General features: G+C 35.0%; 2 protein-coding genes and 2 pseudogenes across 2 annotated transcripts; 3 read left to right on the top strand and 1 right to left on the bottom strand.

Moving 5' to 3' along the window:
* The first annotated feature begins 11,946 nt into the window (after positions 1 to 11,946).
* On the top strand, positions 11,947 to 13,213 carry LOC134255374 (uncharacterized). The gene is made up of 2 exons (XM_062737890.1): positions 11,947 to 12,127; positions 12,288 to 13,213. The coding sequence occupies exons 1-2, from the start codon at positions 11,947 to 11,949 to the stop codon at positions 13,211 to 13,213; spliced, it is 1,107 nt and encodes a 368-aa protein (XP_062593874.1).
* A 27,027-nt stretch (positions 13,214 to 40,240) lies between these two features.
* Positions 40,241 to 43,696, top strand: LOC134255373 (uncharacterized; annotated as a pseudogene).
* Positions 43,550 to 45,715, top strand: LOC134255370 (uncharacterized; annotated as a pseudogene).
* A 22,279-nt stretch (positions 45,716 to 67,994) lies between these two features.
* Positions 67,995 to 70,261, bottom strand: LOC134255372 (uncharacterized). The gene is made up of 2 exons (XM_062737888.1): positions 70,057 to 70,261; positions 67,995 to 69,202 (listed from the first exon to the last, which is right to left on the bottom strand). Exons 1-2 carry the CDS (start codon positions 70,259 to 70,261, stop codon positions 67,995 to 67,997), a joined length of 1,413 nt encoding a protein of 470 aa, XP_062593872.1.
* Between the last annotated feature and the right edge of the window lie 1,828 nt (positions 70,262 to 72,089).

Below are 72,089 nucleotides of genomic sequence, written 5' to 3'. Positions count from 1 at the left end.
GCCAAGTAATAATGAAATCAAACCAAAACTGTAGGAGGAGTAGCATTTTGAAAGAATTTCACAGAAATTTCTATTTTTAGTAACCACGGCAGCACCGTTCATCAAAATCAAAAACCGATACACAGAATTATGTATCTAAGTGTAGTCTACTTGTGTGCCAAGTTATACTGAAATCAGACCAAAACTGTAGGAGGAGTAGCGTTTTGAAAGAATTTCACAGAAATTTCTATTTTTAGTAACCACGGCAACACCGTTCATTGAAATCAAAAACCAATACACAGAATTATGTATCTTAGTGTAGTCTACTTGTGTGCCAAGTTATACTGAAATCAGACCAAAACTGTAGGAGGAGTAGCATTTTGAAAAATTGTTTACAGACAGACGGACAGACGGACAGACAGACAGACAGACGGACAGACGGACGGACGCCGGACGCATTACTATCGCATAAGCTCTTCTGGTCTCTGACCAGTAGAGCTAAAAAGAAGAATAATAAAAGTGAAAAAGAGACAATAGAATAATAGAAGGGTCTTCCGTTGGAGACGGAAGACCCTAATAATAATAATAAGAAACAGAGTAAAAACAATATGTTCCCCAACTTCGTTTGGGGAACATAATTAAGAGCAGCAACAATTATTCAGATATGATAGATGACTTTGATTTATTTAATAAATAATATTTGATTTATCAAATATAACAACACAATTCAAGTAAACAATGAAATGCAAGGGAAATGTAGTCAAGTATTTACCTTTATAGATAGATTCAGCAATCGGAATTGACCGAATAATATTACGGTAACCATAGAAATATGTTGATAAATGAATAAATTGGAAACAAACTCCTAAAAATGTCAAAGTCTGGTAGTTAAAAAGAACGAACTGATCAGGGACGCGGAACGGAAACGCCCGGATCCCAGACGGTGGCACCGGTTGTCAATGACAACCGCGCACCCCATCCAAGAGAGATAACTCTAATTAAAATATACGACTCCACTACATTCCCCCCACCTTAAGACCTTATGTCGAAGACATACGTCTCAAGACATAGAGTATGCATGACTATATCATCAATATATTAAAACAACAAATATGCAAATAAATACATCACTCAAGTCTCTCTCTCAAAAATATGAAGAGTACATATGTAATTATACATATATATACTGCATATATACTCAGATACTCGCTCAAATAGTTAAAACAATCAACAATTTAAGTTAATCTACAACAACATTATATTACAAAACAACAGATATCTATATAACAAATTATATCACATAAGGTTAAACTCTATAACAATATGCACATATGTCATGTCTCTGTATCAACTATCAACACATTGTCACATAATAATACACATAAATGTACTTGTATACTATTTATCTGTACATATATATTCAGGTATACATAAAATAGAAAATAATACTAATCACAACATTGTCTTTAAATTCTAAGCACAGATTCAAATGACAAATAGAAAGTTTGTTAAAACTATAACTATAGTTCTCGACACAACCTCGTGCAAACTGTCCATGCACATATAGACACGGTACGACTGTCTAAATCAGAATCACCGGAAATAAAGTCACTGACACACTGGCGGAATAAGCAGAGAAAACGTGAATAACGTAAAATGTTGAACGAGAAGAGTTCGGCCAACATCATGGTAAATATGAAATATAACTAGAAAGTTTGCTATTGCATATGTCGCCCCGTATTGGACAAGACTTTCATTTTTATCATCACTAAAACAATGGTCCATTAGCTAAGCTTTGACAACCATCCAGTCGTATGATCAGTTTAGAAACGGAAGACCTTAATTGGGTACATCCCACTCATTATTTTTAGAATCTGTAGGAGAAGAAAGTAGTGCAAGAAAAAAATTACAAGTCCAAAATTGCAGACTTGCATACAAGAAATTGGGCAAATGTACTGAACTGAGCCTCATACTTGTTAATTGGCAGTATCTTTCCTACCAAAAAAGCTTGGCAAATATTATTTATTAAGAAGATCAGCCGAATTATTTTGTGTATTAAAACGCCAGTGAGAATTCAGAAAATTCCCTACTTTCACTTCAATTTGTAGAGGTTCTGCCGGAAAACGAATCTGACATGCCACCTTCAATTCGAGTACATCTGAATCTTTTTTTTTCTGTTTCGTTTCTATGGCAACTGTGAGCGACTCATTACAATTTTTTTAAAAGTAGAAATCACTTTGACACATTGCAAGGAATAAACACTGAAAGTTTCAAAACGATTGTCTGCGTAGTTATTGAGAAAATCGAAATTAAAGAAATTTAACTTTCACCTGGTTTCCATGACAATAATCGATTATTTGAAAATTTTAAATGCGAGTTGCATAACTACAGATACTAATCATTAAAATAAGAAAAGTTTCATGACGAACGTTTAAGGGACCAGAGAGAACACTCTCGGACAAAATTTGTCGCTTTTTACAGGTTTCCATGGCAACGGTAGACAAATTGGAACTGAACAACCTCACTGCACAACTACAACCAGTGATCGTCCTTTGAGGAAAGTTTCAGGAAGATTGTCCCAGCCATCTCCGAGAAACAGCCTGGATAAAAAAAACATGCGTACAATATCAATATGTCGTCCCCGACTTCGTTCGGGGCGACATAATAATAACTCCTGAATTTTTCCCATCAATAACTCCTGAATTTTCCACTTCAATTCGATCATTTCTGTATTGTACAGGTCTGATGTTTCTTATGAGATGATAAATCATGTGTAAACTTTCTCAGTTTAGCGGAATCATGAACATTTTCGGCGAGATGAATGTTTTGTTTACAGTAGTGATCAAGGCTTAGCGCACCTGTATAGGAGCGGATCCAAAGATTTATGAATGAATAAAAACTATGGAAATAACGTACCAATTTTCTAATTTATTCTTGCACTATTTAATGAAATTAATAATATACAAGTAATAGATATATCAAAAAACGCGAAATGCTAATAAATGAAGTTGACAATCGTTATTTTTTATATAGAAAAAACAAAATAATTATAAAATCTAGAGACAAGACAGAAGAAGAATGGCTGTTGGAAAACTATCAAATCACATCAGGAGAACTGAATTTTATGAATGAAACTTTTTAAACGTTACCTGTAAATTGTATATGTTATATCTGTGTATTCTACCTGGCAGTGCGCTTCAAAAAAAAAGCGGGGGGGGGCGTGTCTTGAACATAGTACCTTACGTTTGAACGGTAAGGGCTAGGGCTTTCGTATTACAAATATGTAATCCTTGTGAAAAGAACTTTTATTGGACACCAAGAACTTTGACCCTTTGACCTAGACCTTGGAGAACACATGTGTACATCTGAATCTTTTTTTCCGTTTCGTTTCTATGGCAACTGTGAGCGACTCATTACAATTTTTTTAAAAGTAGAAATCACTTCGACACATTGCAAGGAATAAACACTGAAAGTTTCAAAACGATTGCCTGCGTAGTTATTGAGAAAATCGAAATTAAAGAATTTTAACTTTCACCTGGTTTCCATGACAATAATCGATTATTTGAAAATTTTAAATGCGAGTTGCATAACTACAGATACTAATCATTAAAATAAGAAAAGTTTCATGACGAACGTTTAAGGGACCAGAGAGAACACTTTCGGACAAAATTTGTCGCTTTTTACAGGTTTCCATGGCAACGGTTGTCATATTGGAGCTGAACAACCTCACTGCACAACTACAACCAGTGATCGTCCTTTGAGGAAAGTTTCAGGAAGATTGTCCCAGCCATCTCCGAGAAACAGCCTGGATAAAAAAAACATGCGTACAATATCAATATGTCGTCCCCGACTTCGTTTGGGGCGACATAATAATAACTCCTGAATTTTTCCCATCAATAACTCCTGAATTTTCCAATTCAATTCGATCATTTCTGTATTGTACAGGTCTGATGTTTCTTATGAGATGATAAATCATGTGTAAACTTTCTCAGTTTAGCGGAATCATGAACATTTTCGGCGAGATGAATGTTTTGTTTACAGTAGTGATCAAGGCTTAGCGCACCTGTATAGGAGCGGATCCAAAGATTTATGAATGAATAAAAACTATGGAAATAACGTACCAATTTTCTAATTTATTCTTGCACTATTTAATGAAATTAATAATATACAAGTAATAGATATATCAAAAAACGCGAAATGCTAATAAATGAAGTTGACAATCGTTATTTTTTATATAGAAAAAACAAAATAATTATAAAATCTAGAGACAAGACAGAAGAAGAATGGCTGTTGGAAAACTATCAAATCACATCAGGAGAACTGAATTTTATGAATGAAACTTTTAAAACGTTACCTGTAAATTTTATATGTTATATCTGTGTATTCTACCTGGCAGTGCGCTACAAAAAAAAGGGGGGGGGTGTCTTGAACATAGTACCTTACGTTTGAACGGTAAGGGCTAGGGCTTTCGTATTTCAAATATGTAATCCTTGTGAAAAGAACTTTTATTGGACACCAAGAACTTTGACCCTTTGACCTTGACCTTGGAGAACAAATGTGTACATCTGAATCTTTTTTTCTGTTTCGTTTCTATGGCAACTGTGAGCGACTCATTACAATTTTTTTAAAAGTAGAAATCACTTTGACACATTGCAAGGAATAAACACTGAAAGTTTCAAAACGATTGCCTGCGTAGTTATTGAGAAAATCGAAATTAAAGAATTTTAACTTTCACCTGGTTTCCATGACAATAATCGATTATTTGAAAATTTTAAATGCGAGTTGCATAACTACAGATACTAATCATTAAAATAAGAAAAGTTTCATGACGAACGTTTAAGGGACCAGAGAGAACACTCTCGGACAAAATTTGTCGCTTTTTACAGGTTTCCATGGCAACGGTAGACAAATTGGAACTGAACAACCTCACTGCACAACTACAACCAGTGATCGTCCTTTGAGGAAAGTTTCAGGAAGATTGTCCCAGCCATCTCCGAGAAACAGCCTGGATAAAAAAAAACATGCGTACAATATCAATATGTCGTCCCCGACTTCGTTCGGGGCGACATAATAACTCCTGAATTTTTCCCATCAATAACTCCTGAATTTTCCCCTTCAATTCGAGCATTTCTGTATTGTACAGGTCTGATGTTTCTTATGAGATGATAAATCATGTGTAAACTTTCTCAGTTTAGCGGAATCATGAACATTTTCGGCGAGATGAATGTTTTGTTTACAGTAGTGATCAAGGCTTAGCGCACCTGTATAGGAGCGGATCCAAAGATTTATGAATGAATAAAAACTATGGAAATAACGTACCAATTTTCTAATTTATTCTTGCACTATTTAATGAAATTAATAATATACAAGTAATAGATATATCAAAAAACGCGAAATGCTAATAAATGAAGTTGACAATCGTTATTTTTTATATAGAAAAAACAAAATAATTATAAAATCTAGAGACAAGACAGAAGAAGAATGGCTGTTGGAAAACTATCAAATCACATCAGGAGAACTGAATTTTATGAATGAAACTTTTAAAACGTTACCTGTAAATTGTATATGTTATATCTGTGTATTCTACCTGGCAGTGCGCTTCAAAAAAAAGGGGGGGGGTGTCTTGAACATAGTACCTTACGTTTGAACGGTAAGGGCTAGGGCTTTCGTATTTCAAATATGTAATCCTTGTGAAAAGAACTTTTATTGGACACCAAGAACTTTGACCCTTTGACCTAGACCTTGGAGAACACATGTGTACATCTGAATCTTTTTTTCTGTTTCGTTTCTATGGCAACTGTGAGCGACTCATTACAATTTTTTTAAAAGTAGAAATCACTTTGACACATTGCAAGGAATAAACACTGAAAGTTTCAAAACGATTGCCTGCGTAGTTATTGAGAAAATCGAAATTAAAGAATTTTAACTTTCACCTGGTTTCCATGACAATAATCGATTATTTGAAAATTTTAAATGCGAGTTGCATAACTACAGATACTAATCATTAAAATAAGAAAAGTTTCATGACGAACGTTTAAGGGACCAGAGAGAACACTCTCGGACAAAATTTGTCGCTTGTTACAGGTTTCCATGGCAACGGTAGACATATTGGAACTGAACAACCTCACTGCACAACTACAACCAGTGATCGTCCTTTGAGGAAAGTTTCAGGAAGATTGTCCCAGCCATCTCCGAGAAACAGCCTGGATAAAAAAAAACATGCGTACAATATCAATATGTCGTCCCCGACTTCGTTCGGGGCGACATAATAACTCCTGAATTTTTCCCATCAATAACTCCTGAATTTTCCCCTTCAATTCGAGCATTTCTGTATTGTACAGGTCTGATGTTTCTTATGAGATGATAAATCATGTGTAAACTTTCTCAGTTTAGCGGAATCATGAACATTTTCGGCGAGATGAATGTTTTGTTTACAGTAGTGATCAAGGCTTAGCGCACCTGTATAGGAGCGGATCCAAAGATTTATGAATGAATAAAAACTATGGAAATAACGTACCAATTTTCTAATTTATTCTTGCACTATTTAATGAAATTAATAATATACAAGTAATAGATATATCAAAAAACGCGAAATGCTAATAAATGAAGTTGACAATCGTTATTTTTTATATAGAAAAAACAAAATAATTATAAAATCTAGAGACAAGACAGAAGAAGAATGGCTGTTGGAAAACTATCAAATCACATCAGGAGAACTGAATTTTATGAATGAAACTTTTAAAACGTTACCTGTAAATTGTATATGTTATATCTGTGTATTCTACCTGGCAGTGCGCTTCAAAAAAGGGGGGGGGGGGGGGTGTCTTGAACATAGTACCTTACGTTTGAACGGTAAGGGCTAGGGCTTTCGTATTTCAAATATGTAATCCTTGTGAAAAGAACTTTTATTGGACACCAAGAACTTTGACCCTTTGACCTAGACCTTGGAGAACACATGTGTACATCTGAATCTTTTTTTCTGTTTCGTTTCTATGGCAACTGTGAGCGACTCATTACAATTTTTTTAAAAGTAGAAATCACTTTGACACATTGCAAGGAATAAACACTGAAAGTTTCAAAACGATTGCCTGCGTAGTTATTGAGAAAATCGAAATTAAAGAATTTTAACTTTCACCTGGTTTCCATGACAATAATCGATTATTTGAAAATTTTAAATGCGAGTTGCATAACTACAGATACTAATCATTAAAATAAGAAAAGTTTCATGACGAACGTTTAAGGGACCAGAGAGAACACTCTCGGACAAAATTTGTCGCTTTTTACAGGTTTCCATGGCAACGGTAGACAAATTGGAACTGAACAACCTCACTGCACAACTACAACCAGTGATCGTCCTTTGAGGAAAGTTTCAGGAAGATTGTCCCAGCCATCTCCGAGAAACAGCCTGGATAAAAAAAAACATGCGTACAATATCAATATGTCGTCCCCGACTTCGTTCGGGGCGACATAATAACTCCTGAATTTTTCCCATCAATAACTCCTGAATTTTCCACTTCAATTCGATCATTTCTGTATTGTACAGGTCTGATGTTTCTTATGAGATGATAAATCATGTGTAAACTTTCTCAGTTTAGCGGAATCATGAACATTTTCGGCATTTTGCATTGTAAACGTCCCGCATGCAAACTCAAAAGATTAACATTTTTTTTCACTTATTCATTTATCTTGTGGGGTTTTTTTAAACAACAAAACCGTATATGGCTGACCAAAATAGTCAACAAAACAAGAGCAGCAATAAAAGTAGCAACCACTGAATAACACTACCTGTGTTAAGTGTAAGTTTCAACTAAGTTATATGTCACTTCTAACTTCCAAATACATTTCTGAAATATATGTTCAACATAGCAAACTACAAATCTGTCTCATAATCATGCAACCAACTGGGAGGTTTACGATTTCTGCTAGGGCGTTGGGACACTGGGAGTTCATCATTTACGCTTTCGTCAACATCATCACTCATAGGACCAGTGTCCTCAAGAGCTTCACTCGTTGAAAACGGCTCGTTGTTGTCCCCTGATAAAGTCTGCGCATACTTTTTCCGCATTCTGTCAACATGAATGACCTGATCTGATCCTCTTGGACCACAGTTGACTAGATATGTCAGGTCAGACATTTGTTTAACCACCTTAAATGGACCTCGCCAATAACTTGTGAACTTGGGTGAGGTACCTGGTTTTCTCCTTGGGAAGAAAACATAAACTTCTTCACCCTCTTCGAAATTATGCCATTTCAATTTTTGGTCATGGTAATGTTTCTGCCTGACCATTGCCTGATTCATCCTTGTTCTCACAAATTTATGAGCGTTTTCCAGGCGTTCTTGTAGATACCATGGCCATTTATTGCTTGGCACCTCTTTTATTGATGGAGGCATCTCGTACATTAAATCCAATGGCGTCGACACCTCTCGCCCAAACATCATCATATTTGGTGTCATCCCTGTTGTCTCATGTATCGAGCTTCGATATGCCATCATCACAAAAGGAAGATGGACATCCCAATCAGTGTGGTGCTCGTTAACAAAACCACTTAGCATTGTTGTTAATGTTCTGTTGAACCGCTCCACCATTCCGTCCGACTGTGGGTGGTACGGAGTGGTGTGGTTTACTGGATGTCCAACAGTCTGCACATTTCCTTAAAAAGGTTGCTTTCATACTGCGGACCCTGATCAGAATGTATGGTGGCTGGTACTCCAAATCGGGAAACGACTTCTTCAACAATCTTTGTTGCGACGGTTTCTGCCTCCATCTTTGGCAATGCAAATGCTTCCGTCCACTTTGTAAAGTAGTCTGCCACAACAAGGATATACTTATTCCCATTTGATGTCATTGGCAGTTCACCTAACAGATCAGTCGCTAGTCTTTCCATTGGATACCCTTTGAAGACTAAATGCATCAGAGCTTTGTTGTTTTGTCTAGGTGCTTTTCTCTTGGTGCACACTTCACAGCCGCGAACATAAGAATGAACATCCCTTTGGAGGCCTGGCCAATAGTAAGATTGACGGATTCTCGCAAGTGTCTTGTGGATACCAAGATGGCCCGCTGTCCTCGAGTCATGGTAATGTTTCAAAACATCCCATCGCTCCTTCTTCGGGACAATGGCTTGCAAAGTATCCTGCTTTGTAACAAGATCTGACCACCTTCTATAAAACATTCAATTGTCAATGACCAGTCGGTCCCACTGAGAGCAAAGGGATTTCACAACAAAAGATTCGGACGCAATTTCATCATTTTTCGGTTGCTTTCTCCTTTCGAGCCAAACTTTTACCTTTTTGATATCCTCATCTTCATCTTGAAGAAATTTCAAAGGCTTTTCTAGGATCAACTTTGTTTACGGCTTGGTGAGTCAATTCACTATGGCTGACTTTACACTGCTTGCATGGCAATCTACTCAGACCATCCGCATTACCATGTAGTCTACCTGGCCGATGTTCTATTGTGAAGTCATATGTGGATAACACGTCCATCCACCTAGCAAGCTGTCCTTCGTGGTCCTTAAAGTTCATCAACCATCTAAGGGCGCTATGGTCTGTCCTTACCGTAAATTGTCTGCCGTATAGGTAATGTCTAAAATACTTGATGAAGTGTACAACAGCCAGAAGCTCTTTTCGGGTAACGCAATACTTTCTTTCGGATTTAGAAAGGCTTCTGCTGGCAAAGGCAATTGGTCGTTCAACACCATCAATACTGCACCAATTGCAAATTGACTGGCATCAGTATCTAGGATGAATCTCTCATTAAAATCTGGATGGGCCAAGACAGGAGTTGTTGATAGCTGTTTTCGAAGATTGTCAAATGATACCTGGCATTCATCAGACCATTTGAAATTAATACCCTTCTTTGTCAGATCATGCAATAGCTTGGCAATATTGGCAAAGTTTTTGACAAATCGCATATAATAACTGCAGAATCCTAAAAATGATCTTAACTCTGATACATTTGAGGGTACCTGCCATGTCTGAACGGCCTTAATTTTATCAGGGTGTGTAGCAATCCCATTCTCAGATACGACGTGTCCCAAATATTCTGCTTCTGTTGAAAATAGAGTGCATTTGCGAGGCTTGAGCTTTAGTCCTGCAGCTAACAATCGATCAAACACTTGTGTGAGATTTGAAATTATGTCTCCTACCGTTTTCCCAACAACAATGATGTCGACAAGATATACAAGGCATATCTGCCATTGCAGACCTCTTAGCACAAGCTCCATGAGACGCTCAAACGTCGCAGGGGCGTTACAAAGCCCAAAGGACATAACTTTTAAACTATAAAGCCCTTTTCTGGTTGCAAATGCAGTTTTGGGTCTATCTTTTTCTGCAACTTCCACTTGCCAATACCCGGCATTTAAGTCTAACGTGGAATAATACTTGGCACCCGATAACTGGCCTACGGAGTCATCTATCCTAGGAAGAGGATAAGCATCTTTGACAGTTGCATCGTTTAGCTTCCTGTAGTCAATTAAGAAAAGTATATTTAATTTTATATGGAAAAAGCGCGATAGGATTAAAAGAGATTCTGTGATCGGAAAACAGGAAGATGGTGGAGTAGGTGTGATAGATATTGAATTGAAATTTAAGGCCTTAAAGGCAGCATGGACTAGATATTTAATAAAAGAAAACAGTATAATCGGCGAAATAATAAGAGGATATTTAAATCGCCTTAATATTGATATTAACTTTCTATTAACATTATCAGAGACAAAACCCTCAGACTTTCAAATCATTTCAAACCTTCCGGTTTTTTATAAAGAAGTATTTTGCAGTTTTAACGATTGCAAAAGATACATAGATGAAACGAAATTGTCTAATGTAAGTTTTGCTCAACAACCAATATGGAATAATAATATGTTTAAATATGAAAACAAAACAATATGTTTTAAACATTGGAACAAAAGTGGGATAACACATATTAAAGACCTTTTTAACAAAAATGGTAAATTTAAAACTCTACAAGAGTTGTCCGGTGATTTAAAACAAAAATCAAATTGGATATGTGAATATAAAATAGTAAAAACAGCAATCTATAAAAAATCTTTAAGATTCAATATGACTTGTTGTGCATACATACAAAATATAGGGAAGTGTTATTTTAATTTTGTAAATGGTGTACATTGTATTGAAGATAAAAAATGTAATTTTTTTTACGATAATTTATTCTTTAAGAAATTTAAAGCTCCAGGCCATCAATTTATGTATAAGAAACTATTTTCTGTTGCTCAAGAGAGTTGGAAGGATATATATAGAAACAAGGTTAAGGATATCTATGACAAAAGAATATGTGAATTTAATTACAAATTGTTGAATAATACATTGTGTTGTAACAGTTTTCTTTTTAAATGCAAATATAGAGCTTCTGCTTTATGTAATATGTGTGATGAAATTGAAGATAATAGACATTTAATTTTTGATTGTGAACATGTTCATATACTGTGGAAAAATATGAGTTCTGTGTTAAATTTTGGTGTTCAGTGGAAGCATGTCGTCCTAGGTTTTTATTCTGAACGGAATTCCAAAATACAATTTTTAAATACCTTTGTGTCTTTCATAGCATATAAGATATATAAATTTAAAATGTTTTGTAGAGTCACGAACAAAACTGAAACAAAAGATATGTTACTTTCTTATGTCAAAACAAATATTAAAAACAATATGAACATTTTTCTGAATTTAACAAAAACTCACATGTAAAAAATAAGATGGTGTCATTTGTAGAAATGCTATAATTAAGATATGTTGTGTCATGTATCAGTAATCCGGAATTATACAATGTGTCAGATTCGGGTTTTATGTTTTACATTAGTTAATTGAATAAAGATGGAAAGCTCCGTGTGGTTATCTATGTGCTGATGCGACTCTAACGACTTATATGACATGGTGTCAGAAGTTAAGGAACTTAACAAAGAAAGTAAAAGAGCTTGAAAGAGTAAGTTCACAAATAAAACAAAATAAGCAACATGACTGATGTATGCAGTGCAGTAGCTGGCTCAACGCCAAGTCTAAACTGGAACGCGGGAGACCTGCCGAAAGCATGGCAGACATTCAAAACACACGTTGAATTCATGTTCAATGGTCCGCTCAAGAAAAAGAATGAAGAAGAAAAATGCAGTTTCTTGATGATATGGGTTGGTGATAAAGGTAGAGAAATATATGGTACTTGGAATCTAGACAATGATGAAAAAAAATCACTTGAAACTTTATACGGGAAATTCAAGGCATATGTAAAACCAAAGTCAAACCATGTATTTGCTAGGTATAAATTTCAGTGAAAGTGACTCATGTGAACAATTTATCACAGCTTTAAAAGTTGGTGTAAAGGACTGCGGATACCAGAATGCAGACGAGATGGTGAGAGATAGGCTAGTATTCGGAGTAAGGTCGGACAAAATCCGTGAAAAACTGATAAATGAGGGCTCAAATCTCACGTTAGAGAAGGCAATAGACATTGCACGTACTTACGAGTTATCACAAGCCCAACTTAAAACAATGCATGAGCAGGATCCGAAGATTGACATAATAAACAGACAGAAAATAAATCACTATGCCAGTCAAGCCAAAACAAAACCCACACAAGGACCACGGAAACACTATAAGCATCAGAAATCGTTCACAAGTTGCACAAGATGTGGTAAATCTGAGCACGAAAGAGGAGAAACTTGTCCAGCTATTGGTAGACTCTGCAAAAAATGTAACAAGCGTGACCACTATGAGTGTGTGTGTAGATCGAGAGTATCGTATACATCAAAGCACAAATTCAAGAATAAAAGCAACAAATCTGTACACACCCTTCAGGAGGAGTCAGATGATTCAGATGACACTTTATTTCTGGGAATGCTTACCAAAGATGTTAACAGTACGAACGCAGACTGGTCAACAAAACTACAACTTTGTGGGACAATGGTTGAATTTCAATTAGACACAGGAGCAAAATGTAATGTGTTGAACAGAAAAACTTTCAAACAGTTAAAACTTAGTGAAGAACTCAAGAAACCAGCATTTCGTTTGAAGTCGTACTCAGGACATGTGATAGAACCAAGTGGTGCTGCGCAACTTGAGCTGACTCACAAAGGATGCAAATACACGACTGATTTCTACATCATTGACTTGGACGCACCCAACGTCATTGGAGCCCAAACGTGTAAATCGTTGAATCTTGTCCATCGCGTGAATGTCATAGATGAGGACACCCCAGTTTTAAAGACTTTATCTGATATTTTCCCATGAAGTGATTATGCAGATTTATTTCGAGGACTGGGTTGCCTACCAGAAACTCATTCAATCAAAATTGATTCAAGTGTACAACCTGTTGTTCACCCGCCAAGAAAAATTCCCATTTCGTTATTGGATAAAGTGCGCGCTGAGCTTAAGTCTATGGAGGACTCTGGTGTGATTATTTAGCAAACAGAACCGACCCCATGGGTCAACAGCATGGTAGTGGTGAACAATGACAGAAGATTCGCATTTGTATTGACCCAAAGGATCTGAATAGGGCCATATTAAGAGAACATTTTCCATTAAAAACAATAGAAGAAGTCATAGCCAACATGCCAAACGCCAAAGTTTTCAGTAAGCTTGATGCTGTGTCTGGCTTTTGGCAGATCAGGCTGGGTGAAGAAAAATCGAAACTTACAACTTTCAACACTCCATTTGGGCGTTTTCGTTTTACAAGATTACCATTTGGTATAAAATCAGCACGCAGCTAGGTTAAGGCCGCCCATAGGAAATAAGCCTTTAAATATCCCCCAAAATCAGTATATTGCTGATATTTTTTTTATAAGCATGAGTTTTAATTTTATGGAAACTTATACTTATGCATATGTATGTATGGGGTCTCAACCGAGTTCGGCCAACGCGACTTCACGTACATCAGCTGTTTGTCACGTGACATGTTTAAAATTAGAAAAAAAAAGTGTACGGATATAAAGATCGTAAAAGTTCAACGATATACGAATAATTTTTCAGCATGAAATTGATCGTGTTTTCTTTAAGACAAATTTCTCAACCTGAAAAGTGCTGGGAGCAACTTCTCCATGCCCAAGAAATATATAAAATTTAGCCAGCTTTTGATAAACTATGTGCATGTACACTATACTCATTGAAGAAATGTAAAACTACGGAAAAACTCAACAGCGCACAACTTGCTCCCAGCACTTTTCAAAATAGTAGGGACAATAGCTACATGTGTATAAAATATTTTAATTTATAATCAAGCGTATATCGTTGAACTTTTGAGAATTTGGAGGGGATGTACATGTGATTGTAGTACGTTTCTGTATAAAAGTGCATGACTGCGGCTTTATAAGAGACCTAATAATTATCAATTAAATAAGACTGTGAACTATTGATAAATGCATTCAAAAATATTAATAAATTATAGTCAGATCATGCTTACTTAGATTTAATTTTCATATTTTCAGTTCAGCTAATAGCTTTATCTGCGTCTCAAGTTCAGAGAAACTGCGTGTCATACCAGCCTATGACGTCATATCTGTTAGTACAGCGAGATCAAGTTGGCTTTGATTTTACATTCTAATAGTGTTGTAATGACAAGATAAGTTACACATTGATTAATACTTACAATTATCATGAGAAATCAAAGTATGTAAGAGTATATGAAAAAGAAAATTATTATTTATTCGCCGAGATTCATTTGTACAATTTCACCGTGACGTCATAATCGAATTCCCGAGGCTCTGCATACACTGATTTACCTTGGGTAGCCCTTAACCTAGTTGCGCATCTGAAGTGTTTCAGAAAATAACCTCACAGATGGTAGAAGACATACCAGGTGCAGAGGCGATAATCGACGATATTTTGATATGGGGTTCAACAGAACAGGAACATGATGAACGTCTCAAGAAGGTATTGGAAAAGGCCAGAGAGTTCAATCTCAAACTAAGCTTGGACAAGTGTAAGATACGTTGCAAAAGTATGAAATATGTTGGACATATGTTAACAGATGAAGGCGTGAAACCGAATCCAGAGAAAATCCGTGCCGTCATAGCTATGGAAAAGCCAAGCAACAAAAGTGAATTACTTACTTTCCTGGGATTTGTACAGTATCTAGGAAAATTTATGCCTCGGATGTCTGAAGTCAGCACACCATTGCGGAAACTCACTGAAAACAATGCAGATTGGAACTGGACAGCTCAGCATGACGAGAGCTTTGAAACATTAAAAACGATGGCAACGAACGCACCTGTTTTGAGGTATTATGACCCTAAGTTACCACTGACATTATCTGTAGATGCGAGCTCTAAGGGAATTGGAGCAGTTTTGATACAAGAAGGAAGACCTATCGCATATGGTTCCCGTGCTCTTACATCATCACAACAAAACTATGCACAAATTGAAAAAGAAACATTGGCTGTTGTTTATGGATGCCAAAAATTCCACCAGTATGTGTACGGCAGAATGGTACATGTAGAAACAGATCACAAACCATTACAGTCGATATTCAGCAAACCTCTATGTAAAGCACCTATGCGATTACAGCGACTCCTACTAACTCTACAGAAGTATGACTTGAATGTTCAATACAAGCCAGGAAAGTTACTCTACATTGCAGACACACTAAGTCGAGCATACTTACATGAAACAGAGGAAGAACTTGTTCCTGATCTGGAAGTAAACTTAGTCTCACCTGCCACATACTAACCAGTGTCACAGAAACGCTATGTTGAACTACAGGAGAAGACGGCAGATGATGATACTGTACAAATCCCAGGAAAGTAAGTAATTCACTTTTGTTGCTTGGCTTTTCCATAGCTATGACGGCACGGATTTTCTCTGGATTCGGTTTCACGCCTTCATCTGTTAACATATGTCCAACATATTTCATACTTTTGCAACGTATCTTACACTTGTCCAAGCTTAGTTTGAGATTGAACTCTCTGGCCTTTTCCAATACCTTCTTGAGACGTTCATCATGTTCCTGATCTGTTGAACCCCATATCAAAATATCGTCGATTATCGCCTCTGCACCTGGTATGTCTTCTACCATCTGTGAGGTTATTTTCTGAAACACTTCAGATGCTGATTTTATACCAAATGGTAATCTTGTAAAACGAAAACGCCCAAGTTTACTGTACAAATGATATTAATAAAAGTATTTGATGTAGAGTACACAATAAACTATTAAATTCACATAGAGATTCTAATATTAGTTTCTAAAGTCATTGAACTTTAACATGAGAGTTTTTGACTAGAATAAATGGAATTGTGTCCACAATTTTGAATAAATAGAACAATTATCAAATTGTAAACTGTTAACAAATAAACAAATGAAAATATGCTTAATATGGTTTTCACTAGGCATACTACCTTCAAACCATATGTGGGGATTATTCTGCCCCTTGAAAGAAAACATAAAGTAACACAAGTTCATAAAATTTCACAATCACATTTCACAATCAGAAAACTTGGCAGGTACTTTGACGATGCGTCCAGATCTTGTTCGCTGAGGGATGGATGGACACGCTGATGGCCTCCTTCATCAGTCCACCAATAGTCCCCTACAATTTAAGAGATTTTCATGAAATTTAAAATTATGGTACAAAATGACAACATGGTATTGCTTCAATTGATTAACATTTTTTCCAAATACAATGTAATCACATACCGGTATTTTATATATTATAACGGTTACGAGAAGGGTGATGAATACAAGTAAAATATTACAATATTTTTGATTACCAAAGTCATGTGTAGAGCTTCGTCTGCACCTCTCTTTCACCCCCTGTTGACCGAATCCAGCATCTCATTATCTCGGGCAAGTCTTTCTCAGGGTGTAAGTTTCTTAGCAACTGCAATAAGAATGAGCTTTAATGATTATTTTATACTATGGTGATTATATAACTGTATGTCCACTTTAACAAGAGGCCTACGCTCACCTGAGAAACTGGCTAGGTAAAAGGAAACATCAGTTAAGTATTGAAAATTTTGAATGATGGATATGGAGATAACGAACAATATTAAAAAAGTCCATAAAACAATACAAATGCTAAACAATACAATCTGCTTAATTATGTACATGTACATGATTTTCTAGAATGAAGTATGGTCTCTGATTGATCATGTAAAAAATATTTACATTCTATCTATAATTTTTAAAGGTTTAAATATAAGCCATTTCCAGAATTTAAAGACATTTAAGTTCATGTACAATTACAAACAAACATTACATGAAATAACACATGAATTTAATCTTATGATTACTGACACCACTACCATCAGAAGAGTTAGACCTCAAGTTGTCCATCAGTACATGATTGTGGCTGTTGATCGCTTACATGTGGTGGTCTCTGCATCAAATCTAGAGATCAGGACTATGAGTGGTGGAAAAAGGTCATATTCCACGTAACCACCTTTTCAATAGCCAATGCATATACACTGTACATGGAAAATTTACAAAAGAGAGTTAACTCACAGACACTTCTGAAGGAAGATGGTCCATGAGTCCTAAGCTCAGACGGTAAATTTACACAAAATTGCATTTAATATAATGATGGTATATAGCATAGCTTTTAAAAGTCTTCCTTGACTAAGCCAGTATATTCTGCTCCATTTCAAATGTAAAATTTGCTTAAAATGATTTTTTTCGAGTTCAAAGTCACTGGGAGACCTGTAAGGAGATCATTTGAAAGGTTGATTGGCAGACACAAGAGGCTTTCTTTACACCAAAAAATCCTGACATAGTGGCCATTTAATTAACAAATTTGGAAGAGGCAACCTGCTTAATTGGAGCTATGTACATAATTTATTGACAAAGAAAAAGAAGGTTTCGTGCAGAATGAATGCATTTTTACTAAAAAAAAAATCAATAGAGCCCCATCCTAACACCAGACCCCATGGCCATAAAATTCACAATTTTGGAGATACACTCTTGTTTATCATAACTATCTTCTTAGTTACTAAATACCTTGGAGAAGAATTTCAAAGAATTAATGTATTTCAAAAGAGCCCTGTTCTAACACAAGTATCCTTACTCAGAGGCTATGAAATAAACGATTTACGAAGAGGCATTCTTAGTCATGATAATTATGTACTTGGCTAGTTTGTTTTATGCCCAGGCGCAGAGGAGAAGATTTTCAATGAAACAATGCACTTTTATTATATGATCTGTATAGGCCCGCCCTGCCACTAGAACCCCTGACTCTCTGGCCACGAATTTCTCAATTTTAGTAGAGGACTCAATTTTTATTACATTCATGCAAACAGTTTGCCTCATTCATGTCCAGGAGTAAAGAAGATTTGTAAAGATTCCATTTATTCTAGAAGTTTATGCCCCAAAGGGGGGGGGGGCAGGGACCAATATTTTTTTTTTTGGTTTCCTTTTACCCTTGGATGCTTTGTACAAAACTTTGGTTTAATTGTCTTAGTGGTTACAAAGTAGAAGATGAAAATAATTAAATATTAATACACGACGACGGACGAAAACAGTTAGCAATAGGTCACCTAAGTGACTCAGGTGTATGCATTTTAGTGTAGTCTACTTGAAAATAATTATTTCGAGTTTAATGGAAAATATTACAAACAAATAATCGGTTGCGCAATGGGTTCAACTGTTTCCCCTGAGGTATCTGATATAAGAATGTTCCAGATAACTCAATCAATCATGGCGCAATTTCAATATGCCAATAAAGTCTTGTTTCACGGCAGATTTAGAGATGATGGTTTTATTATTTTCAATTGGTCTGAGAATGAGATTCTTGATTTCTTTCAAATTGGCAATCAATGCCACCCGCATTTGAAATTCACTTTTGAAATCTCAATTGACTCTGTGAATTTTTTAGACACAACAGTGTACAAAGGAAAGAAATTCCAAGAATCCAACAAACTAGATATTAAGTCGTACATTAAACCAACAAATAATTTTCAATATCTACACAGAGAAAGCTCTCACAACCCAGCAGTATTCAAAGGTTTCATTAAGGGAGAATGCATTAGACATATGAGAAATACCAATGACAATGCAACCCTCAGCACAATTCTACAAGACTTCAAGAAACACTTGTCAAAGAGAGGCTACTCTGATACAGAAGGATATGGAAATAACGAACAGTATTCAATCTCAACGTCCATTAAACAAATATACAAAATAAGAGCAGAGCAAACACGGACCTCCGAAACATCAGAGGTGGGATCAGGTGCCATGGAGGAGTGAGCATCCCCTGTCGACCGGTCACACCCGCCGTGTGCTCGTTGTCATAATCGGGATATAACGGAAAAAATCCGTGGTCAATTCAGTGTATAAATAATGGACTAACAATTGGTATGAAAAACGTCAGTCAGCATTTCATTCAACGATAAATTGTATTTGCTGACAAGGTCATTGTATCGACCATAGAATTTACGAAATGATGACTTTAAACGAGACTGTTGATATTCCTGTTTCATCAACTTGCTTGTCAATAATTTACCTCGTTTAAGAAATTGTTCATACGTAGAGCATGCTCTTGCGTATCGAATCAACTGAGATATAAATACTCCGTATGCAGGTGATGAAGGTATATTGCTGCATAAGTAAGGGAAGTTGACGATAGAAAAGATAAAGTCATCACGTTTATCATATAGCTTGGTTGTTAGATAACCATTGGTGTCTTTTTCAAGTAAAATATCCAAGTATGAAGCAGAAGTATCGGACTCTGTGGTATCTTTTATCTCAAGCTCATCAGGATATATCGTGTCGACGTAGGTATGGAAATTATCATTATTAATTGACAAAACGTCGTCGATATATCTAAATGTCGAGTTGAAGGCCACAGCAAGTGTTTTCTTCTTTTCACGTAACAGATTTTGTATAAATTCTGCTTCATATGAATATAAAAACAAGTCAGCTAATAATGGAGCGCTATTTGTACCCATGGGAATTCCAATAGATTGTTGGAATACCTGGTCTCCAAAAACCACATAGATATTGTCAATCAGAAACTCAAGCATCTTCTTGATGTCAACTTCAGAGTACTTATGTGTGCAATCAGAATCTGTTTTAACAAAATAATTTTTCAAATGACCAATGACGAGGTAAGTAAACTTACGAGTTCCATTTTTGTTAAAGAAGCAGCTGTCAATGATATCAAAAAGCCTGGATTTTAATTTGTCGTGAGGAATTGTTGTGTATAAAGTTGAAAAGTCGTAAGTTTTTATGCTGTTGATTTTTGTAAAGTCTTTGGATTTCAAATTGTCCAAAAGTTCTTTAGAATTTTTAAGTATCCACATCTGATTTACACCACTTCTTGAATATATAGTTGTACAGTACTCTTGAAGTTTTTCCTTCACTACTGTCAATATTTTAGTGAGAAGTAACGAAAGAGGCTTGGTTGAACATTTACTGGAACCTGCAATGTATCTTTGTTTGTAAGGATTCTTATGAAGTTTCGGAATCCAATATATATAAGGTAGTTCCAATTCATTTTGGCTCTGTGGAATATTAAAAGTATTCAAAACTGACAGGTGATTTTGAAGAATTTCCTCCTTAGAAAGAGTAGTATATGTATAAGTAGGATTACCACTTGTAGAATTAAATCCAAGTTCTTCTAAAATGCAATTTATATAATGAGCCTTACAAACGAAGACAATGTTGTTACCTGCTTTGTCGGCAGGAACCAGTACGTACTGATCGTGTAATCTAACTAATTCTTTTTTCACTTCTGGTTTATTGAACACAGAAGGATAAATGGTTTTCATTTTGCCCCTCAATCTTTTAATACGTGACTTTAACATGGATCTGATACATTTAATCCATTCTGACAAGGTGTCAATGTCTTCTTTTTCATATCTAGTCCATCGTCTGGCGTAATTTTCAACAGAATCCATAATATTTATGAAATTCCGACGCCAGTTGAAGGATCGGGGTTCCCTATATTTAGGACCTTTTAAAATAAGTGATCTAAGGTCCTCATTTTGAACTATATTTACGTCACCTGTAATAACGTGTCCAGCAGGACTATAGTTATAGGGTGAAGAAGAACATGAACACGAAAGGGGATTATTTTTCAGATAGTCGATATCCAGGCCATGTAAAGTATTTTTGTAATTGAAAAGTTTGGAAGCAATGCTCGATGTATATTTGTAGGAAATACAAGGCGAAGTCTTTAACTTGAAATATGGTGGAATACAAGACTGGACCCTTTTGTGATTAAGAATATTACTAATATTTACCGCGTCAATTCCTTTATTGGCATATTGAAGTTTAAGGAAAAGACGGATTGTTTTAGCTGCATTTTCTTCCGTGAAACGTGCGGGTTTAAAAAGCCTATGATGTGCAATATCCATAATCACAGAACCGAGCCTATATTCAGGTGTCGAGGAATCTAAATTTGGATGTTCCTTGGTCTTTTCAAGAAGACTATTTAAAAGTTTCAAAGGGACAGAGTAAAGTTTGGTTCGAATATGATGTAGACCTAACTGTTGATTTACATAAGGTAGTAATGAATCAAAAGAGACATCGTGTATTGCAGGTTTATTGTACGAACGATGTCCATGACTACGCTTACGTCTCTGAGTATTGTTAAAAAGTCCCATCACATTTACATTATTACACTGCGGGCTTGTAAGATTTCCCACACTATCGACATTGTCATTACATCCATAGGGAAAGGCTGTCCCTAGTTTCCTAATCCAAACTTCTTCACGTTGTTTACGGAAAGGTGTACTCAAAGATGGACTATTTGTGTGGTGATAAATCTTTTCCAGAATTCTAACTTTCATTGATAAAATAGAATGATCAGGTGAATTAAAATGTTTATATAAAAGCTGCTGACCACCATGATTTATTTGAAATCGATGACCTGATATTCTTTTGTTAAGCGATCCCTTGGTTTCGCCGACATAAATAAGTCCACACAGATTACATTCTATTCCATAGACAACATTAGAAGATTTGCAGTTCAGATTTTCCCAAGTTTTGGTATAGAAGCTTTGTCCAGTAAGATTACTGGTGAAAGAAGTGTCAGTTATCAAAATGTCACAGGTTTTACAGTTTCGCACAGAACATTTGGAAACCGAAGACATTGGATCGCAAAAAGAATCATCCAATATATTTGTAATAGAAACTTTACACTCTTTCAATTTGGTATATGATGTATTGGTTTTATACCAAAACTGGGATTCTGAAGACTGCACATATGACATATGTTTAATATCCCTGAGGATAATCCGAGGGGCACCAAATGAACTCCTTGAGTCTGTGTCCCTTATAGACTCAAAGGAGTGACGCCTTTTTATACTGGGCGACGCGCCTGCCAGTATCATTTCGTTATTATTTGTACTCATACGTGAATAAGTACCGAACGACAAGTATCCTCGGGGACAAATTGTCCACCAGCAGAGATACATGTTCGGTGGTTAAAAGAAGGAAGGAAATATGGAAATAACGAACAGTATTCAATCTCAACGTCCATTAAACAAATATACAAAATAAGAGCAGAGTAAACACTGACCTCCAGAACATCAGAGGAGGGAACAGGTGCCTTGTAGGAGTGAGCATCCCTTGTCGACCGGTCACCCCCGCCGTGTGCTCGTTGTCATAATCGGGATATAACGGAAAAAATCCGTGGTCAATTCAGTGTATAAATAATGGACTAACAATTGGTATGAAAAACGTCAGTCAGCATTTCATTCAACGATAAATTGTATTTGCTGACAAGGTCATTGTATCGACCATAGAATTTACGAAATGATGACTTTAAACGAGACTGTTGATATTCCTGTTTCATCAACTTGCTTGTCAATAATTTACCTCGTTTAAGAAATTGTTCATACGTAGAGCATGCTCTTGCGTATCGAATCAACTGAGATATAAATACTCCGTATGCAGGTGATGAAGGTATATTGCTGCATAAGTAAGGGAAGTTGACGATAGAGAAAAGATAAAGTCATCACGTTTATCATATAGCTTGGTTGTTAGATAACCATTGGTGTCTTTTTCAAGTAAAATATCCAAGTATGAAGCAGAAGTATCGGACTCTGTGGTATCTTTTATCTCAAGCTCATCAGGATATATCGTGTCGACGTAGGTATGGAAATTATCATTATTAATTGACAAAACGCCGTCGATATATCTAAATATCTAGGACCACAGCAAGTGTTTTCTTCTTTTCACGTAACAGATTTTGTATAAATTCTGCTTCATATGAATATAAAAACAAGTCAGCTAATAATGGAGCGCTATTTGTACCCATGGGAATTCCAATAGATTGTTGGAATACCTGGTCTCCAAAAACCACATAGATATTGTCAATCAGAAACTCAAGCATCTTCTTGATGTCAACTTCAGAGTACTTATGTGTGCAATCAGAATCTGTTTTAACAAAATAATTTTTCAAATGACCAATGACGAGGTAAGTAAACTTACGAGTTCCATTTTTGTTAAAGAAGCAGCTGTCAATGATATCAAAAAGCCTGGATTTAAATTTGTCGTGAGGAATTGTTGTGTATAAAGTTGAAAAGTCGTAAGTTTTTATGCTGTTGATTTTTGTAAAGTCTTTGGATTTCAAATTGTCCAAAAGTTCTTTAGAATTTTTAAGTATCCACATCTGATTTACACCACTTCTTGAATATATAGTTGTACAGTACTCTTGAAGTTTTTCCTTCACTACTGTCAATATTTTAGTGAGAAGTAACGAAAGAGGCTTGGTTGAACATTTACTGGAACCTGCAATGTATCTTTGTTTGTAAGGATTCTTATGAAGTTTCGGAATCCAATATATATAAGGTAGTTCAAGTAGAAATAGACCCTATTATCACAGACGTAACTGGAACGGACAGAAATAAGATGCTAAACAAAAACAACAGCGAATCTAAACTCCGCAATCCATTAGTTATGGTTACAAAATATAATCCGAGAATCAAAGGATTAAAAAGACGCATCTTAAAATATTGGAATGAAATGAAAACAGACACAAGATGCAAAGAAATATTTACATCGGAACCAGTTGTAGCTTATAGCAAGCACAAAAGCATAGGAGATATGATTATTAGATCACGTTTACCACAAGAATACAACTGCTAAGGTGGGCCCCTGATGAGGCGGGCCTTAGGGCATATAGCCGTTTTTTTAAAAAAAAAAACCGCCGAAACACTCTTTACTATATAATGATGTATGAATCAAAATTAAAATTAAAAAATGTCACATAATTTGGTTAAGAGTGTCGGGTCCTAATAAATTTCATGAACAGTTTGGCTGATTGATGTCTTTTTTTCACATCTTTAATTTTTCTTATTGCATTCAAGACCTTATTGATAGGAGTGTGAGAATTAAGGCTAGAAATGACTTTTTTCAAAGATTTCCGTTTATTAAAGTTAATAGTTATACGAGCTTTTGCTCTAAATATACGGAAATTGCTTAAACTTAAAGATGTTGGTATTCGATTAAATTGTCTCTCTGCTTTTTTGCGAGCTTTAATAGCATCATCGCATTCTTCAGTAAAGCATTGTTTTTTTTTTTAGTTTTAGAAGAATTTGTCGAGGTTTAAGGTATACATTTATTTGCAGTTGTTAATAGGATTTCTGTAAATGTTTTAGTAGGATCAGGATTGTTATCGAACTTTTCAGACGAAATATTTTGCAAGCATAAGTTTTTAAATTGTAACCAATCAGCCTTGTTCAACTTCCAATTTTGATTAGAAGTATTCTCAGAGGGTATATCTTGTTTAATAATAATTGGGAAGTGATCACTCCCACATAAATCGTCATGTACTGACCAATTAAAATGCAAAAGTAAAGAAGGGTCTACTAAAGTAATATCTATTGAAGTATCTGAACCATTACCCGGATGCAGATAAGTTTCAGAACCGTCATTAAGTATACATAGATTATACTGTGATATTGCATCTTCAATTATCTGTCCTTTATCTGTTATTTTATCGTTTCCCCATAATGGATTATGGGCATTAAAGTCACACACAACCATAAATGGGGGCTGGAAGTTGTATTAACTTTGTAAGTTCACGACGACGGACAATAACGGATAGCAAAAGATTACCTGAGCTTATTTAGGTGATCTAGAAAGGGAAAATGATTGAAGGAAAAGGACTTGGAAACCAAAGCAATGAAAAGCAAAGCAGCCTTTATGTCTCTAGAGTGCAAATTTGATAATGTATTTAAAGAAAATGAAAACTTAAATAAAAAGCTGGAAGCTTTAAAAAAACTTCAAGAAAGAGCTGGAAGCTTAAAAAAAACAATCAGAAATAGAAAGAGAAAACTGAAAGAAGAGGTGAACCAATCACAGGCCATTGTGTCCTCTGTGTGTTTTTTCTGACACTGACGAACATTCTGATGAGGAGTTTAAATATGATAAAGAAGATGAACAGAGGAGTGCACCCTCAACTCCAGAAGTTATATAAATATAACTGGAAAAATTAAAATTGAAGTAATTCAAAATAAAATTCATGAGAAATAGTTTTTTTTTAGAATGAACCATTTCCATTCATAAACTACTTCTAAACTATTTTAAGTTTTTCTTATGAAAGTATACAATGTATTTTTAATGTATTTTTTACTATAAATTTTTCTTTTAAAACCATGTGCGAGTGTTGCCAAGAATTTATACAAATATTTTATTGAACACATTATTTTCATACACTATTTTTTTTTTTTTTTTACATGAAGTATTATAGAATTTAAACATTATTTTGAGAGAAATTTATAAAACATTTGAACTTACTACTGCTATCTAAAGCCTTTTTGCTTATGTTTTGGCAAATTAACTACATACTAAAAAGGAATTACTGGGGATGCCAGGTGTTTTTAAAGTTTATTACGTTCACTTTAATCGGTTCTATTTATATTGTTTGCTTATGCCTGTGCTGGAATTTTGCCATTTTTCATGGATTTGTCACATAAAACACAAACATGTTCCTTATTGGTTGATGAGAGGCTGTTTTATAAAGTAGATACCTGTGCTTTTTGTAGTTGTTTTTGACAAATGTTTGAACCTGGGAACGAAACATAATCCGTCCACATACATTGCAGGGATTAATATGGATGTTTTTTTGCATGATGTTCGAAATTCCGCAAATTTTGCAAAAACAAGTTAAGACTAATGCCATTAATGATGTAAGTAAATCAAATTTATAAATCTCCAGGAAATACTGTTTTTTTTGCTAAGTAAATATGTAAATGTTGTAAATATTTTAAAAAATGGTTTGGTTCTTTGGATTTCTGTATCATGGTTAGCGTGAGCTGATCGAGAAACTCGGAATCTCCTGTTGGAGTAAAAGTAGATCGGAAACGATTCCAAAGGGCACAGATGATTCGACAAAGTCCCCTACACTAAGAACAAGTGTGTTTGGCATAACTTTGTTTACCATCCTCTATTGTTTTATCCTTCCACTCACATTTTCAACGACCCGACGCACTTTTGTTATTAAACGTGACTAGTTCGCATCCTCAGTTGATGTTGCTTTGCTCCTTTTGATCTATAGCATGACATTTGAATGACTGTTTAACAGTCACCGAAGCACCCGAATGAAAAAACAAGAACAGAAGTTTAGGTGGCAAATGCCTGTTCCAATCTACGGTGGCAAATGCTTGTTTAAATCTACATTATCTATATAATTTTTTTGTTAATTTAATTTTTTTAAACGTCTAGCATAGTAAAATCTGAGAACATTATAAAATTTTTTTTATAAATATGAAAAAGAAAAAAAACGTAATTAAGAAAGTAAAAAGTATGTTTGAAGGCAAAAGGGGTTGTATGAATTTCCTAATATATGTGTAAGTTTTTAGAAAGAAGAAAAGTTCTCGTAACTTATTTTCCTCGCATATATTACATTGTAAAATTGAATTTCAACATTTGTCAATGTATTATTGCTGGGATAAGATAGGTCACCTTTGTCTAAAAATCCCGCACAAGAAATTGTAACAGGAATGAAGAAAAAAAAGGGGGGGGTAGGCAGCTACTTTTTTCCTAACATTACTTTTACCATTGGAAAAGTTGTTAAGTGAAAGGCTGCCTCCCCCACCCTCCCCACTTTATACTACAGGAAAATGATACAAAGACAATGTAGTTTTTAATACAAAATTGGTTCTGAGATATATTGGCATTGAAAAAAGACCTCTGCCCCATCCCCTTCCCACGAAATAGGATTTTTGAGTTTGCTACATCCACAGCTTACCAATCAATCTTTGGATTCCCAGTCTTCCCATGTACATCACCTTCCACCTGTTCTAATGTTAACATCGCATCAACAAACAATACTAGCTGCTCATCAGTCATTACCATCAACACTAGTACTCCGAGCCATCGACTCTACAAGCTGAAGACTCAACGTCACCATCCCCTGCCAGCCAGACTTCTACAACCATGCTGACAACATGCTGATATATTTATAACGCAATTGACTTAAATTTTGTAATTTACGGAAAAGTTCTATCATTTTACTAAGTATTGTAACAAATACATGTAATAAATTCTTATAATTTTAGTCTAATAATTTTCAGTCTATATACGCCATATATGACTGTAAATGAAAATTTTTCTAACATTATTTTTCTTTAACAGAAAAAAGAACTACCAGTATTGAACTTGAGCTACTGCCAACATTTCTAGGTTTTTTTTTTAAAAGCGTTCGAATTGACGATAAGTATAGGAAGGAGTAGAGGTTTGAAAACGGTACGGGTGTGGGAAAATAACGCCTATCAATGTTCTTGTCTTTTTGTCTTGAAATCTTATAAATTATACACTGATCACTTTTCTGACAAACTTGAATTTCTTATCAGAATGCACTCGCTTCTTTATTTTAAATCATGTTCATTGACTCTCAACAGGGATGGCTGGGTGGGATTCAGTAAAAGGATTACGCATAAATGCAGTTTAAAAATGTATTTGTATATTATGTTGTCATTAAATCAAATAAGAATAGCTACAATCAAATGGTGATTTAAAAAAACACACACACACACGTACACAAACAAATAAACCAACTCAAAAAAAAAACAATAAAGTATGAATCTTTAGTTGGACATTCTCTGCGTCTTGGGTGGTTTCAGTGATTTTCTAAATTGACATTATCATTCAGTGTGTGATTTTGATTAGTTTGTTTTTACATGTATGTTCACATTTAACAATAAATCATTTAAGCTCAATCTCTCTTGATTTATATCTTTTAACCAAAATGACCCAGATGAAATGTCATTTATCAACATGATTTTTTTTTCATGCTTTCATTCTGTAATAATGTACAGATGACACGAAAATTAAGCACCCGGGAGTGCCGGAAAAAAAGGTCATGCGTCAATCAAGTTTTACTGTTTATATAGTGCACAGAAGCCCGGGAACATTTCACGTGAAAAAAAATGTCTGTCACAGAGACGTTGGGCTGTGAGAATTTGGGTGGTAGGCCTAACTGTGCTAATGATGTACTGTGCGGCCTTGCCTATTGCAAACTTATGCGAAAAATGTTCCGTGTAAAATCGTGCCGAAATGTGTTCAAATTTATTTGCACTATGTATTTTGATAATGGAAGTTACAGATGGGACCGTTGTGTGTACGAGGAACTGTGAACTGCGAATTTTATTGATGCCCTCCGACAGAAATGTTGTCATTAGAACCAAATCACGAATATGCGGTAAGTATTCAGATTTTGGAAAGAATATTAATATCCGTAACACATTGACATAAATATAGGTCACAAGATGACATAGCTACGGCAAGGGTACTGTTTTTGCTCATTGCATGACGGGAAAAGTCTCGTTCTAGGGTTCGCCCAGACTGATGACTGATAGCTTCAATTATGTAGAGGAAAATGAATGCATTTTGAAAGAATTTCACAGAAATTTCTATTTTTAGTAACCACAGCAACACCATTCATCGAAATCAAAAACCGATACACAGAATTAGGTATCTAAGTGTAGTCTACTTTTTTGCCAACTTATACTGAAATCAGATCAAAACTATAGGAGGAGTAGCATTTTGACAGAATTTCACAGAAATTTCTATTTTTAGTAACCACGGCAACACCGTTCATCGAAATCATAAACCGAAACACAGAATTATGTATTTTAGTGTAGTCTACTTGTGTGCCAAGTTATATTGAAATTAGACCAACACTGTAGGAGAGTAGCATTTTGAAAAATTGTTTACAGACAGACGGACGGACGCCGGACGCATTAATATCGCAGAAGCTCTTCTGTTCCGTTATCGGGAATGACCTGTCCGGTAGCAGAATGCAAGGGGGGTCTTTTCCAGATACTACCAGCTATTTGATCACTGGATAGACATCCATAAAGAGAAAAGACGTCTGTTCAAATGTAAGTCGTGCAAAGGGTTTTTAAATTGAAGTCCCAAGTAAAGAGACATGTTGCTACGATTCATCGTAGAGAACAACTTGATTGCCAACTGGTAGAAATAGATGTACTTAATAGGAAGTTCGTTGATCCAAGGGAAGCACTGCTTCCGAGAAGGATGACTACTGACGAAGAGAGAGAATGTCATAGAACGGAGAAAGAGGTTAGGAATTCGGGGAGAGGGTGAAAGGAACCCTTTGTTTGATCCGGAGAGGCTGGTCAGAACAAATGCCCTCATAAATAGGGGTGGAGTGATGGCATTTGATGAAAAAAAAATGCTTGTCGATTGCACCTCATTTTAGAGCGAAGAACGAACTGTGATTAGAATTTTTTAAAAAAAATGGACATCAATTGTAAAAATCTTTCTGTTATAATAATTTAGGATTTTTCCTATATATTTCTATGTAAAACTGGTATTCCCTATTGTGAACCCACCCTACCTCGTAGGTCATGAGTTAAACAGTATAGCTTCTACACTACCAAAACATGCTTCAACAGAAGTTCAGGTTATTGTGGCTCTGCGATTTATTTAGCTCTACTGTTCAGTGACTAGAAGAACGTATGCGATAATAATGCGTTCGGCGTCCGTCCGTCTGTAAACTTTTTTTTAAAAATACTATTTCTCTTACAGTTTTGGTCCGATTTCAATATAACTTGGCACACAAGTAGACTACACTTAGATACATTATCTTGTATTCTGTTATGGGTCAGAATAACCCTAAATGCCAGCAAAGATCAATCACACAGTTTAAACTTAACAATAATTTATTTACAGTAATATACAAATCCTTAAGTTCAAACTTAGCAAAAATCTAAAAATACATACATCAGAGTGTCCGTTGCTGCACACAATGTCCCAGTGAAATAATATCCCAGTAATACCTCAATGATGCTTCTACGACAATTGTATATCTATGCATCAAATTGTCAGGGTATTTATACAGTATTATAAATCTAGAATATTCTAGAAGTTGTAAGTACATGATATTACTGGAAAGTTCTGGACATGCAAAGTTCAAGAATGTTCTGGAAAATTACCGAACATGTTGACCACTCTGGAATGTTCAAGAAACTTAATGTTACTAATAATAGACACGATGAAACAATACAAATACAACACACCTCACAACAATATCGGTTTTGATGAACGGTTTTGCCGTGGTTACAAAAAATAAAAATTTATGTGGATTCTCTCAAAGTGCTACTCCTCCGTTTTTGTCTGATTATATTATTTGGCATGCAAGTAGCCTCCACTAAGAACTTAAATAGACTTAATCAAGGATCATTATTCTATTTATTGCTGTTGTAAAGTTCCAATTCCCAACTGTTAAGTATTTTTCTCTCCCGTTGCTATAAATACAAACCAGTAGAGCTTCAGTCTCCACAGAGACTTCTGGTTTTTGTAGTTAATAATTATTTTGGCGAAACCGTTCTTTAGTGTATTGGTGCTGTCACCATTCATGGTTCCCTTGCCATTGGTTAATGTGGTGATGTTTTTTTCTCCGTTGCTAATGACTTTGACTATTATATTTGATGTTCACTTTATGGGATTTTGTAATTAATTAGGCCTTTGGCTTTGGCTGTATGGCTTCATATGCACTAAACCCCTTGTGTAATTTTGAGGGTTTTCTGATGTTATTATGATCATTTAGATGAAGTTTACAAATTTTTTCTGGCATGATTCCATTAGTTTCCTATTGAACACTTTAATTTTTTGGTTCTATGGCTGTCTCCGCATCTTTCAAATATTGGTAAAATGTGCAGATGGGACATTAAATGGTATCCCGTGTCAGGAATAACAACTCCCTTGGCACGGAAAAGACCGTTTCTCTGGAGTTCGATAAAGAGTAGGCTCACTGGGGCCAGAGAAACCAAAAACTTCACCCAATCTCAGAGCGATGATGGTGGAATCCCCGCAATGGAGGACTAAGTCAACATTTTTTGATGTTGATCCCCATTCCGAATGCCACAGTAGAGAAGATCCCATTAGGGGAGATGAAGCTCTCCATTAATCTCTTTTTGGATTCCTCTTCAACATAACTTTGTACTTGGTGAGTTTATTAAATGCCCAGGAGCAGAGAAGATCGGTGGCTTACCCATCGGTTTCATGCTCCATCCGTTGACCGCATCCAATTTCGTTCGAATGTTTTCCTGAAGTTGGTTAAATCCCTCATTGTTACCTTCTATGTGATGTCGAATCCATCAAATGGATCATCACTTTCATCCCCGACTCTTCTGTGCCATCGAGGGTATTGGCAATTATTTTTAATTTCTGTCAATTCCAGGAGTCATTTATTGCTGCTATATAATTTTATTCAGTCTTCTGCTGATTCTCATCCATTTGTCATCTCCTACGAGAGATCTTTCTTGCTTGTCTTAAAATCGGGTCAAGTTTTTTCCTCGATTTTGGGCGGAAACTGTTCATTATCGTATACGTTACTTCCCTTCAGCCTTTTTGCTGCACTTATTCGAATGTATATATTCTCTGTCTTTGAAGTAAGAGAAATTTGCTGCAATCTTCCTAGGGTGTTCAAGAACTGCTTATTCAAAAAATGGTATCCCGTTGGGATCCGAGATAGGAAAGGTCCTCAGTACCCCCTTGCTTATCGTAAAAGGCGACTTAATGGGGCCGTCCTTTGGATGAGACCATATAAACCGAGGCCCCGCGTCACAGCTGGTGTGGCACGATCAAGATCCCTCCCTGCTCAAAGGCTGTAAGTGCCGTGCATAGGCCTAAATTTGAAGACCTTGACCGGCAATGGTGAAGTCTCCATATCAGTGAAATATTCTGGAGAGGGACATGAAACAGTTAACATCAGTCGATCAAAATCTGGTCACATGATTTACTTTTAATTGCCGATATATGACTGAAATAATGCCGATTCCGTTCTAATCTGTACCTTTATTGTAGAAAATTCTGAAGCACCTGCTCATTGTCCTCCCACGCTCGCCCCGGTATCACTGAAAACACCAGGTTATCATGCATAGAACGCACATTCAGATCCACCACATAGTCTTGAAGATTACTATTTCTTTCTTTTAAAGCCTGTAATTCAGAGTTTGGCACTTGCATCAAAGGACGGTCCGTTTCACATCCTTGACCAACTTCTCGAAATAGTTTACGTTATCATTCAGTGTAGATAAGACGTCAGTTATAGACTGAAAATGTTTTATTTTATTTCCAGTTTCACACAGCCGTTTGTCGAGTATTGTGTTGTTGTTTTCAATGACTGCAAGTCTTGAATTTTGTTGTGTAGTGTCCCTAGCTGCAGCTCTCTGCTTGAGAAAATTCGGACAGATAACGGGGAGAGCTACAGCTCCAAGCGTTGTAAAACACTTGTGCCCTCCTCCCCTCAATTGGAATATCCAAGTCCAAGGAGCATAACTCTGTCAGTAATGGTGAGCTCGTGGCCAAAACAGAATTTGAACGACATATTCATTTGACGAATCTGTAAACTACTATAGTAAATTTCATTTCAATATGTGCAACCTCTCCTCAGAAAATAAAATTAGTTCTTTCATGTTATGTTAAATAGTTTAAACAATGCTTAAAAAGTACCAGCTTTGCAGTATGTTTTATTTATTGTAATGATATGTAACATGCTTAAGCTTTTGCAGTGAATTGGAAATTCTTCAGGTATCTTAGTATCGGAAGAAGATAAGAAATCTGCAATCAGTGATCTAGATTTTGAAGAGGACCTCCCTCAAGATGGGAAAAACAAAACAATTGTCCTTTCATATTTTTTACAAAAGTTGATGTGTACAAGTGTTATGAAATACTACGCAAGTTTATTTAAAAAATATACTCATAAAAGTAAACTTTTATGTGTAATACTTCTCTACAGAAGAAAATACACTACATCTTAAGATAACATTATTTTGAATAATTATTGCTGTCTGCAGGCGAAAGAAGATGAAAAATGTTGCCTGCCCAATATGTAACAGAGATCCTTAAGATAAAAATAATTTTGGTTTATCATTGCAGCTCGAAGAGATGAAGTAAAGTGAGCACTGAAAGACAGTGGCATGAATGATTTGACTGAATTCCTGCACAAAGGGCATGGTAAGCGTCTCTCTATAATTCGAGCCGTACACAGAATACAGGCTGGGGGCTGCAGGCAGCGTCCACAGACAAAATTACTGACCTCCTCCTCTGTCATGCACAGGGTGCAGTAGATGTCTCGGGTAGAGACGGGAAACCCCCAAGGGGGGATCTGTCACTGGTTCTTGGCTGGCACTTTGGGGCCGGGGTCGCAGGTGCCTATATCCGGTACATGTACGGGTGCGCCCTCCGATGCCGATTATTCACCTGGAATCTGGCTAAATTGATGGTCATCAGTTGGCGGTTATTGTCCTGTCTCCTAAGGATTAATACCCTTATCTTTTGTTTATATAGTCTTTTTTCAGTTTTGTTTACATTTTTGAGTGAGTGCGAAAGTGTGTCTGTTAGAGAGTACAACTGTCATGTAGTCGAAAATTTTGCTTGGAGGTTGCTTACATTTAACAAATCAGTTTTTGTTGATGAACGATAATATAAAAATCGTAACGGTGAACTGTCAAGGTCTAGCGACAATTCAAAAACGACAAGATGTCCTTAACTATAATAGAAAAAGGGTTTCTCTATTTTGTGTCTGCAGGATACACATTTTACATATGAAACAGAACCATTTGTAGAAGCTCAGTGGGGTTACAAGTGCTATTGTAGTTGATATAAATCGAATTCACGAGGAGTAAGTATTCTTTTTAACAATAATTTTGAATTTAAAGTCCACTAAGATAAGAGAGATAAAGAAGGGAATTTAGTAGCTCTTGATATTACCATTGAAGACAATAGGTTTACCCTGGTAAATGTATATGGACCGAATACTGTCCAGAATTTTATGGAAAGGTTAGAGATATTTTTCTAAAATTTGATAATGAATATTTTGTACTATGCAGTGACTTAAATCTTGCTCTTAATCCAGAAATAGAAACATACAACTATGTTAATGTAAATAATCCAATGGCTCGTGAATAATTGATAGAAATTATGGAAGATTTAAAATGATCGATTATTACAGGATTTTGAATCCAGAAAAAAAAGTGTTCACATGGAGAAAAAAAAAACGTCAAACAAGGCCGATTAGACTATATCTTAATAACTGAAGGATTATTTAATCATGTTGAAGAAGGATATGGAAATAACGAACAGTATTCAATCTCAACGTCTATTAAACAAATATACAAAATAAGAGCAGAGCAAACACGGACCGCCGAAACATCAGAGGTGGGATCAGGTGCCATGGAGGAGTGAGCATCCCCTGCTGACCGGTCACACCCGCCGTGTGCTCGTTGTCATTATCAGGATATAACGGAAAAAATCCGTGGTCAATTCAGTGTATAAATAATGGACTAACAATTAACAATTGGTATGAACAAGCAAATTCAAGGAATTGTGGTCCCCCGCTTTCGGTGTCTTTGTGGGTGAGATGTCATTTGTAATGATATATTGTGTGTATTATAAACACCCTATCATATATTTAGAAATCATCACTGCACTCCAAGGTCAAGGTCAAAGGGTTAAAGTGTTTGGTAACTGATGAACAGTCTTATCACAAGGATAACATATGTGAAGTATGAAAGCCCTAGCCCTTGCCATTCAAATATTATGGGTAAGGTTAAAGTCTTAAAGTTTTATCATAAGTACGAAAATTTTCAAAGTTCAACTTCAAAGGTCAAGGTTGTGTTAATATCAAATGAAAGGTCTTACCACAAAAAATACATATGTGAAATATGAAAGTCCAAGTATCTACTGTTCAAAAGTTGTGGCAGAGGTCATAGTTTTTTAAAAGTAGGTCAAACTCCAAGGTCAAGGTAAAAGGGTAAAAGTTCTTGGTTTCCAATAAAATTCCTTCTCACAAGGATTACATATATGAAGTATGAAAGCCCTAGCCCGTACCTTTCAAAAGTTATAGTCAATGTTAAAGTTTTTTCATAAGTTCGGAAATCTCCAAGGTCAAAAGGTCAAAATTGTTGGTTTCCAATGAAAAGTCTTGTCACAAAGAATATATATGTGAAATATAAAAGTCCTAGTGTCTACGATTTAAAAGTTGTGGTCAAAGTAAAAGTATTAATTTTTTTGCGTAAAAGTGGGTCAAAATCCAAGGTCAAAAGGTCAAATTTGGTGGTACCCAAAGAAAGGTCTTGTCACAAGAAATACATATGTGAAATATGAAAGTCATAGCTCCACTAAATCATAAGTTATGGGCAAGGTTAAAGTTTTTGTGACGGACGGACAGACGGACAAATTGACAGACTGACGGACAGACGAATGAGATTTAATGTCCCCTCGCTTTCGCGAAAGCGGGGGACAAAAACGTCAGTCAGCATTTCATTCAATGATAAATTGTATTTGCTGACAAGGTCATTGTATCGACCTTAGAATTTACGAAATGATGACTTCAAACGAGACCGCTGATATTCTTGTTTCATCAACTTGTCAATAATTTACGTCGTTTAAGAAATTGTTTATACGTAGAGCATGCTCTTGTATATCGAATCAACTGAGATATATATGTACTTCGTATTCAGGTGATGAAGGTATATTGCTGCATAAGTAAGGGAAGTTGACGATAGAAAAGTTAAAGTCATCACGTTTATCATATAGCTAGGTTGTTAGATTACCATTAGTGTCTTTTTCAAGTAAAATATCCAAGTATGAAGAAGAAGTGTCGGACTCTGTGGTATGTTTTATTTCAAGCTCACCAGGATATATCGTGTTGACGTAGGAATGGAAATTATAATTATTAATAGACAATACGTCGATATATCTAAATGTCGAGTTGAAGGCCACAGCAAGTGTTTTCTTCTTTTCTCGTGAAAGATTTTGCATAAATTCTGCTTCATATGAATATAAAAATAAGTCTGCTAATAACGGAGCGCAATTTGTACCCATGGGAATTTCAATAGATTGTTGGAATACCTGGTCTCAAAAACCACATGGATATTGTCAATCAGAAACTCAAGCATCTTCTTGATGTCAACTTCAGAGTAATTATGTGTGCAATCAGAATCTGTTTTAACAAAATAATTTTTAATTTGTCGTGGGGAATTGTTGTGTATAAAGTTGAAAAGTCGTAAGTTTATATGCTGTTGATTTTTGTAAAGTCTTGTAATTTCAAATTGTCTAAAAGTTCTTTAGAATTTTTAAGTATCCACATCTGATTTACACCACTTCTTGAATATATAGTTGTGCAGTACTCTTGAAGTTTTTCCTTCACTACTGTCAATATTTTAGTGAGAAGTAACGAAAGAGGCTTGGTTGAACATTTACTGGAACCTGCAATGTATCTTTGTTTGTAAGGACTGTTATGAAGTTTCGGAATCCAATATATATAAGGTAGTTCAAATTCATTTTGGCTCTGTGGAATATTAAAAGTATTCAATACTGACTGGTGATTCTGAAGAATTTCTTCCTTAGAAAGAGAAGTATATGTATAAGTAGGATTACCACTTGTGGAATTAAATCCAAGTTCTTCTAGAATGCAATTTATATAATGAGCCTTACAAAGGAAGACAATGATGTTACCTGCTTTGTCGGCAGGAACCAGTACGTACTGATCGTGTAATCTTTCTAATTCTTTTTTCACTTCTGGTTTATTGAACACAGAAGGATAGATGGTTTTCACTTTGCCCCTCAATCTTTTAATACGTGACTTAAACATGGATCTGATACATTTAATCCATTCTGACAAGGTGTCAATGTCTTCTTTTTCATATTTAGCCCATCGTCTGGCGTAATTTTCAACAGAATCCATAATATTTATGAAATTCCGACGCCAGTTGAAGGATCGGGGTTCCCTATATTTAGGACCTTTTAAAATAAGTGATCTAAGGTCCTCATTACGAACTATTTTTACGTCACCTGTAATAACGTGTCCAGCAGGACTATAGTTATAGGGCGAAGAAGAACATGAACACGAAAGGGGATTATTTTTCAGAGAGTCAATATCCAGGCCATGTAAAGTTTTTTTGTAATTGAAAAGTTTGGAAGCAATGTTCGATGTATATATGTAGGAAATATAAGATGTAGTCTTTAACTTGAAATATGATGGAATACAAGACTGGACCCTTTTGTGATTAAGAATATTACTTATATTAACCGCGTCAATTCCTTTATTGGCATATTGAAGTTTAAGGAAAAGGCGGATTGTTTTAGCTGCATTTTCTTCCGTGAATTGTGCGGGTTTAAAAAGCCTATGATGTGCAATATCCATAATCACAGAACCGAGCCTATATTCAGGTGTCGAGGAATCTAAATTTGGATGTTCCTTGGTCTTTTCAAGAAGACTATTTAAAAGTTTCAAAGGGACAGAGTAAAGTTTGGTTTAAGAATTTGAAGAATTTACTGTTAAACCGGGGTACAGATCTGATCATTCTATTGTTGTTCTAGAATTTAAAATTCAATCCCTTCAGTAAAGGTCGTGACCTATGGAAGTTTAATAATAGTTTACTGAATGACGCAGGGTATGTCGAAAAAATGAAGCAAACTATACAAAAAGTCAGATGTCAATATTTACAAAATATAAATCATATTGAAAATAATGCTATTTTTGTTGAAAATATGGATGACTCTATATTTTTTGAAATTCTTCTTATGGAAATACGAGGAATATCTATTACATATTCTTCATTTAAGAAGAGAGAGAGAGAAAAGTCAGAGAAATCACTCGCAGAGGAAATAGAGAGATTAGAAACAAGTACTGAAAATAATACAGATATTTTGGAAGAAAAAATAGAAACCCTTGAAAATTTAAGAAAAGTTAAAATGCAAGGCCATTTAATTAGATCCCGTGCTAGATGGGAAAAAGAGGGTGAAAAGCCAACAAAATATTTTTGTAATTTAGAATCAAGAAACTATGTTAACAAAATTATTAAAAGGGTTGAGATTGACGAACAATACACTTTTTATGATCAATTTGAAATTTTAAACCAAGTTAAAATCTTTTTATGAAGAAATGTATTCAAATAAAGATTCAGAATGTATTGACATGGATCTGAATGATATTATTGACCCAGAGGAAGTTAAAAAACTTGACGAGATGACTTCTAATAGTCTTGAGAAAGATATAGAAGAAAGTGAAATTTTAGATGTTCTCAAGAATATGAAAAATTACAAGTCTCCAGGAAGTGATGGTTTTACAGCTTAATTTTTCAACTTTTTCTGGATAGATTTGAAAAGTTATATTTTGAATGCAACTAGTGCTAATTGTAACGGGGACCGTTACAGATGTTCCCCAAACGCTCCCCAACTCCCTTTTAATCATATTCCCTGTAAACGTAATTAAATAAGACAAACTCTATGCATTTGAGACTTTAACAACATTTACCCAAAAGTGTACTATGTTCATTCAAATTTTATCATTGCACACTTGCACATGTGAATGCATGTGGTTGACTATATCATATTGTCTACACAATCTATATATTTTAATATGCTAAATATTAAAGTATTTAATCCAAAAGTATGAAAAAAACGCTCATTCAAGTGTATCTTTTATTTTACCCATTTCACGTGCACGCACGTGCATACATGAGCATGGTGACCATACCTTATTGTAGAAGTCCATTACATCTATCTATGTTCTAAAATCTCACCCCGTTTGGTTGAAAACCAAGGGAGTTATAGCTGTTTAAAGTTTCAGCCAATCAGATTGCAGTGCACGTACACGCACATGGATGCATGTGCATAGTGACCATACCTTCTTGTAGAAGTCCAATATATATATATCTCTGCTCCAAATCCCATCCTGTTTGGTTGAAAACCAAGGGAGTTATAGCTGTTCAAAGTTTCAGCCAATCAGATTGCAGCGCACGTACACGCACGTGTATGCATGTGCATTGTGACCATACCCTCTTGTAGAAGTCCATTAAATATATCTATGTTCCAAATCCCATCCTGTTTGGTTGAAAACCAAGGGAGTTATAGCTATTTAAAGTTTCAGCCAATCAGATTGCAGCGAACGTGCATACACGTGTTATCATGATAATTGCAATACATCATGTTGTAGGATATTTTAATGCATGGCTATTTTCAAAATTTCAAATGATTTCGTCAAAAAACAAGAAAGATATTGAGACTTTAGTTTCAGCCAATCAGAGCAAAGCGCACGTGCATGCGCGTGAGATCTTGCTATTTTGACCATGTCATATTGCCTATGCTACTAATATATCCTTATATTATAAGTTTCAAAGCATTTCATCAAAAATTTAAAAAGTTACGCCTATATCAATTAAATCGGTCATTTCACATGTTGCACGTGCACGCTCTTGCAAGCATGTGCGCGCAAAATGACCTTCGTTCCGCAAATCTACATAACATGTCTACTGACCCTAAAAACATTTCACCTTAGTCGGATGTATAGTTTACGAGATCATTCCCGGACAAAAAAGTACCCAGGAAGAAGAAGAAAAATAATAAATAAATAATAATAAGAAACAGAGTAAAAACAATATGTTCCCCAACTTCGTTTGGGGAACATAATTAAGTACTGTTCTGTGTAAGAGTCAGGCAGGGTCCCATGTAGGGGTTACACACTTTAATTTTTGAATCTGTTTATTTCTTCTCAATTTTCATTCAAATTAAACATATTTTAAATATTTGAATTAGAAAAAGTTCATTTCTTTTGTATATTTATGTTATTTACACTCAAGTTATATTGATAGATTTGGTTAAATTCCTATATAATATCATTAAAATTCATCCTTTTTGTATCGATAAAACACAGAAAAACATTATTGCATATAGTTTTCCATGATAAAAATATTTTCACCTTAGTATATGCTTTTGTATAGAGTTCTTGATTTTATGTGTTTTCTTCATGCTAACAAGTATACATGTACAGCTTCCAAAGTTAAGCCCCTTCCTCACATTTAACTGTAAGAGTTATCTCCCTTTTCCCATAATGCAACAGGGCATCAGTAATGGATGCCTCCATTGAAAAATGTTCTATCAGTGTTTATACTTCAAATTGCTGTTCTTTTTCACCTTTTCATCCATCAGAAAAAAAAATTTGATTAGATTAAAAGACTGTAAGAGAGGTATTGTATCGCATCTGTTGAAAAATGGGATTCAATCTGGCATGAAAGGAGAGGCTGATGTGTTCAGTGAAGCAGACCTAATATGTAAGCGTGTGGGACTTTTCTCTGTTGAGGAAACATTTACGGTATGTCCCTATAATTCCAATCCTCATTTTATCTATTGATTTCCTGTGTTTTGATTGGACGAGAACACGTTCCGTAAAATTTTTACACATCGATAAATTCTTTCAATCAGAACTACCTTCTTGATGACACAACTAGGTTATCGTATAAACAATGAAAGCAGTTATTTCTGGGTCTGTTCTGGCTAAATAATGAATACAAGAAACTTTAAATTTAATTAGGGCTTAAACAAAACTGGCAACAAACTAGACTGCCTAACTGATGGACGCCGTGAAAATGTTTATGTCACTGTCCGATCACGAGTGTGAATTTTAAAAATCGCTGTCTCAACTTGACGCTCATACGTAGAAAATAATCTCAGTCGATCTGTATCGCTTTGACAGGGAAAAGAAACGTACCTTCAAACTCTTGCCTTATTAGCGTCAAAGTCATATTTACTTTCTATATTGTTCCTCAATATTTGAATAAACAAGTGCAAATTAAAGGCGTCGTCGGTCTGAAACCTTCGCTTTGAGAGTTGTTGTTTATGTCAACATGGCCATGGTCAAAGACGAACTATTCTGAAGTAAACTCGTAATTACGATATTTGTTGACTTAAACAACATTCGATTAGTTGTAATAAGTTTATTTATCGATTGTTTTGACAATTTAAGTTGAACTCTATCGAAATCATCTCGATTACGTTCCTTTACGGTAAAATGTATTCCTACGCCGTCCAGAAATAACGGATTGTATGGAGGCCTCAAAGAGAAATAATTTGAATATTTTTAATAAAAATTCGATGTTGGAATTATAAGAATTAAACGTTCTTTCGCACTTTTATTTAGTTTGTGAGTAAAATGTCAAGAGTTTACACATCGATAAATTTTTCAAAAAGAACGTTTAATCCTATAATCACAGAGACTTTCTTTTTGTACATTGGCGCGCCAAGACCACTTGTCAGTATCCTAACCACCAGGGAAATGCCAAGCCGTATCGGAGTTTCAACTCTCTTATGTCTAAGCGGATGGTTTCCGAGTTTGGTACTTTAGTGCCTATAGGTTCTGGTAAGTTAATTTATATTCCCTTAGATAATTTAACCTAAATAAAAAAAATCACAATCCCACAGTTTAATATCTTTATTTTTAAGCTGTTTCCATGAGACAAGGCCTCGGGGGGGGGGGGGGGGTTCTATATCTATATTAGTATATGTATAATGCAGTGATTTTACTATAAAATCCCTTTTTTATCTTCTGATTTAATGATGCAGTGGTCATAAAAATTTAAAGATGCTAAATGGAAATCTTTTTATTGTTTGTTGAAGTAATCATGGTAATTAATAAATATGATAATTTGATTATCAAAAATCAGGGTTCTCAAATCCATACAATCATGTTTAAATGTATTTATTATATGATTTAAATGAATGTTTACAAGTTTTAAAAATACATCCTTTTAAAATGACTTAAGTATACATGTAGACTAATGATGCATGTAAACATACTAGACAAATTGATTGATTTGATCAGCACATGTTTTGATGATAATATTTTCTATTTAGATGTCAAATGCATTTTAGACCCAAATTAATACATGTAGTTCTTATGTGCTACATCTTCATAATGTATTTAACCACACACACACATATATATAAATAAACAATAAAATAATTATTGAAGTTGATTGCAAGTTAAGCATTGTTAAGAAAAAAAAGGAGCAATGATAAATCTTTTATAATTAATTTTAGAAATATGCAGAAAATGTCATGGAGATTATTTGAAGCTTCCTTCATCAATTGGAGAGGTAAATAGTCCAGTCATATATTTTAAGAGCTCTTTCACATTTACGAATTACTTGTATTTTTCTGTGCCTTCTTGTACATGCCTCCTTGTTAAGTGAAATAAATTGCTACATTGTACTTCCTGAAGTTCCATAGTTGCATATTTGTGATAGCAACCACACTACTTGAAATTACATTTAGAAATGCCTAAAAAGAACCAGTAAAAATTACGGTACTTGAAAATAAGATTTTTTAAAAGAAGTACTGATCTTGGGTAATATTCGCAGTATAAAAAGCCCATGTAAGTACCGGTAACATAGCATAACATTTGGGTAAAAGATGTTTTTTAATGAAATGTTTGTGAAGCATAAAGTTCTAGTGGAGAAGTACAAGTTACCTTAATTCAGTTTTTACTTCTCCAAAGTCGATTTACTTATAATCTGTACACTACAGTAAAAGTTTTTATAATTATAAGTAGAATAGTCTATGCCGAATTTAAGTTTTAGATCCCAAAATTAAGATAAAGTTCTATTGCTTTTTTATTTAATAAAAAAGGGTAAAGATTTGATTCACTGTTAAAAATAATTTAATGAAATAACCAATTTTAATTATATTTTAATTAAGACGTATCATGAATAGGTCGAAGCTCCCATGGAAGACAACCACGGCAACGATGAGACAAATATTGCAACCTCTATCCAAAACCAGCAGGCTACATGTACTGATGGTGTATGTATACAATTTTGATGTTGAATATTAATTGATAGTGAAAATATTTGGACCTATTTTCAAAACAGTCATTCTGAGAATATGTTGATTCTTTAATATGATTTAATTACTATAATATCCATTATTTCTAAACCCCTTTGGCTCACACTGAAACAGAAGATAATGAAGAATGGAGTGGTCGACTCCGTGCAAGAAGGACAGAGACCATATATGAAGTAAGTGTTGAACAAATTGAATATCATGATATAATCCGACATTTTAAAGTCCGACTTAACATATTTGGAATTGGCGAGGAGTGCGTCGATTTACCCAAAAGAATCCAAAAGGAAATCAAAAGAACTCAAATTAATCGATATATTAGGATACATTGAAAATTAAACATTTGAATTTGATTATGAATATTATATTACATGTTTACCTAAAATTTGGCAAGAATTGCAACTTTTCATAAAGAAATAACTAAACATGCGACTTTTACAACACACCAAACACGAAATCTTGTTAGATGTGCTTTAATTTCTTTTAGCTGAAATTAATAAAGTATTATTGTCTCCATCTATTGAATAAATTGAAACATAAATTTACTAAATAATATTTGATAAATGAAGAAATAAGTTTTATTTTATGACATTTTCTAGGTAAATGTTATCGGGGATGGGTGGGGTGGAGGTCGGTGGGGGACCTCCCACCCCAACCCCAAACACACATTTTTCCCTAAAAAAAATTAGTTTTAATAAAATATGAAATTATTTATTATTCATCCATTAATTCTCTTTATTTTAAGGCCTTTTGGGTCTTTTTGAATTCTTTTGGGTCCTTTTGGGTAAATCGACGCATCAATTGGCGAGTAGATAGCGTCCCTTTTTTCCCGCCACAATATTCAGCGAACGAAATCAACTCTCAAGATGTCAGCACCGAAAAAGTTAAAGCTAGAAGAGGATAAAACAACTGTATCGGGTTTCGTGCAAAACGTTTCTCCTATTCGCACAAGTAGGACGAATTCTCGGTACTTCAATGCAGTTGTTCAAACCAAAAGGAATGAGTTCAACAGAATCGCCTGTTTCGATGTTTCAAAACATTCCGTTCTTACGGATGCTAGTCGAGCACAAACTCCCCTTAAATTGTCGGATGTACAACTAGTTCCCAGCAGGATTGACGCCTCAAAATCTGAAGTTTTGTTAAACAACAAAACCAAGATAGAAGTTTGTAGAACTCTTGACTTTAACTACAAAAAATCTCCAGAGGAGGATGACAATACGGGGGAAAAAGTCAAAACCCTTGCAGAGGTCCAAGCCACCCCGGAATTCAATAAGGTATTCATTGGAAAAAACGATATTCTATTATGAATTCGAAGTTATAAGGCCTCTTGTGCACCCCCAGTTACCATTGGTCTGTAAAAAAAAAAAATAGTTCTTTATTTTGCTTTGGTATTATCAAGACTTTCTTTAAAAAAATAAAAAAAATTAAATGTTTAGTTGCTATTAAGAATATTAAATTAAAAAGCCCACTTTTGCCCTCTTATTCAAAATCAGACAATGCAGAGCATAGTAGTTTTTTTATGTCTAAAATTTAGAGTAGAGAGTGGTACCAAATTTTTAAGTATGAAATTGAAAACCCTCGAAACACACACACTGTTTACAAGTCAAAATATTTGGTAGACAAACTTTTTATACCAAGTTGTAATACAAAACTTGCGTCATTCTCAGAAATGTAAAAAGATTTTTTCTTTAGAATTTTATGTCATCTGTGTTTGTCTCCTTAGGTTGCTGTAGAGGTCAGAGTCTTATCAGTGTCTCAAGAAAACGTACAAGTAGTGAGGGAATTGCCCATAAGACGCCAAGCAATTACAGTTGCTGATTCTACCGCTGCAATGAAGCTCACCATTTGGGAAGATTTGGTATCCAAACTAGAAGTTGACAAAAGCTACAAGATCCTTCACTTATCCACAAGACTCTTCCAAAATGCAAAATCAATGACCTCTACAAAACAGACGACCATTTCACAGATTCCTGACATCATCAACTGTGCGCCAGCGATAGACTCTGATGAAATCACAAGGGAAGGCAAAATCACCCAAGCAGGACTTGCACTTAGTTAACTGTGCGACAATTGTAAATCAAAGGTTGATTTCAGTAATGAAAAGTTTGTCAGATGCCAGTCTTGCAAACTAAAAATGACCAAAGAGTCTTTGCACAGGTCCATCAGCGGAACCTTGTGTTTCTCGTCTGGATATGAAAAATACAAACTCACTATTTTTTCTTCAGTCTTGTTAACATTAGCAACGACAAACAATCCAGATTCAGATGACAATGACGTACTTGAAGAATATTTGCTGTAAAATTCGTTCAAAATCTCTTTCTCACAAGACAACAAAACTGTGTTAGACATCAAACTTTTGGTTCCAAACACATGAATCAAAATGCTAATTTTGTTTTGCACAGTTTAGCTAGAACTTTTGCATTTTCATATGATTCATGTTCCTTTTTAACATTACTTTGTTGTCCATATTTGTCCAACATCTTCATACATGCTCTAAAATTTGATCCAGATGATATTCGAACAGGACAACAGAACTTTATTTTGCATACTATTGCTTTAACTGCATTTTAGTATTATTCATGTCAAATTATGACATAACTCTGTTGTTCCCTATATATCCAACAACTTCATATTTGCTGTCAAATTCACTCAATTTATCATTTATGCAGGATAGCAAAACTTGGACATCAAACTATTGATATAGAATCTGTAACTCAAATTGCTTCATTTGTTTTTATTATACTACTAGAGCTGTACATTTTCGTATTATTCATGTGAAATTGCTTTTATATTTCTTTTTTTTCCCTTATCTGTAATTACAGGCAATTATTTTTATGTTTCATAACTCATAATTAAGTGTTCATTTTTTTTGTTCCTTATTACACATCACATCTGTTCTTTTGTTTTTTATTTGTCAGGTAACATTTTTGTTCTTTTGTTTTTTATTTGTCAGGTAACATTTTTGTTCTTTTATTTTTTATTTGTCAGTTAACATTTCCTATTTCATATTTATTTACATTTCTACAGTATATGTAAAATATACCTTTTAACATTTGAATTTTTTGTTGTTGTTAGTTTTTTTTTATCTTTATTTAGACTAGAAAAATTGTTTTTATGCAATGTGCATATTTTTGTTTTTTTTTTTTTCTAATTAAATAAATGGTTATTTCCTATTGACTGTTTTATTTTTCTTTCAAATACATCTATATATGATTCATAGCTTTCAATAAGATCTTATATTTTTCAAGGGAGCATAGTACACTTATAACTTAAAGTTATTGTTCATTTTCTAATTTTTACTTCCTCAATTTTTCAATTAATCTAAAAAAAAAGTAGACTAATTCCTTGATAATTCACTTCTTTATTGTAAATTAAAGAAATCTTTTATACAACACAAGGTTGTCCCAAAAAATTGAAATAGAAAGAGGAAATGAAATGGTAGAAGTGGGTCTGGAGGTCTTGCTTATAGCTACATTGTGTTTGAAATGGAAAAATAGTCATGTAATTAAGGCAATATAGATGGGGGAGTTGCCCATCTCCTGGAGTTTAGACAACCCTGCAACAGAAAGTTGGGGGGAAGAGGGTAATTCCTCCCCGATACTATCTGTCCTTATTCAAAATTCTGACTAAACTGTCTCTTTTTACTCTTCTAAGTGAGCATTTCTGATCACATTTTTATCCGTCGTCCATCTGTCTCTAAAATTTTCACATTTTCAACTTCTCAAGAACCAATTGATCAAATTTAACCAAACTTAATACAAAGCCTCCTTGGGCGTGGGGGAGTTTAAATTGTGAAAATGAAGGGCCTGGTCTCCTTCCAAAGGGAGATAATCAAGAAAAACAAAAATACGGTGGGATAATTAAAAATTCTTCTCAAGGACCACTGGGCCGGGAAAGCTGAAACGTATGTGGAAGCATTCTTGGGTAGTGTATATATTAAATTGTTAAAATAATGACACCCAGGGGTAGGGCAGGGCCACGATAGGGAATGCAAGTTTTACATACAAATATATAGAACATATCTTTAAAAATCTTCTCAAGAACCACTGGGCCAGGAAAGCTAAACTTATGTGAAAGCATCCTTGGGTAGTGTAGATATTAAAATCATGACACCCGGGGTTAGAACGGGGCCTAAATAGGGAATACCAACTTTACATAAAAATGTATAGAACATATCTTTACAAATCTTATGAGGAAGCATCTTTGGGTAGTGTAGATTCTAAAGTATTAAAATCATGTGAGGGGAGGGGGTATAATAGGTATAGCAAGAGGGGAAATCTGCTTAAGAAATGCATCACCCAAGTTAATCAAGTGAGCGATGTGGCCCATGGGCCTCTTGTTTTCAGATAAATATCTATTTGTCATGAAATAGCCCCCGCTTGTCTTCCTGCTTAGGACTTAGGAGGGAAAGAGAATTATAGCGAGGTCTACATTTTTGTTCTCCACAAGATAAATTCATGTAATACACAGGAAAATTGTCCACATATGTCAAACATGTTAAACATTAACCATTATTAAAACAACTTATAGTAAGCATCAATAGAAGTGTATCTACAAATATTCCAAAAATAAATGAAAAATATTGAAAGCAAAGAAAGTTGAAAATTTGAACTTTTTGAATTAGCTTCCGGTAGCAACAGGAAGTATTGACGACGAACGAAAAGTTGCGTCCTAGAAAGTATTGATCATCATCTATAAGGTCTGAAAGTTTCACATTGACATCTTTTACCGTTTTTGAGTTTAATCGTGAACAAGATGTTTTAAAATCCGGAAAATGGTCCAAATCCTGGCACCAGAGAGGAATTTCCAAAAATTGAAACTTTCAAGAGTATCTTACAACACATCTTTCTTGAAAATTTCATGTGATTCATGTGATTCTATCCTGTAGTTGTCTAGAAATCGTGTCATAAAAGTAATAAGAAAAAGAAAAAGAGCAATAACTATAAGGTCTTCCGTTCAGACGGAAGACCTTAAAATACAGTATAATCACTATAAAGTCTTCCGTTCTGAAACCGAAGACCTTTATAATAAAAACAGCATGTTAAAAAAACCTCGCACTGAAAATATGTACATTGAAAAATAAAAAACGCTTGCTGAACGACAGAGCAGATTGAAATGATCTTACTCAAAACCCCAATTCAGGTGGTACATGTTTATGACAATACACAAGAGGCCCATGGGCCATATTACTCACCTGAGCACTGTGGCTAGAAAAAAGCAAAATTGGTTTATATTTGAAAGGCTTAAATCCAAAAGAAGTCTGAAAACCAATCATGGCTTTGCTATTCTTGAGAAGAATTTTTAAGGATTTTCCTATATATTTCTATGCAAAACTTTTGTCGGCAATTTTGGCCCCGCCCTACCCTAGGGGGTCATGATTTGAACAAAGTTGAATCTACACTACCTTAGGATGCTTCCATATAAATTTGATCAATTATGGTTTTGCTATTCTTGAAAAGATTTTAAAAGAATTTTTCTATACATTTATTGACATTATGGGGTAGCTGTTACGTCCTTTACTTTGATTTGCATTTTCGTGGCTGCGTACATTTGCCGTATTATCAAACAGAAAATGAACTGGTCTTGCAGGATGCCTGTGAAGGGGAAAGACCTTGGGGGCTAGGGACAGAATAAGGCCGGGACAAAGACTAACTGCGGACATGAGGGCTGTACAATCGAGACGTCCCTGCCTTCCGACGTCAAACACTCCATCCATGTGAAGAGTAAGATCCCTGTGGCGGCGGAAGGCACAGTATACTACCTTCATAGTGTACGCTTGTCCAGATTCGAATCTTGGGTAGCCCTAATAACATGGATCTTCGGTGTTCCTTTTACTGGCTTCGCATGCATTATTCCGACTTTTTGATCTCTGTTTATGTCTTCTCCAGGCACATAGAAGAAAGTACGCTTTGAATGACATTTCTCGAAGTTTCCGTCAGGTGGCTTAGAAAAAGTTTTCTTTTTGAATTGAATTGAAAAATTTGGAGGCATTTGTAGTCAAAGCATTTCTCGTAAGCACTGCACTTGAAGCCATACGCTTGATTTCTCCAAACTCCCCGTCTCGTGGTCCTTTCCAATGCGTTGTCTCGAAGAAATGTTTTTTTTCTACTTGAAACCCGTAGTCTGCAACTCCATGAGCCACATCAGCAGTTGGTGTTTTCGATTTAAATTGACTTGCTGCACCATCCAAAAGTGGATCTGCTATTTAATCGTCAGTTTGTTTTCTGTCAAATGCTGATTGCCTATCATTACAAAATGATGCACTGCATGGCTATCATGTTTCCTATCGTCTGCAATGAAAATTAGGCTTTCGTGCATGACTTCTTCGCATTCCAAGCATCTGTAGTAGGCTACGATGGAGAAAAGGGTAACTTGATCATGAGACCAATGAGCACTCTGTGCCTTGTCTTTGAATGCACACATGTAATTCTCTGCAAAATCCATACAAAAGACAGTCCATTGGTTGCTTTTGAGATGAAGGAATTGATTGTATTGCCAATAGGCATTATGAAGATGTACACAAAAAGACCTCCAACTCACTTTTCAATTCTTGCATGAACACCTGCTGTGAACCCTTCTTCAGCTGAAAAGCTTTCCGCACTTTTTTCTTGACTCCATGTAGATACGACTGGTTTTCCCACTTATTCCATTCCATTGTAATGTTCCTTGCATTCATGAATGGAAGCAATTCATCATCCATTTTTCTCGTTCCACAAAGCTGACAGTTTCTTGAACACATTCAGTTTTGACTGATTTTGGCCTTAAGGAAGCAAATTAACTGAAACTCACAAGGGTATCAGTCGTCTGATTCAAGAAAATATTGTATGTTTCCATTAGGCTTGAGTGCATAATCTGTTTGTTTTCATTACTTTTTACATACACATGCTTTTTGTCTACATTAATGGTGGAATTGCTAAAGTCGTTGTAAAGTTTTCTACCTTGTTGTTGTTGTTCCATTGTTTGTTGATAATTCAATGTTGAATTGGTATATACACATGTATTTCCAGTAATGGTTTTAAACGGCTTTCTAAGTAACTTTTAAAGGTAAGAAATTTGTGAAGAAAAGTGTCCAGGTCAGCAATTTTTGAATCTTACGAGAAAGAGATATCACTATTGATAACACTATTTTGTCCAAATATAGAAGACAAAACAAACTCCCTGTCCTTTGTACTGCATCCACCTTGTCTTTGAAGTAGCGTCGTACTTTGTCTTTTAAGTGTTTAGTGCAGGTTTGTTGCAGACCGTCCTACCTTTCCGCGTTTGGCGTAATTCTTCCGCTTTTTACCACAAAAACGCTATTACGCCACTTATATTAATTTTACACTTTTGATATTTTTGATTAAAATCCATTATGATTTAATTCCTAAAGACCTTATTCTAAATTTCGCGCCACTGCGCAGAAAGTCGCGCATCTGCCTTGAATCAGATTGACGTAATTAAGTTAAACTGAAGAAGACTCATAATATTTTTTTAATCTAAACACATATTAACCAAATAAAGAAATATCACAGATTATCCTGGCGATAACAATTACTGCTTTAAATATAAATTAAGATTTACGACATTCACCGGAAGCGCATCTGTCAAAACAGACGACAATGTCTGTAAATAAAAATCAACGCAAAAAAGGTAAATTTATATCCCAAAAACATTTCGGCAATTCAGAAAAACGACGTCAAAATATCTTAAAAGCTCTATACTCTCAACACTCCTATATTTTTGAACACGACTACGCTTCTAAATTTCACGATCATGACAATTCTACAGACTACAGTACTATCGTCGATGTAAACAAAGAAGAGCCTGCTCATGTTGAAGACGGGTCACTCCCTGGGGTTGGAAAGTTAAAACTGTCGATTTTTTTTCGTTTTTTACTTCAAATATTTTATCCAACAACTCTACTGCCAGATGTACGAGAATGACATCACCTTGAAAAATACTGTTGGCGTGTTACCATCCGGGGTTTGCGGGCATTTGGTTGTTAAGTGTTTGACAGTCACCAATGATAACCATATGGGAGGCGGGGGGTATCATTTAGTGAGCTCATCGCTCACAGTACCTCATTTTCTTATTAATTTACATACACATTATTATCATGACTGTGTCATTGATACAGTATGAAAAGTGTAAATATTTACATAGTTCCATGTCTTCTAAATTAAATTTTGCAGGGCAGCCAAGAGAGTGTAAGATCGCTGCATGTTATGTTCGTTGACCCCCCACCCTCCTTCATTGCCGATAAACGGCAATTTGTCCAGGTATGGTACGAGGAATTATACTTATATTATTGTAAATTTGATAGTGAAAGAACTGAAGGAATTAAAAGAGCAGCGATCTTAACCTAGACCAAGTCTTGCCCGTGTCGAGACCTCATTGGTAGAGGTATTGTATATCTTTCATGTAAATTGTTGTATGCAATTGAGTTTGTGTACCGGTAGATAAATTATTTTGTATCATTTGATGATATAATTAAATGATTATGTTTGATATAACAATAAATTTACTTTCTAAAAACAGAGACCCTGGAATATTTAAAGTCAAGGTTCTCGACTGACATGTTTTAAACGGGCTCATCCGGAAAGGCCGCCCGATTTGGTAGCCTTAACCGACAAGAAAGGGGGTACTGAGGACCTATTCTAACCCGAATCGTGGAATAACAGATACGGCATTAGCGTCTTTAGGATTTTCTCTTTCCCATTCTCTAGGCCACCAAATAGATGAACATTTATTTAGTTGGTCTGGTACCTCTCTTCATATATGACCAAAAAGGGAAGATCACTGATCAGTGCGTGGATCTGAGCAAGTCAGCGTTGGTTTCTTGACGAATATGATTGTGGACCTCACAGATTTCCAACTGAAGTCGTTAACAGATGAGAAAACAACTCTTGGGGATATTATCGACAAAACAAAGGTAGAAAGGGTATTTTTCTTTAGAACACTAGATTCCTGCAACAACTACAAATCCTAATATATGAATTGCTCATGAGGAGAAAAAACATTCAGATAATTTGGACGCTAGAGCTTCTGTAGCTAAGGCTTTTAGTCAAGCAGATGTTTTAAACAATTTGTTGGAACAGGAAGAAAACCATCTTTCTCAAATGAAGAATCCAAAACAATGTAAAAATAAGGCATTCGTAGAAAAAAAAAGATACCAGATGATAAGAAAGAAGTAACTGATAGTAACCCACAATATGAGCAACAGAATGCAGTAACTAATGACGATGAGCTGGACAGTTCCTTACTTCCAGATCCTCTTCTTGACATAGATGAACCCTCTCTATAGGAAGATGGTCTTGGTGAAGTAATTCACACATACATTACCGGTTCGAGAACCCAAAATTTTATATACTAGTTCATAGAGGACACAATTTAAAAGAACTGATGAATTGTTTTAAATCACAGATGTTGATTTTGCCATTGACAAAATAACAGGTCATATCATTTTTCCAAATGATATTGAAGAAGCAAAATATATTGATGGCATAATGAGAGACATGTTAACGGAATTCTGGGACGATTTTAACGAGCAGTGTACAACTGGTAGTGATCTAAAGATAGGAAGAAGCTTCTAAATAAATTGCAAGTTTTTTGGCCCCATGGTCAATGGGTATGGTGTTAAGATGAGGCTCTGTAATAATTAAATAGTGAAAAACATTACATCTGTGAAAATCTTTTTTTCTACTCCTGGGTAATAAAAAGATGAACTATTAATATAGTTATTATTTGCACGTTTTATCTTTGCTTTTGCAGCCTATGCAGATTTTTCTCTTCCGAACTTGAAAAAAAATTCTCTAGGTTAAAATGCATTCGCTAAAATGTTTGTTATAATTTATTTCGAGTTTTTTTTTAAATGTAAATCCTTTTGTAGGAGCGATTTTGCAATCGCGTGCCACGTTTCGAGTATATTGGTCATATTCGTACTGGACATATTATTTGAATCATAACCCGATATGAAAATATTCAGTGTTTTTTATTTTTAGCACCAGTGACAAGTCGCCAAAATTTGAAGCGTAAAAATTAATCAACAGCTTTTTGACCCAAATTCGCAAAAATAAATCGACGTAAAAATTCCCAGATTTACGGTATATTTCTATGTAAAACTTTGATTCCCCATTGTTGCCCCACCCTTTCCCCGGGGGTCATGTTTTGAACAATATAGAATCTATACTACCCCAGGATGCTTCAAAATAAGTTTCAGCTTTTCTGGTTCAGTGGTTCTTGAGAAAAAGATTTGATCTGCACAAAACAGCTTGTCCAGTTGGGCAAGGGTGTCAGGCCAGTTGTTCATGATATATTAATTGCATTGTTGAGGTAGGTTTCATCACAATTCCTTCTCAACCTGAAAATATACATGAGACAAGTGTTAGTAACGATTAATAATATATATTATTTAGAAATAATTATATTTTACTTATTTATTAATACTCATATATTCAGCTTCCCCAATGATTTTCGTGATCAGTTCTTAAATGCTGCCACCATGTTTCTTTTCGATATAGTTTCTCCTTTCTTGAAAGGACCCCCTTCAGGATTTCATGACAAGGGCACGATCCATTTACTTTGAAGGATTATCCAACTGCTCCTTAAAAACTTTGGTAGCTTCTGACATACTGATTTTGTATGAAATATAAAATTAGCAAATTCTGAATTATAAAAGGTTTTTAAAACAAGAAAACAAAAATTTTGATCTTTTTTATATTTCGTGTTTTTTGTTTGAAAACTAAATGTATGACTTATCATATATATTGACCTGCAGTCTGACTTGGTTGGAAAACTTCAAGAGATTCCACTTTTCGTTTTTTAGGGGGGGGGGTACTTTTTCCTCTTGCATTTAGGCGCCATCTGATGTTCCTTTTCTTCTGTGATAATTTCTTGTTGAAATATCCGAAAAAATATCAGTATCTTTTGTTTCACCTACTTTCATGTGCAGATGGGTTTGTCAAAGGAAATTGGCCTCAAATAAACATTATATTGAACAATTTGTACACACCTATGACAAACGTGTACACTCTTCATCATTATTAACTGTGTGTTTTAATGTGATATAAAATAAATGAAACAAAGGTACCTTTTATGTGTCATACTCCAAAGTCAATTTAAACAGGAGAAAGGTCTACAGCCGTCCCCTTACACTCATAAGCAGATCTCGGACAGTAGAAAAACTAGTTTTCATTCCCCTATGATGTTATGTAATATAAATTGGAAAATTCAGAAATTCATCAGCACAGAGATACAAACTTGCTAACTATATGGTATTAATTTTCATACCATGAGCATATACTGTTCGAATCTTGTTTTCTTTAATTTCAGTTCATGTCTTAGTCCTCTTAAAAAAGGAGTAGTGTAGTGAATTTTTTGTATTAATGTCGGGTTCGGAGTACGAATGTTTTTAAAACATTAACGTTAAAAGTCAGTTATTATAAAAGTTTCTAAAATATCTAACGTCTGTTTAATTCCTTGGCAGCTCGGCACTCGTGGTGCACTTAGGACCCACACCAGAAGCACCACAACACTTGTAAATTCAGTGAAAATGTTTTAATCTGTTTGCTATGAGGAACAACAAGTTGATAGGTAGTTGTACGCTCTTAAGACAAATGAGATGCATTTAATCGATTGAAATTCCTTTCACAGTTTCTAACTGAGGGAACAAAACGAGAATAAATGGACCTTTGATGCAACTAACGGTCCTTTTCCATTCCACTGCTTCTTGAGCATTTTTACTTCCGATTTATGGGTTCTTCTTGGTTCAATTGGATATGGGTGTTCATTTTTGTAAAAGAGAATCCGTGTATTTCCGCCGCTGTCGGTACGATGATTTTATTTGTTTTGCTCACATTTAATGCAACAGCTCCCCCGTAGTATTGATTTATGATCCGGACTGCACTGCCATAAGGAAGGCTCCCACAACATAGGTTGTTTGAGAATCTTTTATGGCCACTTTTTTCCATTTTAGGGAGTATTTGTGTTCTTAAAAGGTGTTGTCCTGAGTCACATTCATAAAATAAGCTTGATCAAATACTGTTGAAACTTATGAAAGGAATGAATGAAAACAGCTTCTTTTTCAGGTAAAAGGTTGACAACTGAAGAGTTAATTAATTATGCGTCATCGAGTAATATTATAACATGAAAATTTAAACAATAAATTCTCGTTTCAAAATATATGTAATGAATTAAAGAAATCTCAGATGACCTGTGGTTTCTGGTCTCGAGCATCATAAGTTGTTAGATGAAAGAGCGGTCTCGCAGGCATTGGCGGAAGGGGAAGGCTAAAGCCCCCAGGATCACAGTATCGCATATTTGCGATTATCCTCCTTAAACAACATCCCTGTAAATTTTTGTGTTTAAATGATGTGACGGTATTCTTCTCTGCAGTGCAATGGTACAGCGGGACTATTGGGTTGTGAAACTCAAGATAATGGGCCCCGTAGGAACCAATCCTCTGAAATACGTGGGCCTTGATACACAGTTTATCACTGGACATTGCAGACCCTCACTCGGCCACTCCTTTCCAATCAGTTTCTCTAACTCTTTACAGTCCACTTCAGCTTTGAGGACGTCATCCATCTATCAATTATGAATTTGTATAACAAGGGTTAGAAAAGTATTGAAGCAAATTAATCATAAGTTTTTGTGATATTTTGGGTATCCATTCGCAATTTCCTTCATCATTGCATAATATTTCTAATTGAATAGACCTATTAAACGCAGACTAGAACGAAATGTATATGCTTAGCAAAACATCCACCTCCTTTACCGTCAACATCATGGCTGTAAGTTAACCGCGCAGTGATAGATTTTAAGAATATTGAACCCGATATAAATCATTATCTTGTCTCTACGATTTATTTACAAAGTATTATGTTTTACTTTTACATCAGTAAAATAAAATAAACGGTAATAAATAAATTAACACTTTAAAATAATTGTTGTTGATGTGAGTGTACGGTAGGATCTTTTGCCCCATAAAAATAACTGCAATGCAAATAAAATTCAAGTCAGAATTATTTCGGTTCATAAAACTATTATATGCAAATATCTACCAGTGATATTGACATTTTTTGTAATATATTTACTCACTAAAAATACTTGGGTAAGCTCTTTTTGGTATTGATGGCAATCCTGTTGTACTTCTTGCATCTGAAGATGTTAGCAATGATTGGGCAGATGAAGATGTTATAGATTTTTGGATGGATGCCTCTAAGTGGGTAGGTTGGGTCTGGACATGTTTCTGAGGAGGTGCCATTGAACGACGGACAGTTCCTGTGAGGGAGTAGTCCAAACGGGAGAATTTCTTGTTGGCCAATACTTCACCAATGGGCTATGTGCCTTGAATCCACTACTCTGCCTCAAAGGATCAACAGACAGGCATGAATTCCTGCTCCATAGAGCTCGACAATCTGTTTTTTAATACATGTAATTAGATTAATAATGAGACAAGTACATATACAACGGTGTGAAGTGCAAAAGGATTGGTATAAAACTAAACTTTACATCTCTCCTCATTCTCTCTAGAATTTTATGGGTATTACTCCCCTCCCGTGATTTCTCTCCTTTCAAGATCAAAGTTTCAATGTCCACTGTTTTTGTGGGAAACACAAAACCACAATTTTTACAAATCATCACTTTAACATGGCTCTCCTACTTACAGCTGGGATATCTGGGAATTTTTCAAAAATTTTTATATAATTATGTACAGGTCCACGTAAGAATCAGGCAGCCTATGTATAAAAGGTGATACATGAGGTTCTCAGAAATAAATGATTTTTCATTCACACATTTTTCTCAGGATATAAACCATGTATGCAGAGGAAAAAATAATTTGGGTCATTGTTACTATGGAAACCTGGACATAGAAATTTCCTTAGCAAAGGGCCAATTTTTCTTTATAGATTGACGAAATTTCACCCATTTTGAAGGCTTCATACAAACAATTCAAGAAAGAAATGTCATTCTTCCTTAGTGACACAAGAAAGATAAACTCTTGAAGTGTTCTGAAAATGTAATAACATTCTACAATTTACATTCTCTAATATATTTACAATAGATACTACAAGAAAGGCTTTCTTAAAATTTGAAGTAAAAAGTTTTGCAAATTTGAAATTTACTATCTGTTGCTAGGCAACAACAATGGATGCTTTGATAAATTAAAAATGGTTAAAGTCTAAAGCATTGGTAGAAAAATCACATAAATTGTAATCACTGAGTACCAAAAACAATTTTTAAATTAATAATATATAAAGCATTCTTCCTTGTGTACCTATGAATATTTTACAACAAGTTATCACCATGGCAACAGTCAATTTAACCCCTTTAATTTCCACGTGTAAGGATCAGGCAGGTCTCATGATAACTCTGATACATTTGACATTTTAGTTCCTCTACAGTAACGGGACTGTATTCCCGAGTTGGGAAAATTTTGTCAAGCTGAGAATCAGTAACACTTTAAATTTGCCCTCCAACTTCTATCAGTTTACTAAAGGAAAAAATATAAATATACATTTGAGGACAGAGGTGGTACTTTCCAGAAATTTTTTGAATTGTTTTAAAGAATGTTTAACAGAATAACCTGGTAATCCCTTTTAGTAGACTCATTCAAAAACTGTTCCACTGGATCTTCTTCCTCAATCTGAGTCGCCCGCGTGGCGCAGTGGTTAGAGCGTCTGCTCAAGAGTCGCGAAGCAAGGAGTTAATCCTTACGTTGCGGGTTCGAATCCTACTGTGGGACATGGAGGCCGGTCCTTCGGATGAGACCGTATAAACCTAGGCCCCGTGTCGTAGTAGGTGCTGGCACGAAAAAGATCCCTCACTGCTTAAAGGCCCTGAGTGGCGAGCATAGGACGGAATTTGTAGCCCTCCACCGGCAAGTGGTGGCGTCTCCATATGAGTGAAAAATTCTCGAGAGGGACGTTTCACAACATACAATCAATCCCCCATCTGATGTTGTGGATCCATGCATTGAATGATGTTAATCGTGCAACAATAAGTATTCTAAGCCGGTGTATTTATGAATGGAGAAATCTCCAATGTTAAGTCAAATGTCAACTTGTCCAAAAATTAGTGATTGGATTTTGATTCATGTTTTAAGCCAGATGCTATGGCATTCACAATTTTGAAAGCGGCACCATTGATCATCACAACAATGCACTAAGCAGTTGCTTAGTTTATTTACTAAATGCCCATACCCAGGGTTGGGGAGCAAAAATACATTTCAACTAATCAGTAATGTTCAGCAACGAACAGTATGTGTAAGCATCCTGGGGTAGTGTAGATATTCAATTGTTAAAATCATAACCCCCCCCCCCCCCCCGCGGTAGGGAGTGGCCACAATAGGGAATCCAAGTTGTACATAGAAATGTATAAAACAAATCTTTAAAAATCTTCTCAAGAACCAATGGGCCAGGAAAGCTGAAACTTATGTGTAAGCATCCTTGGGTAGAGTAGATATTTAATTTGTAAAATCATAACCCACCCCAGGGGTAGGGCGGGGCGGGACCACAATAGGGAATCCCAAGGTATAAATAAATAAATTAGGAAAAATCTTTTAAGAATCTTTTTCTCAAAAAAACACTTGGCAATGAAAGCTGAAACTGAAACTTATGTGAAAGCATCCTTGCTAGTGTATATTCTAAAGAATTAAAATCATGAAAGGGGAGGGCCAATTAACAATAAAAAGCCATTTTCTACTTTTAACTACCCGTATTAGTAGATCGTGAGCTGCAACTTGACACCGTTGCTGTATTGGTGATGCTGATGGGGAACTGGTTGTGGTAGAGGGTGAGCTGCGTTGACACTGTTGTAGTGTTGATTGCTGATGGGGAACTGGTTGTGTTAGATGGTGAGCTGTAAGTTGACAGTTGTATCGGTGATTGCTGATGGGGAACTGGTTTTGGTTGATGGTGAGCTACGAGGTGACACTGTTGTTGCTGATGAGGCACTTGTCGTAGTGACGGGTAAACTGATTGGTTCCGGATGATGTATCAACTGGACTTGTGATATTGATCTGTTTCCTTGCATCAACTAGGGAGTGGTGTACTATGTGTAGCACTTGCAGTCTTGTTTTGCATGGATGTTTGCCGTGGTCTCTTCACCAGTTGTGGAAGTGGTTCCTCTCTAGGATGGTTAGTATCAGTCTCTGGCTCACCAGTCCGTTGTGGTGGTTCGGTTGAGAGCGATTTTTCTAGTTCTTGAACTGTCTCCACAAACTTGTCCATTGATGTGTTGACGGTCAACTCTGGACAAAAAACCTCCCAGTGATGGTCTGGACAGCTGATTTTCCTTTAGTGTCTTTATTTTCCCATTAAGTCCTGAATTAGTGCCTTTGTTGCTTGTTGTTCCTTCTGAATTAGCCCCAAGGGCTTGGTTATTGCACTGATAGTCTCTGCCATCAGAGGTGGCAACACGTCTCCTGATCCAAGGACCTTCTCTGTCTGGACTGACACATTCCGTAGTCCTTCTTCTCTGTCTGGACTGTCACATTACCTAGTCCTTCTTCTCTGTCTGGACTGTCACATTACCTAGTCCTTCTTCTCTGTCTGGACTGTCACATTACCTAGTCCTTCTTCTCTGTCTGGACTGACACATTCCGTAGTCCTTCTTCTCTGTCTGGACTGTCACATTACCTAGTCCTTCTTCTCTGTCTGGACTGTCACATTACCTAGTCCTTCTTCTCTGTCTGGACTGACACATTCCCTAGTCCTTCTTCATGTTGCCTAATCTGGAGATTGATTAGATCTCGCTCATCGCCATTAACCTCCTCAAAGAAGCAGAGCACGTTTTGGCGATGTTGGATCCGATGAAAAGTCACCGGAACCCTCATGGAGCACTAATTTTTCTGCCTTTGGAACCTTAAGAGCAATTCTCTGTAATCACCAAAATATTTTGGCACGCATAGTTACAGATTTTGATTTTTATATCATAATTTAATACAGGTGTGTGAGTGATTGTAAAATCTAAAAATAGTTTTTGAATTGTAGCCTTGGTTGCCATAGAAACGGGATACAAACTTTCTCATTTTTGTAAATCATGAAAATCTGTACTTTTCATGAAAAACCATGTCTAGAAATGAACAGAGATATCTAAATTTGTGTTTATTGTTGTTATCCAATACCAGAGATTCAAACAACGATGTATACAATTCAATTTAAATTTAACACTCGTAAGTGGTCATGTTATGCATTGCAAAATGTCAAAAATATAGTATGTTTTGCTCAGTTTTTACAGACTTAAAACAAAAAAATGCACCCATCTACAAATTAATTAATAATAAAACATGAAAGGTTGATATTTGGTTATATTTAAACAATGAAAAAATTGATGGGCAAATGATTTGTGTAAAAGAAATTCAAAGGTGAATATTCATTTTTTCTGCATTTTGAAGCATTTTCTGCTTCAAATTACTTCCCTTGGATTACTCTCTAGCGTTTGGAGGTACAATATGTAGGCACTTGTAGTGGTAAATAAATGGTTTGGTGAGAAAACTTATCAAAGCGGGTCCAGGGTGAGGATTGTCAGTGTGGAAGAAGCAAAAAAGGCCAAGATATAATGCATAAGAAGACAAGAGGTAATTATAAATATTACAAATTCTAAGTATGTATACTTTTTTCTCCATTTTATTGGCTTGCATGCATATAACCCGAGATTCCTCTGCTATGAAAATTGTGACACCTGAAGGGACCTCTGCCCTGCCTCTTCCCGGTACATTTTACAATAAAAAATTACATAAAAATACATGTTGATTGCAGACCATAAAGAAATCAGATAAGACACAATCTCCTTATATATTATTTATAACAAGGTCCAGTACATTCAATTGATTTAGCTTGATACATGTAGCTAGCTAGGCCTTTGTTTCAAAGCAGCTTTTCACATTCTTTTCTTTTTATTAAAAAAAGACGAAAAAATCGCAAGTAAATGACTACACATATATTGATATTTATCAGTTATACTAGGGAGGTTTTTAAAAACACTTAAAGCAGAAATAATTTGAAATTTTTTTTTTTTTGGAGGGGGATGTCTCCTTCTGCAGGTTTGAACAAATTGTCCAAATGGGATAATTATAATAGCTGAGTGTGAAATATATCCTAAATGAAATGCAAATTTTCAGTGCAAAAAGAGCAGGGGAATTATATTTTGAATTTTTTATTTTTTTTTCTTGCAATTCTTCAATGCGTCAAGGGGGAATCCATTATCTAAACAGGAAAAATACAGAAAAATTGCCTGCGATTGTCCAAAAGTCAATGCTTTCCATATAAATTTATTGGACTATAAAAAAAAAAATAGAAGCCAAATATTTTGCACTACTAATTTCTTTACCATGCATTCATAGCATTATCATGATTATTGATCACTTTGCATGAGATGATATACTTTTTCCAAAATACAATGTATATCATTCTTTGTTTTAGATAATATTAATTCAGAACATGTATATCTATTCTTCTAAGTCACTTGCGCGGTGCAGTGGTTAGAGCTTCTGCTCTAGAATTGCAAAGTAAGGAGTTTATCCTTACATTGCCGGTTCGAATCCCACTGTGGGACGTGGAGACCAGTCCGTCGAATGAGACTGTACAGTATAAACTGAGGTCCCAAGTGGCAGTAGACAATGGAACAAAAAAATCCCTCACTGTTCAATGGCCGTGAGTGATGAGTATAGGACAAAATTTGTAGCTCTCCACCAGCAAGTGGTTGTGTCTCCATATTTATGTTCCCCAAACGAAGTTGGGGAACATATTGTTTTTACTCTGTTTCTTATTATTATTATTCTTCTTATTATTATTTTTCTTCCTGGGAAAATTTTGTCCGCGAGTGATCTTGTAAACTACACATCCGACTTAGGTGAAACCTTTTTAGGATAAGTAGGCATGTTATGTAGATTTGCGGAACGAAGGTCATTTTGCGCGCACGTGCTTGCAAGAGCGCGCACGTGCAACACGTGAAATGACCAATATAATGGATATAGCCCTAATCTTTTTATTTTTTGATGAAATCTTTTGAAATTTATAATGTAGGGGTATATTAGTAGCGTAGACAAGATGAGATGGTCAAAATAGCAAGATGTCACGCGCATGCACGTGCGCTTCGCTCTGATTGGCTGAAACTAAATTCTCATTATCTTTCTTGTTTTTTGATAAAATCCTTTGAAATTTTGAACATAGTCAAACATTATGAAGATCTACAGCATGATATATAAGAATTATTATAAAAGCATGCGCAAGCACGTGTTCTGCAATCTGATTGGCTGAAACTTTAAATGCCTATAACTTTCTTGTTTCTCAACAAAACATGATGAAATTTAGAATATGAATAGGTATAATGGATTCCTACGTGATACTACTACGTTTGCATGCACTTGCGCATGCGCAATGAGTAAAATGATCAATATATTTGAAGAACTGTGACATAAATATTTTTATGATTTTTTATTGGTTCTTGGAATATATAAAGAAATGTTAATGATTTAGCAACATGCAGTTATCACCTTGCATGTGCAAGCACGTGCTTTTGGGTGCAGTGCGTTAATTGACAAAAAGTTTATATCATTGTAGCTTTTAAAATTCTTTTATGAAATCCTGCAATACTGAGCATATTAAAAAGGTTTTAAAGGAAATTGGCACAAAAAAGGAGCTGGGGAGCGTTTGGGGAACATCTGTAACGGTCCCCGTTACAATTAGAACTAGTTGTTATTGTATTAAAAATTCTTCAGACTGAGGGACATTATACAATCAACTTATTCTTTGTAACATTAAGTTAAAGTTTCCCTTTTCAGAAAAGAAAAAAAATCCCAGGTGTATAAAAATATCTGAAGATATATAATCCTGGTATAATCATGATTAAAAATTTGTGTTTAACAGTAAATCCATATACATTACAGCCATATTATATATTACACCTACTCCAGGCCTATATATAAAACTATCTAATATATAGATTGATGTTTATTATAAAATTAATTTTTATCTTGAATTTAGTGATTTTGAACAAAATTAGATTATATTCAATTTTTTTTTCAAAGGGTTTACCAAAGAGGATGAAAAGGAAAAGGAACAAGAACGTATACACATGTAAATCATGGCTATAACAGAATTCAAATGAAACCTTGAAGTTAATTTTGGAAAAGACCATTTCAGGAATTGGGACAGCTGATAGATGCATTTCTCTTCAAGGTAACCAGTTTCAAAAATCAAATCTAAATAGTTAGAAAAACGCACTACTACATGTAGTACATGTGTATGGTCTACTTATCAATCTTTTATTGATCAAAATGATTTTTTAAATCATTATAATATATGCATGTATCAAAGAAAACATGTTTGACTGGAACAACTGTCATAATGATCATTAGAAAAACACCTTTCTTGATTTAGGGTTTGCTTTTACATTTATGTGTATATCCCCCCTTCAAAGAATGGAGGGCATATCGCTTTGCTGTCGGTCCATTCAGTTTCCGTTCATTTTCTTCACAATTACCGTTGCACATGCTGAAATAAAATTTTGCATACAGGTATATCAGATGAATATCTAGGCCAAGTTCAGTTTTGGGTAAAATCACCCTTTTTCACAGAGTTATACACCTTGAACTTATAAAAATTCCAATTATTTGCAGTTTCCATTCATTTTCTTAGCAGAGGTTGCACATAATGAAATGAAATTTAGTACACAGATTCATCAGATATTTATGGTTTGGGTATGATCGCACTATTTTTCACAGAGTTATACACCTTGAACTTATAAAAAATTCCAATTATTTGCAGTTTCAATTCATTTTCTTTGCAGAGGTTGCAAATACTGAAATGAAATTTAGCATACAGATTTATCAGATGAATACCTGCAGTAGGTCAAGTTCTATTTTGAATACGATCGCACCATTTTAGACAGAGTTATGCCCTTTGGACTTAAAAAGGTTCAATGGGGGGGGGGGGGCATAAGTGTTTTACAAACATCTCTTGTCAATTCAGTTTGATATTTGTATTCATTTTAAGATATTGAAAATTGTATTTACTTCTGCAGGTAGAAAAAAAAACATCTTAAATATATGAGTGGAGATGCAACATCAAGAAGTTTATAATGAAATCATGCAGTGACGTGCAAAGCTGAATATCACAAAATTTCCAAACAATGGTGAAGCCTGAAGTTGGAGATATGGCATCGAATTTTTTTCTGCATAAAGTACCAAGGTGTCCGTTACTAATAATTTAGTTTCCCAAATGAGGGGCACTGTAGCTGTCTTGTCAGAGTGATTTTCCTGAAGATGAAATTGGAAATGAGAATATTCATGTGTGTCTTCATATTGTAAATTTTCGAGATTCAACCATATTTCTAATAACTCATTGAGGTCATTATTTAAGGAAGCTCTTATCAGCAGTCAGCACACTAAAGAGCTCTACTTGAAGGAGTAGTTTTATGCAGTAAGAGTGATCTGCCCTTAGAAGTCAGATAGGAAAAAATTTGGTTGCTTAATTGCCATTTATTTCACAATTTGTAATAGATTAAAATATTTTTACTAGCATTATCTTAGGCAAAGAATAAGTAATTGAATTAATATTCACATTAATTTTCCCAATGGTCAACGACAGTGTTATCTGTTCATGAATAATTGCAAATAAAACTGCACATTATCGTCCCTGAATTATAGGTGGCGCATGACACGTTTAAGTTCATGACTATTCGTACCTTTAATTTTAGAGAGTGTCGACGTAATTTCGACCTTGTAATATCTTGCTATTTTGATTAGATTTTGTAGATATAATGGCTGATTACGGATCGTGGGATTTACCCACACTTAGAAAAGAGCTACGGAAACGAAATGCTCGCATTTCCGGCCGCAAAAGAGAATTGGTTGAAAGGTAATACTTGCGGGCATCTTCTTAACCATAATTTTCTCTGTCGAACACAGAATCGTGATTAAGACGTTATCGGTACCTGATATTCTTTATAATTTCAATAAAAGTTCTTCAAAAGCATATTTCATGTAGACTTTTGCGAGATTAATTACAATTTATACTGTCTACATTGTTATTTCAATGTCAGTCTGAGTCAGTTTTTTGACGCATGTCATTGTCAATCTCTATTAGGCGAAGCCAAAGGCTCTTTACGTTTTAAACCTTTATAGTTGAATTTTATCAATGCAGATAAAAAGTTTAAAACGTAAAGAGCCTTTGGCTTCGCTTACATAAATAATTCAGTTAAGAGTGGACTTTTTAGTTATATACAATATTTGTAACATAATAGGCCAGCACTGTATAACTGGTAAATGTTAGTAACATGATGCATTTAAGTTACATATGTTGTATAGAACGAAAAAGACCATTCTTAGAATTATGTAGGCTTAGCTTACAGGCGCTTGACGTTTAAAACTTTTTATAAATTTACTGTTACCTGACTGCACTGCCTATCACCTAGTATAGGCCCCAAAGTAAAAAAAAATTAGGCCTGAGAGAGAGAGAGTGAGAGAAAGAATCATGGATGAGAAACCTCTGTTTAAACCATATACATGTAACTATTGCAGTCAGAGACATTATACATTTATTGAATGAGTTCGAGGGCAACATGCGTTTTGTCGGACCCAAGGACCAAACTGTCTGCCTGAGGCCGTTAGGCCGAAGGCAGACAGTTTGGTTCGAGGATCGACAAAACGCATTTTGCCCGAGGACTCTGTCAATAAATGTTTTGTTATACCTTTCATTTCATTTTTTTGACATACATGTATTTTCTATTATATTCAGTGATGTAACATCAGGTCTGTCACTGTTTAATACCAACGAATGAAAATGAGATTAAGCTCCTCCCATTCTGTGACGTAAGCGGTCCAACATCTCTCCGAGCGGTCCAACATCTCACTCAGCGGTCCAACATCAATTTTTTATGCCCGCTCAGCAAAACATTAAAAATGTTAAGACTTTTTTTCGTATAGATTTGTATAGGAACAAATTTTTAAAGGTATAACAAATAAAATATGTCTCTGATTGCAGTACATATAAAAATATGTAACAGTTTAGTTTTTTTTTTAATTTTAAGTTATATCTATAAATACATTCACAAGTGTTCCCCTTCAACATATTTCAGACTTCAAGCATATGACAGGAATGCAAATTTTGGTGCTACAGAAAGAGTAGAGAGAAATATTGTATGCAAGTTCCTTGTTATGAAAAGTTTAAAGATATTAACAAAGATACACAGATAGTGGAAGTGAGAGAAGAGGCAGTGAAAGCATACCTAGAAAGAATGAACAAAAGTGTTGATAGCAATGTGATGTACATATATGAGAGCAAGTTTCTGAAGTATGTGAGACTCTGTGCTGAAAACAACTTTTACTACATCAAGGCAGAATGCAAGGCACAGATGAAGAAGAGTGTGTCATATAAAGTGGATGTGTGTGTTGATATGGATGGATGTATTGTTGAAAGTCAGTGTGAGTGTGCTGCGGGTATGGGCCCAACTGCTGCGTGCAAGCATGTGTGTGTGGTATTGTTCGGTTTACAAATGTTCAGTAAAAGTCTAGACATTGTCACAGAGGAGACATGTACGCAGAACCTACAAACTTTCCATCACACTAAAGTATACAAAGGCAGTCCAATTAAAGCAAATGACTTGCCTTTAGCGGGTGAAGTGGATGTCAGTTACGATCCACGACCCAGGGCATATCGGAATATGCCTGGATACCCTGATACCTTCAGAAATGTCTGGGTAAATCATCCTAACATTAGTGATTTGGCTGTCTCACAAATCTTCCCACTAGCAAACACCATTGGGTTAGAAAAAGATCATGACTATTTCAGTCATCCTTTGTCATACATATGGTTACAAAACATGAATATAACAAAAATTTCAGATGAAGATATTGTCAAGTTAGAAGAGCAAACACGGGGACAAAGCAAAAGCACCATCTGGCGTAATGAAAGACGAAAGAGAATTCACTCATCCAACTTTGGTCGAGTTTGCAAGGCTACTGATAAAACTGATTTTTCAAAACTGGCTGAAAATTTAACTAAGCATGTGCCTGAAATTCGTGTACCAGCTATTTTGCATGGTAGGTGTTATGAGTCAGTGGCGATAAAAAAGTTTGAGGAAAAATTTAATGTTAAAACCTCAAAATGTGGAATATTTGTTTCAAAGTTGCATCCTTTTATTGCTTCTTCACCTGATGCCATCTTGGACCAAAGTACACTTATTGAAGTTAAATGCCCCTACAATGCAAAATACAGCAAAATATCAGAGGAAACTGTCTCCTATTTACAAAATGTTGATGGATGTTTAGAGCTAGACAATACTCATGACTACTTCTATCAAATTCAAGGGCAACTCTTCTGTTCAAACAGAACATGCTGTTATTTAGTTGTTTACACATTGAAAGATCTCAAAGATATCTCAATTCAAAGAGACCAAACATTCATTGACAGAATGTTGCAGAAATTAATTTCATTTTTTGACACATACTTCAAGACTGCTGTTCTTAAGAACTTTTATTACCATGACAACAAAATGAACTAAATTTTTGAAGTTGTTAACTATGACATGAATGGACCTTCAGGCACTGCCACACATAAGCATTTTTTATGTTGTACATAGAAATTTACATTGGTTACATGTTCATACATTGATACCTATACTCTATGTGTTCATTGTACATGTACCTCAATACATGTAGATCTATTCATATGATTATGTAACTAGCTTTAAGACTTTAGCTATACAGATACTTGCAACTAATTGAGAATTTTTAAATCAATAAATAAACTGACATCTCCAAGTTTATGGGTTATATTAGGGTATTATGTAAGAATAATGCACAAAATGTAAAATAATTTTCACCACCTTGTTATCAGTAAAGAAGTTCATTACATAGGCATGTGAATTTTTTTTTTCAACCAGTCTGTATAAAATTTTATTAACAAAGTGTCAAAACTTCCCAATAAAAATGTTCTAATATATTTAATAGTTTGGTATGACTCTGTGAACCAATCAGCTTATTCATTTTCATTGAACACAACATTATGCATGTTTGGGAACAATGCATTTTTTGAAATTACACAGTGTGAAACATACAAATAAAATTTCACTGGCCAATTTTGTCTCAGTTGTATTTAAGGGTGTTTTCAGAATTTTGTATGTCTTTCCTAACCCTATCAGCCGCTCAATATGAACTCTTTTGCTAGAGATTTTGCGATCACGCAAAACTGTCTTTCCAGACATTCTGTTTTTTTGTTTAAAAAATGATGGAATGTTTACGGTTACGTCTTTGGGAGCAAATAAATCTTGTACATTGAATCCCTTGTCTGCCATAAGAGAATCGCCAGGTTCAAATAAGTCAGCACTTAACAAAGGACTCCGTTCAACAAGCTGTCTGTCACTAGCAGACCCTCCATAAGCAGGTGACACATATGAAATTAAACCCCCTGGAGTTGAGCCTACGAGTACTTTGACAGTATTTCTATTTTTATACGTAGAGAAGGTTGCTTGCTGGGCAATGGGGGGTTTAGGTTTCTTTACAGGAATTTCTGTTCCATCAAGTAGTACTCGTGTAGAGGGGAATTTACTGTAAAAATCAGATGGAGAGAAAAAGGTGACCAGATCTTTTTCCGGCCAGAAATTCAGTTCCCTCCACTGTCTCGACATAAAGTTCACCCAAGTAATCCAAATATTCTCAACAGTTGTTTGTGATATTGAAAATAATCTACTTAATTCAAAATTGGGCTTATGTTGCCTCAACTTAATCAGTGTCAAAAAGAGCTGATTTTCAATGGACATATTTTGAACCTGATTATAAACATAATTGAGATGAAAGGCTGCTTCACCAAGACTATACAGTACATGTAAAAAGTCTGTGTAGGAACTCAACCCTGTATAAAACATGATGCCTTCATCATCATACATGAAATTTTCAATACACATGATTGGCAATTTTGCTGTTTGACTTGACGAATCTATAAAAAGAGGTGCAACAGTAGCACTTATATCAATATTATTAATATCACTAGGGCAAAACTTTTCATCCTCCACTTCTACACTGTTGCCCACTTCATAAACATTGCAATCATCTGAAACCATTTCTGAATTTTCATGGTCGCCTTTCTCCATTTTGGCACGGCGGGCCACTACTCTTTTGCTCCTCTCATCAAAATTAATAGATGGCGACTTGGTCCAGGGGAAAATGGAGGGGACTGCCTCAGGTTTTCTTTGCCTCCTTAGTGGCTCAGTGCCTATCAAATTATAAAAAAAAAATTATTGTGACCTTAATAATAAAAATGTTTCGGAGGAAAAAGACATGATATTTCAGATTTCAGAGATGTTAAAATATTTCAATTCAATCAGATAAAAACTAATATTAAAGATATATGTATTGTAATGCTTATCGTGTCCAATGGTGTCTTCCTCATCCACTCATCAGGAGCTTCCAAGAGAGCATGACTGTAGAATGACTCTAATTCCTTGAAACATCTTGATGAATTATGACATAACAAAATAGCCATGAAATAGCAAACTTGGTATTTTTCAATATATATTTCACAAGTTTGACCACTCCATCGCATATTTTGATAATATCAAACCGTTTAATATCCAGATACTGCGCTGGGAATGGAAAAGAAAAGCACTTGTCAACATGAAAAAATAAATGGAGATAATAAGTAACACATCATGCAAATGAGAAAATGAAAAAAAAATTAAATTCTTTGTCATATCAGCTGTTTCAGCTATTCGTTTCAGTGTCAACTATGAACATGTGTAACAAAAGTAAATAAAATATTGTTGTCAATATCATCAATATGCTTTGATAAGGTCTGCATATGATATAAACTGATAAAAGCATTAAATTATCTTTCTGCCCAATTTCTCAGTATGGCTTGTCATTTAAGGGAAAAAATTAATGAAGTCTTTCACTTTCGCTGTATATTTAAAACTATTTGATTTTGTTATACACGTTTCAAAATTCTCTTGTGAAGTTGTGTGTCCGTCGCGTTATTATTTCACAGCTGTTATGATTTATAGACAAATTATTATTAATTGATAAAATATTTAAATGCAACTACAAATGAAGTCATATAATCTTACTAACCGTGCTGTGTTTCGCAGGTAAAATCTTCCTCACGGAAGTGTTTGTGGCACACAACACTGAATGGCTGTGGCGTCCAATATTTATACGTAATATCGTCATCGTTTCTTCGAATGGCTCGAATCCACAGCTTTTTTATCTTCTCTTCCTTTGGGAAACTTAATCCTCCTCTCGTGGAGCAACCAGGCACGCAACAGCAAGTAGGCATTGGATGTTTATTTTGACGAACTTTCAAAATAGTTCAGTGACTAAGCGAAATCGAATCGAAACCGGAAGTAAATATGAACCTTAGCGTGTCGGGCGCCACCTATAGTACAGTAAGGGGCAAGAACTGACAAATATTTGCAATTCATAACTTTATTCTAGTAGATATAATGCAGGTACTTGTTGAAAATGAACTAATAGTCTCAATGTGCATACCTTTATAAAGTTTATAATTTTTTTCCTTAATTGAAAGTCTGCAGATCACTTCTTGATACACATATTGTTTAGAGCTTCTTTAAATTTCACATGATATGGTTTGCTGATTAAAATACATTGTAGTTGATAATTTTGATAAAGGTTTGAGAAAAAAAATAATTCATAAGCCAACAAGACTTGTCTTCATTGTAATACTTTGTAGCCTTTTGTGCTATCATATATAGCAAGTAACTACTTAATTTTTTGTGTGTTTTGTATTGCAGTATTTGTTTCATGTTCATATATTATTAAAAAATATCATTTAGAAAATATGATGCAGCCTTTTTAAATGCATAATCAGTAATAGAGGACTGCTATTTTTGTGTTTTGCTTTAACATGGGAGGGGGGGGGGTTCTATATTCATGATCATAATCTCGCCTATTGATATGAATATATAATTCTTTAATGGTTCAGCTGACAATTTCTTATTGATTTTACAAATTTTAAGCTTAAATTCGTTGAATTTTATTCTAAAAAGAAAAAATATATCTTGTATATATGAAATGTTCATCAAAGCTGTTTTTTGGCGAAATGCCAATTTTATGATTATTCATTTTGTTATAGTCAACATTTGGTGTTATTTGCCCATTAATGTTTTTGAATATTTTCATTATTTGAGACAAGAACCTTCAGATGAAATAAGTGATACATTGTGAAAGTTCTGCAAAATTTTTATTTTTCTTCCCAAAATGTTGTTATTTTTCAGTTTTGACTAAATTTCGAAAAGTTGATATTTTGCCATTGTTTGACAAAGTATTACAAAATTTGTAAATAATTATTTAACATATTAAAGATATCCATTGAAAGTGTTGATGTTGTAGTTTTATAAGAAATTAGCAACAGAGTTCTAATCCTAAATATGGGTTCAGCACATTGGTATAAAAAGTGTGATTTTAGCAAGATTGCCATGAACAAATTATCCCTATATGTCAGAAATTTTGTATCCCAGGTTACCATGGTAACAGAGGATGTCCAGAAAAAAATTATGTCATATATATAAGTTTTACCCTAGGAAGATACTGTATGCCAAGTTTGAAGAAAATCTGAGACTGTGCGTGCCAGACCCTTTCAGAATTACTTTGGTGATTACAGAGAATTGCTCTTAAAAATTGACAGATGAATGTAGATTCTTAAGACTTGATTTCTACATAAGGTCCATGGAGTTTGCTGTAAATGAATGCATCATATGAATATCGAATAAAATATGTAAGGAAAGTCTGGTTAGACTCTTTACATTTTTTTTAAAAAAATGATTTTTGAAAGTAAAACACACTATTTCTGAATATATAGTGTTTACAAATGATTAAAAAACCATAAAAACTAGTCACAACTGAGGACAACATGTTTATTAATCATATGAAACCTAATTGAGAAATTTTAGAGAAATTATTTTTTTTTTAATATTTGGGCATAACCAGATCAAAATTAACACAAAATTAATCAAATGCAAATTTTTTGCCTATTCTTGTATTTACAGTGAAAAAAAAAACTATTTGATTATGTCAAGTTCACTAATGTTTTAACGCTTATTACACCTAATGGGCGATTTGGCCCGTGGGCCTCTTGTTTGACACAT

The sequence above is a fragment of the Saccostrea cucullata genome, unplaced genomic scaffold, assembly GCF_032062105.1.
Source record: "Saccostrea cucullata isolate Sc308-1 unplaced genomic scaffold, CSIRO_AGI_Scuc_v1 ctg1970, whole genome shotgun sequence".
Lineage (NCBI taxonomy): Eukaryota > Metazoa > Mollusca > Bivalvia > Ostreida > Ostreidae > Saccostrea > Saccostrea cuccullata.
Note: the sequence above shows the minus strand (reverse complement) of the source record. Positions and strands in the feature narration are given on the sequence as shown.

Bases quoted from the DNA above. Each gene is read 5' to 3' on its own strand.
- LOC134255374 (XM_062737890.1), top strand. From the start codon at position 11,947: ATGACTGATGTATGCAGTGCAGTAGCTGGCTCAACGCCAAGTCTAAAC. The intron at 12,128-12,287 runs GTAGAGAAATAT...AATTTATCACAG, and splicing joins GATATGGGTTGGTGATAAAG to CTTTAAAAGTTGGTGTAAAG.
- LOC134255372 (XM_062737888.1), bottom strand. From the start codon at position 70,261: ATGCCTACTTGCTGTTGCGTGCCTGGTTGCTCCACGAGAGGAGGATTA. The intron at 69,203-70,056 runs GTTAGTAAGATT...ATAATTTGATAG, and splicing joins TACCTGCGAAACACAGCACG to GCACTGAGCCACTAAGGAGG.